A 64040-nucleotide genomic window follows, 5' to 3' on the forward strand; every position below is an offset into this window, starting at 1 on the left:
CCCCCCCCCCAAACAAAACATCAACACCCTTCCCTGGGTTTCTTGGTAAATAAGCCCTGAGTAACAAGCTGCACTCCACTCCAGAGAGCGGCGGAGTGAATAAGGGGTTAAATATGGAGCAGGGTCCCAGGCAGAGCCGAAGTCTGGATTTAGGAGCGCAGACAATAAAGCAGGCGGCGGCGGGCGGGTATTAGCGGACTGCCACCCACGTGCGCGGGGCGTGCTGGATGAGACGGTCTGTTTCTAAAGTGGGCCATTCATCCCAGATGCCCCGAGGTCCGGGCCTTTCCGTCTGCAGCGGTGCACTCTGGGACTGCAGAGGAGCAAAATAAAGCCCCCAGCAGCGCTTTTCAGCGATTTGTAGAAAAACGTCCCCAGCTGGAGTTAGATTACACGTAGCGCCCTGTCGTCACGCAGGTTTGAAGAGGTGTGACGCTGCAAAACTGACTCAGAGGGGAGGGGCTTCTGCACTTTAAAGAGTTCTGTGAGTGGAGGGGGGTGGGGTCAGTCTTCAGTACAAACACGTGCAAGTACAGTCGGGAATCTTTTATGTATTTATTTAATTTATTTGAATTTTTAAAATTTTTATTTATAAAATTAGATAAAAGATTATACTATTACTATTATTATTATTATACTAATTGTATTAAATGCATCCTTCTATTCCTCTCTCTCCCTCTCCTTATGCCCCACTCTCTCTCATCCTCCTCTCCGTCTCACTCTCCACCTCTCTCTCCCTCGCTCTCCTCCCTCTCTCCTTCATCCAACACCTCAGTATTCATTGGAAGAATTCTCTAGAAGGGGGGAAGGAAGAGAGGGAGAGATTGGGAGGAGTTTTCCCACTTCCAAGAGAGGGAAATTCCAAAACAGCTCGGAATCGCTCTACAGGAGGTCTCAGCTTCCTCTGGGTAAAAATGGTGAAAATGGCAAAAGATAGCACTCTTAGATCAGCACTCATTACCTCAGCTTTATAAACTAGGGCTCAGTTCCTCAGAGATCTGGACCCATACACACAACCAGAAGCCAATCACAGAACACTGTCTGGCTCAATCATCTGAACACACCAATAATGGTCTACTGGGAGGGCAAAAGATAAAGATGCAAAAATGTTGAGTCATGTAAATTAGTAATTAAGACTGTAGGTTGAAAGAAGGGACAAGAACCTCTCATCATATCACAAGAAAAAAAATATATAAACATAACTTCTATGAATGCTGTAAAACCGGACTTATCCAAAGCTTAAAACTGCCAGTCACATAATGTGACTTATTACCATCTCTCAGCATAAAGTACCACTCAAATATTACTTATGACTGAAGGGTTATCAATAGGTTCACAGAAATGTTGTTCTCTTCAAATTAATCACATCAAATATAATGCATGCTCTCCTGGATAAAACCTGGACAAACATGTGTTTCAATCAACTGCAGCTACACCATGACCTCTGACCCTTTTGAGTGACATGAGCTCCCACCAGCACGTACATTTTTCCCACCAGCACGTACGGTATTAATCGCAGCACTAATAAAACACAATCTGCAGTATTCATAACATTGAGGAATTACATTTCCCACACTTCAGCACAATCATACAGTAAGTATGCTGAAGGACTGTATATTTTCTTTCTTCTTTCTTTCTACACTCTCAGAATTAACTGTATGAAAAGAGCCTAAAGAGGGACAAATGCTGGTTGGTGTTGCTTATGCTGCCCTATAGGTACAAGAAATTGAACCCCTAGCCAGCGATATATAATTAATTTGTTGTAACTTTTCTTGGACGTACTCATTTAAGGACATTACTGTAGTTTCAGGGTACGTTTGGAAAATGTGTTCCTTGAAGAACAAAAATGTTTTTCTTTTTTTGAAACTATTTCTGCCCCTGTGTCCCCCTGCCTCTGTCTGTCGCACCGTGTCCCCCAGTCAGAGGTCCGAGGCCCAGCTGTCCGGGCAGAGTCAGGCCCCAGGTCTGTTCCTCCCACGGCCCTCTGACAGGCCCTCTACACAGGGGTATAAATAGATAACCGTGCTAACAGATGCATTTCTCCCCTTCTCCCTCCCTCTCTGCACGCAAGCAAGCACGCACGCGCACATACATACACACACATACACACAGATACAATATACACACACATACACAGACACACACATGCAGGCACACATAAACACACACACATACACACACACACACACACACACACATATAAACACACACAGACACCTTCACACACTGCTCTTCCTCAAAGGGTTTGGGGGGTTTGGGAAGCTGAACCCCCTGCCCCACAAACAGCCACACACACCTGGCTTCACAAGTCACAGGCCTACCCTCCACAGTCAGTTATCCACCCCTGTCAAATAAGGCTCTCAGTCAAAGCCCCAAACCCAGCAGGACCAGCACCCTGCCCAGGCCGAGTGGGCCCGCAGACACACACAGCTCCGCAGCCTGGCACACACACACTGAAATAGTGCTCTAAATACAGGCTGAGGCCGGCAGACCCAAAAAACGGCCGTCGCCCCGCGATCCTGAGGCAGCACAATGTGCGCTAAAGGCTGAGAAAAACCGAGACATCTGATATGTAGGCCAGTGTAGCAGGGGAATTCAACGTTTAAAAATACCCGGGTGTCGCAGAGAAGGGGACCCTGGGTCTGCTACTTAGCCTTTAGCGCTCCTGCCAAGAGGGGGATACAGTAACCTGAAGACAGCCAGACAGGTAGTAGAGAAAGTAGTTGGACTGAGCGAGCTCAGGAAATTAAGAGAAGGCCCCCCACTTTCCTCACTATACACAATATGAGGACTTCTTCCCTGTGCTAAAAGCACATGCCCGCACCCAACCACACACACACACACACACACACCAGTCATTACACGGGACAGCCGAACCGTAAAGGAGGAGGACACAAGCAGCGCTCACTCACCGTCCGGAGGAACTGAATCTCCTCCTCGCCCTCTCCTCCTTCTGCCATCCTTTCTCTCACAAAAACGTTATCTGCAGTTCCTCAGGAGAAATTACAAAAAAATCCTCCTCTTCTCTCTCTCTCTCTCTCTCTCCTTCTCTCCCCCCTCTCTCTCCTCCTCTCTGTCTCTCTGTCAGCGCCTGTGTGTGTGTGGGTGAGCTGGGGGACGGCTGGAGTGGTGTGCGATCTGAACCAGAGTGACAGCAGCCCCGCGGTCCTCCCCGCTGGACGGCCGGCTCGGCGAGGGGGAGGGGCCCAACACCGTCCCAGGGCCTTACGCCACGCCCACCAGCACCTGGCCACACCCCCTTCCGCTGACTGACCCCGCCCCCCTTTACGAAGGGTCTATAAAAGGACAGCAAAGGGAACGTCCCGGAGGATTGTGTCCACACTGCTGATTTAACGTCGGCGCTCTTCTAGGGAAATTAACTTTCAGTTAAATAAACACATCTGACCCGTGTATGGACAACGGTTCATGGAATGCTTATGAATATTATGTTTATAAAGTTTTTGACTTCCCTCCACTTTCAAACGCGTATTTCGTTCATGCACCATCTTGTGACTTCTGCCAATCCATGGTTTTCAAATGGATAACAGAAAACACTGATTCTATATTCTAAATCTAAACGTGTAATGTTGTTTTGAGGGTAGAGAAAGACCTTAAAAACAACATCTAAATTATTTTTTTACTTCTGGGGCCAAACCTTCGAGACTCATAGTCGCAGGTCGATTTCAGCTGATTTCCAGAGCATATTCTGGGCTCCAAGCCCTCGACAGAGCTGTGGTTAAATGACTACTCTGTAATGCCACAGTCAGCTGAAAACACTGGCTCGCCTAAACAGCATACGCCAGTGAGCTTGGTCACCTGATTGAACATAAACCTAACAGTGAAAATATGGTCTCTTCCGAGCTCTGATTTTCTCCTGAAAGGATTACACTGTCAGATAAGGGTTGATGACCAACATTTAAGAGGTTCATACAGCAATCATTATAAATATTGCTGCAACTCACAATCTCCATAATATGCACTCAATTGAAAGTTTCATCTTATCCGTTTATAATTTGTAGCAGTAAAATATGACACAAAACAAAAATCCATATCCTTCGCTGAACAGAGCGCTGTCAGGGACTTTGTGTAAAGTGTTCCAGAGGCTCACGAATCACCTTTAAAGTACCATTTTTCTAATTTTATTTTTTATTTTTTAACAATATCGAATTAATATTGTTAATCAGAATGCTTTCTCTGCATTCATGTACCTCTGAAAAGGACTCCTCTAGAATCCATCCATCCATTATCTGAACCCGCTTATCCTGAACAGGGTCGCAGGGGGGCTGGAGTCTATCCCAGCATACATTGGGCGAAAGGTAGGAATACACCCTGGACAGGGTGTACCTATGGGCAATTTAGACTCTCCAATCAGCCTAACCTGCATGTCTTTGGACTATGGGAGGAAACCAGAGTACCCGGAGGAAACCCACGCAGATACGGGGAGAACATGCAAACTCCGCACAGAGAGGCCCCGGCCGACGGGGATTCAAACCCAGGACCTCCTTGCTGTGAAGCGGCAGTGCTACCCACTGCACCATCCGTGCCACCATTCCTCTAGAATTGTCTTCCATATTTTACGAAAAGCTTTCTCAAGCTAATCAAAGCCATACACCCCCCATCTGGAAAAATCCTCTCACCGTCAAGTCTAAGCATAATATGCTTGTGCTTCTGAGAATCAGTGTACAGCAGGGGTACTCAATCAGGTCACATAGGGGGCCAAAAGTAGGTTTTCATTCCAACCAATCACTAGATCAGCTGATTGCAGTAATTACCACACCTTCAGCCAGAGGAGGGAGCCAATTAGTGAAATCAGCTGGTGTAGTGATTGGCTGGAATGAACACCTGCATACACTCAGCCCACCATGGCACATGATTGGCCAACCTGGGTGGAAGGAGTTTCCAATTCAAATTTATTCATAAAGCGTTTTTACAGATGACTGTCACAAAGGCCCATTACGGAGTAACAGAAAATAAAGTAAAAAGAAAGCCTTGCAGAAGATGAAGTGGATTTTGATTTAAGGTGCCGTTTCCTGGCCTCTGAAGTGTGCTTAGCTGTAAAACATCTTCCAGATCAGGACCCATTCTGCTGTGCCTGTGCTTTAATGTCCAATACCACAGATGAGCCGTGTCCAGCAAATACATTCTGTGTAAAGGTAGCGTGCATCGTGCCACCTTCAATCAATGTGTGTACACGTATGCATGGACATGCGCACAAGTACATGCATATATGTGTGTATGCATGTATATTCTTTGCCCCATGACAATATCTGCATGCACAAATATGATGGAAAAAAACAAACATAAGGAAAAAACAAGAAAGGCACTGACCAATCTCTTTCTCATATCCCGACATCACACATTTCTACATTAATCAGCAAAACCGGTGCAGCCTGCAGTTCTGTCCAAGAGGAAAAAGCCAGACTCTGCAAGAATGACACACCCCTTTACAGCAGACAAACATCCAGACACACACAGGGCAGAGGCTCGCAGTGACTGTACGCCGACAGCAAACACACACACGTACGTAATAACAGAATAACGCATCATCACCTCACCTCCACAATCTCCATCTAAGTGTCATCATCATTCACTCCAGTTCAATCCCCCTTGTTCCCATCTCCCCTAGCAACCATGTCCAGGAGCACCGTGAGAGCTAGCTGCTCGTAGCTTCTTTGGGGATGTGCCTGGCAGGCTGGTAGAAACTTCAGTGAGCATGCCCAGAACCTGCCTGTCTAGAGAGAGGAGAAAGGGGAGGGGGTCAGTTCAACCAGCTAACATGACTGAAAGGTATGCTGGAAACTGTAGTTTTTGTTTCAATGTCCCAATGCCAGAAATGTGCAGTTCCCCTTTCCCTCCACTAGATGACACTATCCACCTGAACATTTACCAAGAAGCATGAAATGCAGGCAAAACAGTGTTGAGAAGCATTCAAGAAATTAATGAATAAATAATATATATAAATATTAATATTGGTATGCAAAGTAATTACATGTTTACTTTGAGAGATACTACAACAAGAGGCTGGCATTTCCTCTGCATGCAAATTAGACTGAACGCTTTCTTTAGGCAAATACGGAGATCAACAAATTACTGAGGCTCACCCACACACACACACACCCACACACACACACACACACACCATACACACACACACACACGTGCAGTAAACCCACATTTCCTCTGCATGCAAATTAGACTGAAAGCTTTCTGCAGGCAAATATGCAGACAAAAAAAAAAAACTGAAGCCCACAAGCAAACACACACACACACACTCACACTCACACACATTCAATATATCCTATTCTTAGATACAAGAAAGATATTAAATATCTAAAATTACTTTTACTTTCATAGCTATATTAAAACATGAAATTGAACCAAATTTTTTAAATGTACATTATATTTCATTTCAATATTCAACATTGAATACAAATGTGTTCCATTCTGCATTAAAGCAGTAAAACTGTCAAAATAAGATTTTGACAGTTTTTTTCAGAAATAATATTTTTTTGAACAAATAATAATAATTGGTAATGATTGTTAATGTGTCAAATTGTATTGTTCAATTCAGAATAGATTTTGTTGAAGGCCCAAAATGTAATATATTTTAAGAAATAATCTAAACTGCATTTTTGTGATGTGATTTTCAGAGATTTTTGTTTGTTCAGGTTTGTACAAATTCATAGGGGAGACCTGACCTGACAGTAGTGAATGTTACCTGACGACTAAAACCTTGATTGACTGGTAATCACTAGCATGCTTAAATAATGACCGCATACAGTAGGTCAATTTCCCCAAGGATTCTTTGATTGTGTCTTCTGTAGGGTGCACAGCCTTTGGCCTTTTGTATAGTGCACTGTTAGGAATGGCTTTCTATAACAGTTCTGAAAAAATCTAGATTATCCTGCTCATAGAAACAGCTCAAGTTTTGAAATAGCTGGCAGCTGGTTGTCCAGCTCAGCCCAGCTCCCAGCTTACCATGGTTTGACCAGTTCAAGCTATGTTTTGAAACAGCTGGTGGCTGGTTGACCATGTCAGCCAAACTACCAGCACTAGTTAGTTGACCAGCTCAATTTCCAGCTGGTCAAGTTGGCAAAGCTTGATTTTACAGTCTTCCCAAGCCTGAGACTGGTGGTGGATTTTCTCCATTTAGCTGTTCAAAAACAATTCTAACACTTTTAAGTGAACTCTTCAGCAATGTGATCTTGTATGAAGTTGGAGAGTCAGGCTGGAGCTGGCAGAGTATGCATTGAAATATTTTTATATATTTGACGTATTAGATCATTCTTATCCCTTGGTGTTGCAGGTCCCTTGGAGTGCTACCAAAGGAATGTGTATGCACTTCAGCCAAAAAAGGGACATTATCTTTTTCAAGAAACCCTTTGTGAAGGATTACATAAAAAAGATCTCAGGCGAAATGATTATGTAAATTCCTTGTCTCTCTCTGCACACACAGTCATACAGTATTAGAGGCTTCCCGTCTCTCTCTCTGCACACACGGTCACACACGGTCATACAATATTAGAGGCTTGCTGTCTCTCTCTGCACACGGTCATACAGTATTAGAGGCTTCCTGTCTCTCAGAGACAGGCTTCCTGTCTCGCTCTCTCTGCACACACAGTCATAAAGTATTAGAGGCTTCCTGTCTCTCGGAGACAGGCTTCCTGTCTCTCTCTCTGCACACGGTCACACACGGTCATACAATATCAGAGGCTTGCTGTCTCTCTCTGCACACGGTCATACAGTATTAGAGGCTTCCTGTCTCTACAGGGAGAGCCAGTAAAACATACGCCACACTGAAAGGAAGCAACCAAGCTGCATGCATGTGGCACAATTATGACAATTATGTTTAAGGGCATTATCACTGCTCTGAGCTGACAAATAACAAACATACAGCTACTCTCACTCTGTAGCCTAACTAGCCATCATTTGCTCATGTCAGTCTGACTGGAGAATCACTGCCACTCAAAGATATTGCCAATACCTTTCAACAGTAAACAGGACCCGGACATGGGTAATCCATAAACAGGTGTTCTGTATTTTCAATAAGGCTTGTACATTTCTGCTCATTTCTGAGCAGCTGAATCAGAAATCTGAGGAAAACACCACCAATGCTCTATGAAACTAATTTTTAAAAAAAACAGCAATGCGATAAAATTTGCAGTTGGCTGGTTTCAATCTCAAATGAGCGAACATTCAGCTTGGGTATTCGGAAGACATCATCAGGGGTCACGTTCTTTCCCCCTTTTTTAACCTTTAATATTTAACCAGGCAAGTTGCTTAAGAGAGGGCGGCACGGATGGTGCAGTGGGTAGCACTGCCGCCTCACAGCAAGGAGGTCCTGGGTTCGAATCCCCGTCGGCCGGGGCCTCTGTGTGTGGAGTTTGCATGTTCTCCTCGTGTCTGCGTGGGTTTCCTCCGGGTACTCCGGTTTCCTCCCACAGTCCAAAGACATGCAGGTTAGGCTGATTGGAGAGTCTAAATTGCCCATAGGTATGAGTGTGTGAGTGAATGGTGTGTGTGCCCTGGGATGGACTGGCGACCTGTCCAGGGTGTATTCCTGCCTTTCGCCCAATGTATGCTGGGATAGGCTCCAGCCCCCCTGCGACCCTGTTCAGGATAAGTGGGTTCAGATAATGGATGGATGGAAGTTGCTTAAGAGCACATTTTTCATTTACAGGGATGGCCTGACAAGAGGCAAACCTCTTGGGTTGTGGCTGGGGGCGTGGGGGATGACTAAAAGCAGAATAAAACCGTATCAAATGCAATAAAAATATGAGAAGGTAGAGGCAACAGAGCAAACAACACAGCAGACAAGTATGAGACGTGACGGGAGAAAACCATTTGAAAAAATGAAATTGAGCAATGGGTTGGGGCAGAGAGAGCATCTATGTTAGTGTTAGATGAGGCGAAGAAGCAGTCTCAGTTCTTATCAGTGGATAGTGAGATAAATCTGTTCATCTGAAGGGTTTTTTCTCTATGTTAATTTGAAATGCGTGCAGTGACTGCCGTGCTGAAATAAGAGTGGGGACTCTTTCCTCACACCCATCGACCCACTCACTAAAACCATCATGCTACCGCTCGACTTCTCTCACACACACACACACACACACACACACACACACACATACACACACGCACGTACACATACAGACACGCACACAAACACACACACACACACACACACACATACATACGCATGCACACTAACACACACACACACACGCACACACACACGTACACATACAGACACGCACACAAACACACACACACACACACACACACACGCACGCGCACATACACACACGCACACGAACACACACACACAAGCACACAAACACACACACACACATATACACGCATACACACTAACACACACGCACACAAACACACACACATGTACGCACACACACACACACACACAAACACAGGCGCACACATACACACACACACACACATACACACACGCACACAAACACACACATACACATGCACACACACACACACACATACACACACACACACACAAACACACATACACACGTATGCACACACATGCACACAAACACATGCGCACACACACACACATACACACGCACACACACACACTCACTCTCTCTCTCTCACTTCAGGGCTGTGGAGGAACAAGGGTGACTTTGAGTTCCACTGTCCAGCTGCATGGTCTGGTAGTGAAAACACACAGACACTACCTCACTGTGTGATGAGAAAGAAAGAAGGGAGAGAGAGAGAAAGGAGAAGAGATGAGAGAGAGCACGTGAAACCAAAGGGGAGGGAAGGTGAGGTGCCCTTTACAGTGGGAGAAACCAAAAGAAATTAGACATAATCTGTAATTACTTCTTCTCTCTCTTTTTCTCTCTTTCGCTCTCTCTTGTTCTCTCTCAGTCCAAACACTTCTCACCATCAGTGATAGGCGGTGATTCTCCATCAGCTCTCTCCACTCCACTGTCCTTTCTCTCACCCTCTCTCTCACACCCTCTCTCTCACACGCACACACACACACACACACAAACAATCACCCTCTCTCTCACACACACACACTCTCTCTCTCTCATACACTCACATACACACACAAACACTCAACCTCTCTCTCACACACACACACACTCACTGTCTCTCTCTCTCTCACACACACACACCCTCTCTCTCATACACTCACATATACAGTTCCCCTATCTCTTAGACCCAGTTCCTCTGTTGGAGAGAAGCCGACTTGAGGCTGGACTATTTAGACGCGGGTCTGTCTGTGTTTGTCTTTTACACACATACGGACGTACGCGCGCACGAGCGGTTAGATACAGTGCATTTATCTTTCTCCGTGGGACCTTGTGGTCGCAGAGTCTGCTGCAGTCCGGGTCTCTGTGTGGTGGGAGTTGGGGCTGGTGCTGAGCAAGCACAGCTCTCTTTCCGGCTCTCTGGCACTGAGTTTGCAGAGGAAGAGTTCTTCCGTCTCAGAACCTCCACTCCTGCTCCAGGGGTCCAGACCCAGGCATCGGGAGAAGTATGTGGGTGCGGGGGTCCTCCTCGACCCCCCAGTGAGCTTAGAGGAAGAGGAGGAAGAGGAGTAGTTTGTGTGGAAGACTGAAGTCTGGCCATGAACCGCAAGGAGACCAAGAGGTAGGGAGGAATCAGGCTAACGTGCTAACAGGTGCTGTCACCTGTTCAGGGTCACTTTGGAGTCGCTATTGTTTGTGTGTGTGTGTGTGTGTGTGTGTGTGTGTGTGTGTGAGTGAGCAAGTGTATCAGAGTGTATGTCTATGTATGTTTGTGTGAGAATATGCTTATGTGTGTGCATAAATGTATATGTGAGGGTGTGTGCATACATATGGTTGTGCGTATTTCCAAGTGTGTATGACTATGTTTGTGTGTATATTCTTTTGTGCCAGTGAGTGCCAATGTTCGCATGTGAGGGTGTATATATACATGCTTGTGTGTGTATGAGTAAGTGAGTGTGTGAGTGAGCGAGCGCATGTGTGTGTGCGTGCATGTGTGAGTGTGTGAATGCTTGCTCCCTACAGTACACCGCACTGCATAACGCAGTGTGTCCTTGTAGTTATCTCTTCACGCTTGCAGTTTGTGACGCGTTTCAGCAGAAAACTTTGGCCTCTTTTTCCTGTGAGCAAGTGGGCATAAACGGGGAGAGATGAGACTTAGGACCAGCACATGCATGGGTCCCTGTTTGTCTGCACACAAACGCAAATTACAGCTCTTCACTAAGGGCGTTAATGTCTTTTTCTGCTGGTAATGATGAGCATTTGTTCTCTTTTTTTGCCCTAGGGATGTGAATTTCAGAGACATCTTTAGTTCTTGGAAGGAATGTTTCTTATAAATTCGAAATCAGTGTTCTAGAATTCCATTTGAGAATTCAGTCATATTCTAGAATTTTACTGTTTTTTATTTTCACTTTATTAGCTATTTATTCTACTTATTTTATTTATTTATTTATTTCCTGCAAAAAAAAATGCAGAAAGAGAGAGAGGAGGAAAAAACACTATGAAGCCTTTGAGAGGGGGAATAAAACAGATCAGACAACATAGAAACAAAGGATAACAATAAAGGAGAACATTGAAAAAACAATCAGCCAAAATAAAAATGGAAAAAAGAAAAAGAAGTGTGGAAAGAGTGGCTTGTGTGCAGAACTGTGTAGGCATTTGGACATGCAGACGAACAGACAGATGGACAAGTGGGTAGATAGGCAAGATTGCTGACAGGGTGCCTTGACTGGGTAGTATGGAGGAGAGAAATACATAAATAAATAAAAAACAGTGGGGGAAAAAAGATTCCTTAAATACATTCCTATATACAGAAAAAAGGAAAATATGCATGATTGTGGATTGTGGATTCAGGGTGTGTGAGTATATGTTGATGAGTGTGGGGTTGGGGGATTAGTCAACAGGCAAATTAAATGATTTTAGGAAAGGACCTTAAATTTTTGCAAAGGGTTAATTATACGATGTATCTGCATGGTGCTTTCCAGAACATCACTCTCAAAAGAGAGCACCATCACCTGCATTATCCTCAATTCCTCATTGTGATTACCAGAAATATTAGTTGTGGAATGAGTTCCTCCTATGGAGTTTCATTTAAGTATACACTCATGGAACACTTCTGCTGTTCTGCTGCTGTAGCCTATCCACTGAGAGGTTTGACATGTTGTGTATTCAGAGATGCACTTCTGCATACCACTGTTGTAAGCTTTGACCAGTCTCACTCTTTTCCTCTGACCTCTCTCATTAACAGAACTGTTGCTCACTGGATGTTTTTTTGTTTTCCATGCCATTCTCTGCAAACTCTAGAGACTGTTGTGCATGAAAATCCCAGGAGACCCACAGTTCCTGAAATACCTCAAACCACCCTGTCTGGCACCAACAATCATGGTCAAAGTCACTTTCACATGTCTTTCATTCTGACATTTTGTCTGAAAAACGACTGAACCTCTTGACCACGTCTGCATGCTTTTATGCATTTATTTGCTGGCACACGATTGGCTGATTAAACATTTGCATTAACAAGCTGGTGTACAGGTCTACCTAATAAAGTAGTCACTGAGTGTATGTTCCATTTTCTGTTATCGTAAATTCTAATATTGTACCCATATGCACATGTGTTCCCTGTGATGTCCTATCCAGGCTAGTATTGTACTGGAACATTCCTGTACATTAAACATGTACTAGTACACACGGGCCAAGAGACGTAAGACTATATTCAAAGCATTACACATTCTGCAGTAATTTTCTTTTTTGATGCAAAGGAAAACATATTTGCACGTTCGCAAACGCCATTTTGTTCACCAGACATGTGTGTGATGTGTTTAACTGTAATATTTCAGAAGCAGATAATACACGGTAATGTGAAAAGGACTCATCTATGCATTTTAAGTTGAGAAGTCAGGCAGAACAGAGCCATCAGAAAGGCTTGATCGGGTGACACTCACTTCTCTCTGAGCTTTTCTGATACACTGTGTTTACAATCTGAACCACCTTATCAGATTCCTTGGAAGTGAGTGCGGGGTTAAGGTGGTCCGGGTAATGATATAATCAGGCTGTTTAAGGTGGACTGAGGGAGATAAATACCATTTATTTCATTTATTGAAATTGCAAAATGGGATGGCCATGGTGCAGGGCTGAGCTGGATGTGATGTGTGCATGCGTGCGTGTGTGTGTGTTTGCGTGTGTGTATGCATGTGTGTAGTCTGTGTGTGTGTGTGCATGTGTGTTGTTTGTGTGTGTGTGTGTGTGTGTGTGTGTGTGTGTGCGTGCACATGTGTGCATGCATGTGTGTGTGTCTGTGTGTGTGCATGTGTGTGGGGGTCTGTGCACACCCTGTTCTCAGTATTTTGAGTTCAAAGGAAATGATAATGGAATAAGAAATGACAGGTACAGACTGAGAGGGAGTGGCTGCCAAGAGTTCCCACATGACCATAATTATATTATGTGCAGTTGCGAAATGCAAACCAAGAATTCCATTGTACATAGTACATAGTATATGAATCTTGACTATGCTCGAAAAAATTAAGGGAACACTTAAGGGACACATCAGATCTTGATGAACGATTTATTCAAGTTAAAAATTGTAACTGATGTACATTGTGTAATTTGTTGAGAACAGAATGACGTAACAACGGTCAAAGGAAACCAAAATCATCAACCTATTGAGGGCTGGATTCAAAATCACAGCGAAATCTAAGTAAAAAATTGAAATCACGGGCTGATCCAACTGAATTTTATCACGGCAACTCATAATGTGACTCAGTAGTGTGTATGGCCCCCGCGTGCCTGTACGCACTCCCGACAACATCTGGGCATGCTCCTGATGAGTCGGCGGATGGTGTCCTGGGGGATCTCCTCCCACACCTGGATCAGGGCATCAGTGAGCTCCTGGACAGTTGGATGCACTGATACATAACGTCCCATGGGTAATCAATTGGATTTAGGTCAGGGGAACGTGAGGGCCAGTCAATGGCATCAATACCTTCCTCATCCAGGAACTGCCTACACACTCTGGCCACATGAGGCCGGGCATTGTCCTGCACCAGGAGGAACCCAGAGCCCACTGCACCAGCGTAAGGTCTGACATTATCGGTCTGAGGATTCATCTCAGTACCTAACAGCATTCAGGGTACCGTTGAATATGACATGGAGGTCTGTGCGGCCCTCCAAGGATATGCCTCCCCAGACCATCACTGACCCACCGCCAAACCGGTCATGCTGGATGATGTTACAGGCAGCATAACCTTCACCACGGTGTCTCCATACTCGTTCATGCCTGTCACATGTGCTCAGTGTGAACCTGCTCTCATCTGTTAAGAGAACAGGGAGCCAATGGCAGACCTGCCGATTGTGGTGGTCTCTCATGAATGCCAATCGAGCTGCAGTGTTTGGCTATGAACACAGGTCCCACTAGAGGACGTCGGGCCCTCATGCCACCCTCATGGCGCCTGTTTCTGACAGTAGCCTGCTGGGGGTCATTTTGTAGGGCTCTGGCAGTGCTCCTCCTGTTCCTTCTCGCACAAAGGAGCAGCACTTCTATGGCCCTGTTCAGCTGTCCTTGTGTAACGGCTGGTCTCCTGGTATCTCCTCCATGCTCTTAAGACTTGTGCTGGGAGACACAGCAAACCTTCTTGCGACCGCAAGAAGCTGTACTACCTGTGCAACCTGATTGGGCTGCCTCATGCCACCAGTAGTGACAAGGACACTAGCAGAACACACAACTACAGAAGAATCAGTCAGGATGGCTAAGGAGAGATCAATTGTGTGTGGCCAATACTGTGCAATAAAAGTATAACAGTTTAATATCATTTGAAATGAAATTACATCATCTGTTAAGCAATATTTGTGACAGTGTTATGTCAGCCTTATGACGAGGGGTTCAAGAAAAGTGTTATCGATTAATCAAGTTGAAGAATAGTCAAGTGTAATACGTGAAGTGTTACTTCCTGAATGGAAGGCTACATAATGTGCTCTTGGCTAAGCATTGGGTAGCTTGCTGCTTGTAAAATGAATCAACAGAGAGACAGAGAGACAGAAAAAGAAAGTGCAGAAGATCACAAGTTAAAAAGACAAGTACAGAGAAACTGTAAGAACGAATGTGAGGGGGAAGTGTTGGGCTGAGACACCTGTCATTCAAAGAACATTCCAGAACTCTCCAGAACTTCAAATTCAAATTCAAATTCAAATTAAATTGTAATTAACTAAAATACATTGGTACTGCAAATATTGCCTAAGCGTACACATAGAAACAGAAAGAAGAATAATTATATTTTTCCTGTTCCTCTCTCTGTCTCTCTCTCTGGACCTCAGGAAGTCTCGGCAGGGCAGCCTGGGGGGCGTGGGGGGCCAGCGGGCAGGGCAGCGGAGGATGACCTGTCCAAGCCCACAGGAGATCAGCCAGGCCCTGCAGAGCCCATGTCCCACCCCCCCATCCCACGGCCTCAGCCTGGAGGAGCTCATACAGCGCTGTCTGCACAGCTTCGGTGAGAGGGAGGGTGTGTGTGTGTATGTGTGTGTGTTTGTAGTTCTAGTTTGTGTTGTTTTGGTCTGTGTTTAGTTTATGTGGTTCCAGGCTGTGTTTAGTTTATGTGGTTTTGAGCTGTGTTTAGTTTAGGTGGTTCTGGGCTGTGTTTGGATTGTGTGGTTTGAGGCTGTGTTTAATTTGTGCGGTTTTGGGTTGTGTTTAGTTTGTGTGGTCTGGGGCTGTGTTTAGTTGCATGGTTCTGGGCTGTGTTTGGTTTGTCTGGTTTTGGGCTCTGTTTGGTTTGTGTCGTTTTGGGCTGTGTTTAGTTTGCATGGTTTTGGGCTGTGTTTAGTTTGTGTGGTTTTGGGCTGTGTTTAGTTTGTGTGGTTTGGGGCTGTGTTTAGTCTGTGTGGTTTGGGGCTGTGTTTAGTCTGTGTGGTTTGGGGCTGTGTTTAGTTTGTGTGGTTTTGGGCTGTGTTTAGTTTGTGTGCTTTTGGGCTGTGTTTAGTTTGTATGGTTCTGTTTTGTGCTTCAGACTCAGAGGGGAAGCTGGGCAGAGGGGCGCCTCTTGTCAACATGACCCTGATGATGCACAGCTGGGTGGTCTCCTCCCATACCTTCGCTCGCAAGCTTCTCTCACTATATCCTTCTCACACTCCACCCCCAGCACTGCAAAAGGGTCCAGTCAAGAGCCTGTCTGCCCTCCTCTAAGCTCGACCCCGAGTACTGCAGTCATGTCATATGGATACAAGCCGTAATCAGCTTTGAGGGAGGGGGGGTGTGGTTGGACGTGTCAATTCCCATTTTAAGTCAATCAGTTCAGGAAATTTACTGCAAACCGAGTAAAATTGCTGAGAGCTTAATTCGGATTCATTTTCATCTCTTATTGAAAGAGGTGGGCCCTCAGTCCGGTGTGAGTGTTGATGTTTTGTCTGGTACAGTGTGTTCAGAGTGTGATGGGTAAACATAGGCTTTGGCGACCGAGCGAAGCATGTACACATACGTTTGTGTGATGGCGATGTGGTGATCACCTTGAACACGCTGTCCCTCCTTGACTTCCCCACCTATAAGGACTGCCCTGAGGAGAGGAGGGCACAGCGGACTCAGATTAGCCACTTCATCAGGTACCAGCGTCTCTCCACCCTGCTGAAAAAAAACTGCTAAAGCTAGGTTTTGAAACAGCTGGTAGCAAGTTGACCAATTCAGACTGGCTCCCTGTTCAACATTGTTTAGATGGTTTTCCAGTTCAGACCAGCCCCCAGCTTAACATAGTTTAACCAGTTTAAGCAAAGTTTTGACAGCTTGTAGTTAGTTTGACAGCTGGTAGCTAGTTGACCAGCTCATATCCAGTTAGACTAGCTTTATGACTAGCTGGATTATCTTCTAAAAAATATATTTCAATGGAACTGTGGTATTTGGAGTGTGGCGATTACTTCCAGTGACCACAGTTGTCACTAAATCCACCAAAACTTAAAAATGAGAATGAAATGTAAAATTAAAAAGGAAAGTGTTCAGGAAAAGTAATCAATCAAGTTATTGCATGTTTTAGTTTATGAACACATTTAGGAACAAGGCCTCCATACTCCATACAAAATCACAAGATTTTCACTTCTCAGGGTTTCCTGTGGAAATAACCACTATGACCATGCACTTTCACACCTCACAAACATTAACTTCTGTAATTCATTTCACACACCATATATGGGCAGGAGGTGGGGCATCATCACCCTGGCAACCATCTCCACTGTTCCCAACCAGGCATTGGGTGAACAAGTTCCCAGCAGCCTTTGAGGCAGACCCCCTGCTGGAGCAGGAAATGGGAGATCTGTGGAGTCTGGTCGACACAGATGGGGAGGAGTCCCACTGCCATTTGATTGACACCTCTTACCTGTGAGTGACTCAGAGTGAAAATGGGATTGGCCAGGTGATAGTAGCCACTCCCAGGTTGTGATGGAGATGGCCATTGCCTTGGTTTGTGACAGGAGTTACCCTGTCAGAAATAAAGTGCTACAGGTACATTTTGTTCTTCAAGGAACACATTTCTTAAATGTACCATGAAAGTACAGTAATGTACTCTTTGGGTACAAATGAATATGTTTTCTAAGAAAAAAAGGTACAAATTAGTTATATATTGTTGGCTAGGGGTATGGTTTTATGTAGCTATAGGGTACGGCCCCAGCAACAAGCATTTGTACCTTATTAGGAACTTTTTGTACCTTTATTTCTGAGAATGTGCCTGTGGGTAAAACAGAACGATATGATATAATTGCACTTCCTGACTAGATCAGGCCCATCAGCCCATCGAGGACATAACACAATAATACATAATGTGATATCTAAACACGAATAGATGTTTAAAACTCTTCCAAGAACTTGATCAAATAAATGTTTGATTGCATCACTGGCGCCTTATCTTTTCCTGTTCCTCAATTTCCAACAATAACTACCACTTCCGCCAAATCTCCAGTAACCTCCCACCAACCCCCCTGCAAGTTCCCTCCCCCACGGTGAAGAAGAGGAAGGTGTCCCTCCTCTTCGACCACATGGAGCCAGACCAGATGGCCCAACACCTCAGCCACCTGGAGTTCAAGATCTTCTGCCAGGTCTCAGTAAGTGTTGCCCTGCCATCTCAAGAAGATCAGCTTCAGCTACAAATGATCTATTCAATTCTAAATGTATTTTTGTTTCATGTGTCTGTATGGATTCATTGCAAACTGTGCAATATCGGATATTTTAGGTTTGTGTACTGTGAGAATATGTTCCAATATTTTTTGAATGCCGCTGTCAGTCAAGGCCCTAATTGTCCCAAATGGACATATGGCACCCCTGTCCATGGACATAACATTTGCACTGGGGCCTGTTTCACAAAGCAGTGTTAAGTTACTGATTTAGCTGGATAACTTCTCTGAGTAACCCCTGGAACCTTCTCAAATCTGGAACATGGACTGAATTAAAAATAGCTATTTTGGGCTTTACTCAGCACAGTTATCCAGCAAGCTAAGTAATCCTGTGCTGTGATACAGGTGTTGATCTCTGTGTCTCTCAGTACCTGGATTACCACAGCTACGTGGTACAGGGCTCAGTGAGGTGTTGATCTCTATGTCTCCCTGGGTCTCTCAGTACCTGGATTTCCACAGCTACGTGGTACAGGGCTCAGTGAGGTGTTGATCTCTATGTCTCCCTGGGTCTCTCAGTACCTGGATTTCCACAGCTACGTGGTACAGGGCTCAGTGAGGTGTTGATCTCTATGTCTCCCTGGGTCTCTCAGTACCTGGATTACCACAGCTACATGGTACAGGGCTCAGTGCGGTGTTGATCTCTATGTCTCCCTGGGTCTCTCAGTACCTGGATTACCACAGCTACGTGGTACAGGGCTCAGTGAGGTGTTGATCTCTGTGTCTCTCTGGGTCTCTCAGTACCTGGATTACCACAGCTTCGTGGTACGGGGCTCAGTGAGGTGTTGATCTCTGTGTCTCTCTGGGTCTCTCAGTACCTGGATTTCCACAGCTACGTGGTACAGGGCTCAGTGCGGTGTCGATCTCTATGTCTCTGGGTCTCTCAGTACCTGGATTACCACAGCTACGTGGTACAGGGCTCAGTGAGGTGTTGATCTCTGTGTCTCTCTGGGTCTCTCAGTACCTGGATTACCACAGCTACGTGGTACGGGGCTCAGTGAGGGATAACTCGGCCCTGGAGCGCTCGGTCATGCTGTGTAACGGTGTGTCCCAGTGGGTCCAGCTCATGATCCTCAGCAGACACACCGCCCGGCAGAGGGCCCAGGTCTTCACCAAGTTCATCCATGTGGCGCAGGTAACACACACACGCACACACACATGTACACTCACACATACACACATACACACTCACAGACACACACACACATGCACTCTCTCTCTTTCTCTTTCCCTCCTCCTCTCTCTGAGCAGGAGCTGCGCTCTCTGCAGAACTTTAACACCCTCATGGCTGTGATAGGAGGTCTCTGCCATAGCTGCATCTCTCGCCTCAAAGACACGGCCAGCCTGCTGCCTCAGGACGTCACCAAGGTCAGTCTCCAAGATCAAACACAAAGGTCAGACACCAATGTCAGTCTCCAAGGTCAAACACAAAGGTCAGACACCAATGTCAGTCTCTAAGGTGAAACACCAAGGTCAGACATCAAGATCTGTCTCCAAGGTCAAATGCCAAGGTCAATCCCCAAGGTCAGACATCAAGGTCAGTCAGCAAGGTCATTCTCTAAGGCCAATCATAAAGGTCAGACACCAGGGTCAAACAAGGTCAGGCTGGAGCGCAGATGCAATAGGATATCTGTGTTCTTCACTGGACTAAATCAAAAAGCGGGCAGCCTTGTGGCTAAGGGTTTTAACTGGTGGTTCAAGCGGCCACAATACAATCAGTGCAGCTGTTGGGCCCTTAATCCCATATTGCTTTGGGGGATTTGTCCCTCCTTAGTCTAATTGTAAGTCACTTTGGGTAAACAATAACTAACTTAATAAAAAACTATAAAACTATCAAATACAAACTATTAAATATTAATTTGATGCTAAACCAGAAAGTGAAGATAAATGACCCTGGGCGCTTTCTAGTACTGTACTTATTCCATTTAGAGCAAGACTGGGCTGACTCCCAACTGTTCCCAACTGCCATCCAGCTTAGATGGCTTGAGCAGGTTGTTTTTGTTACCGCAAGATCGTGTGCCACACCTAAAAAACTGAACCTAACTGGGCCATACTTTTACGGCTGACCCTGTCAAACCTGTTTGCCTCTGCATCAGTCTGTATATTTATTTACATTGCATTATACTACATTAAAATAACATACATGCGTATCTAAAGCCATGCACATGAGGGTTACTCTCAGCAATACAAACATTGTATTTGTATTGTAATTAACTAAAATAGCCTACCACTGGACAGATAGCACAGCTATGCATAAAACATTATTAAAAAAGGAAATGCAGGGAGGCGGATGGATATATGGGGCAGTCTGTAGCATAGGAGCTAAAGTACATGACTGGGACCTGGGAAGTTGCTGGTTCAAGCCCCAGCGTAGCCACAATGACAGCACAGCAACGGCCCAACAGCCTTTGAGCAAGGCCCATTGCTCCAGGAGGGATTGGTTCCTGCTTAGTCTAATCAACTGTAAGTTGTTTAGGACAAAAGCATCAAATTTATATTAGAAAGGATATATAAAGTAGGTCAGGTCCATGGTGCAGTCTAAAGAGTCATAGAAGGAGTGTAACCAACGGTCGACGATTAATAGAAGTGTGTTGTTGTTGTTATTGTGGCTGTGGTTTTTCAACCGAGGGTTGAGAACCTCAAATGAGCTTGTAAAAGTTTTATTTGCATGTGTGTTTGTATTGCCTCTGGGTGAATTGTTGCGCTAAGCCAGTCAGGAATCTTGATGTTAAACGGTATGTATTGTCACTGTGCAGTGATATATTAAGGCTCGCCTTTTGAGAGCCGCAGGGTGTCGCAACTAGGGCCCTTTATCATGAAACTGCACCGAGTAAAACCTGGAACCCTCCCAAATCTGGAACAAGCAGCTGGTCCCTTGAGCAATGCCCTTAATCGCGCATTGCTCCAGGGGGGACAGTCCCCTGCTTAGTCTAATCAACTGTAAGTCACTTTGGATAAAAGCCTCAGCTAAGTAACTGTAATGTAATGTAATGACGAAAACAGGCCATTTAGCTCAACTTGGCTGTATTTAGCAATGTACAGACATCTGAGGATAAATTGACACTATAAAACCATCAACAAACAATGAAAATGATCAAACGATAAAATAATAAAACATCAAGCAATCAATAAAATTATTTAGCTGATACTCTTATCTAAAGTAACTGACAGTTGATTAGGCAGGAGACAATTCCCCCTGGATCAATGCAGGGTTAAGGGCCTTGGGCAAGGGCCCAACAGCTGTGCAGATCTTATCATGGCTACACCAGGGCTTGAACCACCAACCTTCCAGATGCCAGTCATGTACCTTAGCCATTAAGCTACACATGTTATCATGTACTTACGTCATTTATTTGTGTCTGGCTGGCAAAACCTGGTCCCCCCCACAGGCGCTGAGCGAGCTGACGGACCTGCTGTCCTCTCGCGGTAACTACAGGGCATACCGGCGCGTGTACAGGGACTGCTCTGGGTTCAAGTTGCCCATCCTGGGGGTGCACCTCAAGGACCTGATGTCCCTGAACGAGGCCCTGCCGGACTACCTGCAGGGGGACAAGATCAACCTGGGCAAGCTGCAGCACCTGTACAGCAACATCGCCGACCTGCTGGCCGTGCACGAGAGCGCGCCCCCCTTCCAGGCCAATAAGGACCTGCTGCACCTGCTTACTGTGAGGAGGGGGGGAGGTAACCTGTAAATGTTCTCTGTGAAACAGGAGACGCGTGTTGTTTCGCATTATGCTCGAACAGAGTTTCTCTTAACTTTTCATTTTAACACTAAGAATTTTGCTGCAACGAGGAATACTGTAGCGGCCTGTAGTGTAGTGGTAAAGGTAAATGACTGGGACACGCAAGGTCAGTGGTTCTAATCCTTGGGCCCTTGAGCAAGGCCCTTAATCCTGTATTGCGCCAGGGGAGGATTGTCTCCTGCTTAGTCTAATCAACTGTACGTCGCTCTGGATAAGAGCGTCTGCCAAATGCCAATAATGCAATGTAATGTATACAAATTGTGTGACCTCCTTTGTCCTTTGCCACCCCACCCCCCCAACAGCTGTCTCTGGACCTGTACTACACCGAGGATGAGATTTACAACCTCTCCTATGCCAAGGAGCCCAGAAATCCGAAAATCCAGGTGTGTATCATGTGGAAACATTAGGGTAACACTACTTAATTTGTTGTGGAGGAGGCATCCATTTTCTCTTGATGAAATTAATTTATTAATTCAAGACTCCCGTTACCACCAAAAACATATAAAGCCATTTTTAAAAGGTTAGTGATCAGCAGGAATTTTACAGGTGTCCAATTCCGATTAAAGTATTTGGCATAATTAAAGCTGGAAATGTCCATCATGTTATTACAAAAATAATTTGTTGAATGGCAAGGAAATGGTATGATACTATTGGATCCTACATATGCTAGTACAGCCAACCTCCTCTCTCTGAACTTGCAGCCCACTACCCTGGTTAAGCCCCCCGTGGTAGGAGAGTGGGGGTCAGGGGTCACGCCCAGACTGGACCCTGAAACCATCTCCACGCACGTCAAACTGATGGTGGACGTGAGTATCAGAGTAACTAGCCTTGTTGTGTGAAACTGTAAAACCTGTAACACTGTTTATAACATCAGAGCGTGATAATGTGCATTATACACAGAATAAATCATAGTAGTGCTTGTGGTTGATAGTACCACTCATGGTTGGGGGTCAATCTAATTTCAATGCAGTCAGTCCAAAACATTGACGGACATTCTGTTCATTAATTCAGAAAATACCAATGATGTTCTTTGGTGATTGATGTATAAATGACTGCAATGTTCTGGTGTAACTCCAGATAGCTTCAGTGCTCAAGAACATACTCATGTGGTTGCACCTTTCCATTTCAGTCCATAATGAAGAACTATGACTTGAACCAGGATGGATATATTTCGTTAGAGGACTTTGAGAACATCGTTTCAAACTTCCCCTTCTCTTTCTGCACACACGAGAGAGACAGGTGAGAGAGAGAGTTGCAGACAGACAAGACAGATAGGAAATTAGCTGCTTAACTAATGATCTCAGACAAGGCAAAAGCATATTATGAAAAGGCGCTCACTTATTTTCCTTTAGTATGTGTTTTTTTCCCACTGTTTGTGGGCAAAGAGAGAAAAAATGCATCATTGGAGACGATAAGTTTCAGTAAGCTGAACATGATGTTTCAGAGTAAAGTCTATTTTCATTCCTTACTGTAGATTTCAGCACTTAAGACTTTTATCCAGCGAGGCTAGCACAGAATACATGTGTGCATACAATCTTTTTATACAACTTAGTTGTTACTGGAGCAAGTCAGGATGAGTACTTGTTCAGTTCAGAATCAAACTCACACCCTGCTGAAAAAAACTGCCCAGCTACCAGGTTTACCAGCTACCAGTTCAGACCAGCTACCAGCACTAGTTGGCTGACTAGCCTATACCCAGCTAGACCAGCTTATGACCGCTTGACCGGTTCAATTTTCAAGCTGGCCAAGCTGGCATAGCTTACAGCAGGGCAGCCTTTCATTTTAGCTTGGATGAGGTTTTGTAGTAAAATAAGGACAGAGAACAACATACAATTCTCCTTTAATGGTAGGGACTGTCTGGCAGTAAAGAGCTGGAGGGGCATTACTGACATAAGGACAATAGGACAGAAAGTGGATGTGGACAGTGTCAGGATGCACTATGACTCATCATTTTCTCCTTACATGGTTATCCTTCTGACTCTGCTCCTCTCTCGTACAGGGAAGGGGAGATCAGCCGGGAAGAGATCACCTCCTACTTCATGAGGGGGATGTCGGTTTGCGCCAAGCTGGGCTTCAGCTTCTTGCACGACTTCCACGAGATCACCTACAAGAGGCCCACTTTCTGCGACACCTGTGGAGGCTTTGTGAGTGCTCGGTATTACATTAAATTAGTTATTTGGCCAAGTCGATTTACAGTCGATTTGACTAAGCAGGGCCAACCCCCCCGGAGTGAAGGGCCTTGCTTAAGGACCTTGCTTAAGGGCCCACATCTGCATGGATTTTATTGTGCTTATACTGGGATTGGAACCACCAACGTTCTGGGTCCCAGACAAGCAACTTCGGCACCAGACTATATGCTGTACCTCATATGGTTCTGATATCCTCCATCTCTCTAAATGGTCTATTCTAATGTACCTTCTTACCTGAATAACATTATCTGCTCTCTTCCAGCTGTGGGGGGTTATTAAACAGGGTTACCGGTGCAGAGGTAAGACACCCACCTCTGAAATACAGCCCCATAACCATAGGTGGCAACTCCAGGTTCAGAGAGTGAAAGTCCTCCCTGGTATTTTCTTCCAATCACCTTGATTTGTTAAATGGCAAAAATCTTCAGCCAGGAGGTAGAACTAAAGGCCAGTTCATAGTTTGGTGATGTATGATCAGATGGTGTTACCAACATTCCATTATCGTTCGACTTTTGAGCGCTGTCATTCATAAAAAGTACAAACTCAGAACACATCGGCAAAGCAGAGACATAGCAAGCTCAAGACATGGAGGCTAGGTGGTGACACATTGTTAAAGATAATTACAGATGAGAACAAGGTTGTCATGACGATTGAGCCAGTGATGGGGTCAAAGTTCAAACAATTTATGTCTAGACATCAAATCGTCCATCATTCTTGTGTAAACTAAAAGTTGTTGCCACCAACCATCAAATGTGGTAATCGCTGGTGGCAACGATCATACATAAACTGGCCTTAATTAGTGAAATCTGGCCTTAATTAGTGAAATCAGGTGACTGAGTTCATGGGTGGAAAAAACACACGGCCGGACTTTCTGACCCCAGGACCAATATCCAGGTGGCTTTCAAATCCCATGGCTAGCTTCATGAGCAAATATGTTTTCTGTGGCCCACAGTGGTGATGCCACTGGGCCCAACACTTATTTTAGCTTGATGGCTTCAAATATGGAAATGACAATATATTTGCAATGTGTTCATGTGTGACAATATATTTGTTAACATATTTATAATGTGCATGTAATGAAAGGTACAATAGGTGAGATGTTTGTGTTAAAACATTGTTGCATTGTTGACTCACCCTCTGCCTGTGTTTATCGTCCTTAAATTCGGGTTTCAAAATATGCAGTTGACAGGCCGGCAAAACATTGTATAGCTGTACAATAATTCAAGCTCATTGGTTGAAAATTGGTTCTAATTGCCACAGCCAAGTGCGTTTCAATGTGCGTTCACAGACAAGGGGTGGGATAAATAGCGTTGTGGTTTGAGCATGTTTGTTGCTGCAATTCCTCTCTTGACTGTTAAAAGTCAGAAATTACCTTTTGTAGCTTTCAGTATGCTATGCTTTATTACCAATTACAAGTAACTCTGTAAATGGTGCAAGAACAAAAGAATATATATATATATATATATATAATGTAACAGTATTAGTACAATGTGTTCAAGCAAAAAAAAACTACCTGGGGGTATATCACAAAGTAGGATTACTGGGTTAGCTGGATAAGTTCAGAGAGTAAAACATGGATCATGGATCTATCTCCCTCTCTTTCAGACTGTGGAATAAACTGTCACAGACACTGTAAGGACCAAGTTGGGCTCGAGTGTAAAAAGAGGTTTAAGGTTTCTGGAGTTTCCTGTCCTGGCACCCCAATCCCCAACATCAGGCACAAGGGGAACAGCTCCAGTGAGTTACCATGGTCACCACCCAACCATAAAAATGTAAAACAACAGTTTGTTGCAGTTGCACACCGTTGCAGTTGCCAAAAGCCATGTTTGGCCGGCTCTTGTGGAGGGGCATAATTGGCTCGCTGCTCCAGAGAAGACGGCTTGAAGAAGGCGTGTTGCTCTCCTTCAGGCCGCCGAGGGACTGGGTGTGGGCGGTGTACCTAACACTAACTCTAATTGGATTAGATGGGGTACAATTGGCTACCAAATTGGGAGAAAAAAGAGAAAATTCCAATTTTTTAATTTTATTTTTTTTAATGTAAAACAAGGAACTCTATTGAATGTACTGTACGTGTGCACACTGTAATGTCAGACACAGATCAAATATAAATGCGTATTTGTAGTTCAATTTCTATTTGAAAATGTATGTAAATTATTGTTATGTTCTGTATTTGCCCAGGTCTGATCAGACAGTAGGTATCCATGTGAGCTGGCCTGCATGGCCTGTCATCCTGTACAACTTGTGTTTGTTTCTAAACAGGCTCTGAAGAGGACACCTTTGTCTTTCCTCGCGGTGAGGAAACGGAACAGGTTGAGGACCTCTCTGCCCCCTGGGATGATGGAAAGGGGAGTTCCCGGATTTCACACCGGTCCACTCAGACAGACCCGGGTGTCTGGACCCCAGGACCAGTGGAAAGAAGAGAAGGGAATCCACACAACTCAACATCCCCTCTAGAGAAGGTACCTGATATCTATAAGTGCCTCCTAGCAACTGGGTCTCTGATCTCTGCACAGTAATAAAACATCACCATCACAGGAATTTTGAATCAGTGTTTCCCGAACTGCTGTTAGATGGATTGAGGTGGTTTCTAAGATGCAAATGACCAAATATTGATACGTTTTCCTACTGACATTCACAACAGTCAAACTGTTGCATCTCTCATGGTTTATAGGTACTTGTTTTTGTCAATTTTCTGTTTGAAAAATTGTTTATATAAAGTTTTTTTTCCTCCCCTCCCATCCCCCGCCCTGTGACTAGGACGAAGCAGCACCGTGTGAAGCAGCGCCGTGCCCTCCCCTGCCTGCAGGGCCGGAGAAGGTTCCGGAAACAGAGAACCGGAGAGCACAGGTGACCTCAGCAGCAGATCTGGAGGAGGAGATGGGAGAGCTACAGCTGCAGGAAGGGCAGAGAGAAGAGCCAGATTAAACACACACACACACACACACACACACACCCATACGCACAGCTGCAGGAAGGGCAGAGAGAAGAGCCAGATTAAACACACACACACACACACACATATGCACAGCTGCAGGAAAACCAGAGGGAAGAGCCAGATTAAACACACACACACACACACACACACACACACACACACATACGCACAGCTGCAGGAAAACCAGAAAGAAGAGCCAGATTAAATCTCACACACACACACACAGACACACACACACACAGCTGCAGGAAGACCAGAGAGGAGCCAGATTAAATCTCACACGCAGACACACATATACACACACACACGTCTGCAGAGTTGCGTGACTCAAAAACGGAAAACGATTAAGTTCTGTAATGAGTATCAAAGTCAAATCTCTAAATCATCTCAATTATCATCTCATCTCATGCTCTGGTGTCATGTACACTGTAAATTGTGCTTCATGTTTTAAAATAAGTTTTTTGACAAAGAGCAGTTGCCATAGATCATATTTATTTAGTGTCTATCAATTACTCTTCAAAACAATCTATTTTGTGAAAAATTATTTTGAGCCTTATGGCTACTGTTGTGTACATTGTTTTATTAAAACAATTCAATTTGTCTTGTTGATGGCTGTGATCATTATAAACAACTGTTAGGCAAGCTTTAAAAGCATGTACCAAGAGTCATTGTGTATGGGGGCGACATGGCTCAGACAGTAAGAGCAGTCATCTGGTAGTCGGAGGTTTGCCGGTTGCCGGTTGCATTCCCCGCCCGGCTGTGTTGAAGTGTCCCTGAGCAAGACACCTAACCCCCAAATGCTCCTGACGAGCTGGTTGGCGCCTTGCATGGCAGCCAATCGCCGTTGGTGTGTGAGTGTGTGTATGAATGGGTGAATGGAGAAGCATCAATTGTACAGCGCTTTGGATAAAGGCGCGATATAAATGCCTGCCATTTACCATTTACCTTAAATGACAAGCTTGCATAGCAGCAATCTCAATCTCAGTTCCTGGTGGGCCATCATGTATGTGGGATTTTGTGGTGTCCTTCCAATCAGCAGGCAGTTTAGACCTTGGAAACAAGGCAGAAGGACCCTTTAGACAGTTATTGACTTAAATGCTTAAACGCTAAAAGCCAGCAGACAGCACAGTCCCATTAGGACTGAATTTCAGCTTCCAGTCTGACTGTCGCTCTGCCATACCTGTAAACATAATTTTTCCAAAAAGAATGAGGAATACTTTAGCGCCCTCTGGTGGAAAAGCAACAAGCGCAAGCAATGTTCAGGGTGATAACCGTTTAGTATCCAAACATTATTCTGACACTTTTATATTGTGCTGCTGAGAGGCATTTCTCTGGGTGCGAGTGGTGAGAACTGGTGATTGTACACATTTCACTGACTGCAAGAAGTATGTGTGTTTTATGAAGTGTGGGCTGTATTGTTGCAATCCAATATGCATGTGTTTTCTGAAGGAGCCAGTTCATGTGTATTCTCACTTCAAAACTGGAAGATCCTCACTTGCTTGCGAGGATCAGACAAATTTGGTTTGGATTTGCAGAGTAGTACTGTAGATATTGAAATTCACAGACATGTTAGGGATTAAGCAGGAGAAATACAGTATGTGATTGAATCCAGGGGCCAGGGTTAACCTGGGTATGAATGAGTAAGTTAGCCACTTAACCACCATCTTCCAATATGGAGAAGCTAGTATTCACATTCGTAAATTTGGACTTTATCTGGTCTGAAACATCATGAGACATCGACTTGCTAGCTACACTGCCCCACATTTATACTCATATCCAGGGCAGCCTACATAACTGGATGTTTATGGGAGTGTGGGAGGAAACCGGAGTACCCAGAGTAAACCCACACAAACCCAGAGAGAATATGCACACTCAGCTCAGAGAGCATTGGGCCGGACAGGATGTGTACCAGGCTGGGATGTGTGCAGGGCCATGATGCCACAGTGTCATGCTCTCCATTTCACAAGGTACACATCAAATAACCAACAACCAGGTAGAAAATTACATTTTATTTTACAGGAATCCATTGACATATTCTTCATGCATTTACCATCCAATATTTTCAGGAAACCAACATATCGTGTATTGAATGCACTCAGTAGGTCAAGGATATTTACTCAAACATTTGCTCTCAGGCAGTAGGAGCAGAAATTGGATGTTTTTTAAATGTGTTGCTCATCCTGCCTACACAATCAATGTGATAATAGTTTTTACAGGATTTAAGGTCCGTTTGTTGCCATTTCGTGGGACATGGGGTACATTTTGGCAGCACAAAGCAGAAAAACCACAGTGCTTTATTAATCACTGGTAACAAAGGGAGACAGAACAAATCAAGCTGAATCAAATTCTCCCTATGTCTTATCCTTAATAGAGCAGGGATCAGCAACTCTCAGTCCTCGAGGTCCAAGAGTTCCACCCTCCACTTAACGAGGAGACAGGTGTGAAGCCAGCCTGGCAAATCAGTAGCATCAATTATCCGGCAGAAAGCCGAGGCTAAATTTGGATTCAAGGGCCAGAGTTGATCCCTGATATGGAGCATCATTTCCCAAAAATAAATAAATTCAATAAAGCACATCTTCCCCAATCATGAGTGCATAACATCCTTCCCCTTATAAACGCTGCATTGTACTGTAAGGAACGTGAGAAACACACTTCTAAACAACACGTTCCCATTTCTCCATGTTGGGCCTATGGGGACTTTCAGGTTGCAGCCACAAGCTCTTTGCTTACGGTACCACACAATTCAATCAAGTTACACTTGCATCAACCAAATATATTATTCATAATAATCTTAGCAGACACGTCCAGCTCTGTTGGCCAAGGGGTGGGTGTGTGTGTGTGTGTGTGTGTGTGTGTGTGTGTAGCAGTACTCTACCAGGGGCACAGCTGTGTGTGTATGTGTGTCAGACCTTCTCTCCTTTTCTCCACGGACCTAACCCGGTCCAGACCCCTCCAGTCCAGCAGGGGGTGCTGCCTCTATTTCTGCGCAGGAGCAGGCAGGGAGTGTAGCAGCCTGTTCACCTCCCTCAGCTGTGTGTCCTGAGTCTCAGTGACCAGGGTCAGCTCTGTCAGCTGCGTCTGCAGGTCGGTGATGCTCTGGTTAAGCTCCTCCTCCTTCCGCCGTGCGTTAGCAGCCTGCCTGCTGTACTCCAGCACCATGCAGGCCCCGCCCACCGTGAAGATGATGGCCTCGCCCAGAAGCTCCGCCCCCAGTTCAGCCGCCGCATCTTCGTTCAGCGGCTTAATGGCCGATCCACGGAAGCCCATTATCCGCATCTTCGTGCGCATTTCGATCCAGTGGTAGACTGCATGGGAATACCAGAAAAAGACGAGTGGGAAAAGCAGCTATATATATGCAGCAGCTGATAAATGTTTTAGACTTGTAGCATTATATTGTGGTCTAATTTAAGAGTACCTACCTACCTCTACCTTAGTCCTCCCTCCTGATTTCCCCCGCCCCCCCCTTTCTGATACCCCTATCCTTGTCTAACCCCCCCAAAAAAAGAAAATTGCACTTATGATGACGACTATATGTCTATATGACTATACTAACAGCATTCCATGTGTATTTTCCTAGTTCTGGATGTGATGCTTTGACCTGTGGTAGAACCTATGCACTTGTAAATCGCTTTGGATTAAAAGCGTCTGCCAAATGACAAAAATGTAATGTAAATGTAAGAGTGAATCGTTCATGGTGCATATGGCTAATTAGTTGATTGAGCCAGGGTAAAATCTGGCATACACACTCAACACTGCTGTTGCCCATCCCTGGTGTAGACCACCCAGCATATGTACTGATGTACAATAATGCAGTGCAAACTTGTGTCAGATACGCATTTGAAATAACGCCTTAGATGTCTGAGCATTTTGAAACCACTAGGCTTTCTGACATTCCGGAGGGTTTCAAACTGAACACATTACCACATAATTTTCCTCAGAATATCAGTGAAAAGATACTAGTTTCTTCACACAATTCCCAGTCATTTGCAGAAATGTACTGGTGCTTAAAGGGTTAAAGTAGGCTATTTCAAATAAAGGTTTTCAGTTCAAACACACTTCAGTTCACACAAAACATTTCGGGACACATTTACACACATCTGCATTTTACCTTTATGCATTTAGCAGGCATTGTTTTCCAGAGCTATTTTCATAAGTGCATAGACACAGGTTACAGGAAAAGAACAGCGATTAAGCCAATTGTAGGCAACACTTAATCTGACAAAATAAAGTTTGGTCAGGTGGCATAGTTGCTGCAAGAGGAAGACCATGAATTAGGCATTTTTAGGAAGCATGTGGATTAGGAGACAGCAAAATGTTCAGCATTAGGAGAGCCACATGATATTGTAACGTGAAATCATTGTTTTGTGTTTCTGGGATAAACTGACAGCAATGCCCATTCTATGTATATTCTATTTACAGATAATTTTGCTATTACTTTAAAAACACTTGAATCACCAAAATGGATAATCACTGTGTGGTATGCATTGTTAAGATCTGTTAACACTACTGTTTTGGGTAACTGTGGAGAATGTATTATAATTTATATTAATGTATCAAATCAACAGTCATAACCTAGCATGACAAAAGGCCCTTGGCGCCATGATCAGCTTCCCAGTGCATTCTAGTAACTGGAGAGGAACATAAAATGAAAAGCAATGCACCAAAGTATTATCTTTTCAATTAAAGGAAATTGCTTAGGCTACTTCTAAATCCAGACGACAGGGTAAACTTGGCAGGGTAAAACTTTAAATCATCTGAGATTCAAGGCTGAACTGGTCTCGACTTTTGAAGACATCCAACAACAAATATTATCTTGGATAGCTTTGATGATATTAAGTCGAGTAACTCTCCTGTGAACGCTGCCTATTATGCTAACATTTGGTCACGCAACTAGCTAACAATGCAACACCTGCGACACGAATCGTTTTAAATGTTATATTATACTACTCCAGCTAGAATACTACGCACACTACTCGCTGAATTGCTGGTCGGTAACCCAACCCTTAGTATATTGCCATATACTAAGCAAATCTTTGTACTTTTACTCTCAATGACACACGGTAACCGCCTCCATCGATTCTCTTCTCGAATCACATTGGTTAAAATTGCAAACACAATAACCTGCCCATTGATCTCAACTCCATTTTTAACTGGTCTGATGCCCTGTCAATCAAACCTAAACTACGAATAACATCGATTTAAAACCAAGCACTACAGCGGATTGGTTGCTCAAGGCAGAAAGCTGAAACTGGATTGGTTCCGCCTTCTTCTTCTATTAAACTACGATTCCACCCTCTGCTGTCCCCGAGTGTGTCTGAAGGTCCAGCTGTAACCTGTTTAATTTTAAAACGTCGTGTTTACTTACGCTGTGCCGGAGGTAGACATATATAATTCTTGAAGAACTCGCTTCTCCTAGCACCTGCCTTAATTCGGTTAGCCAGAGGTTTACTCAATTGCCGAACCCCCAGATACAGCAGTTTAGCGATGGGAAAAGCTCCGACGACCATCTTGGCGGAAACACCTCAGTGAAGGGGGCGGCTCGAAGCGGATGTTACAGCCGAATTTGACGTTTAATTAATATTCATGACGCCGTCTTACTATTGATTGACTGATACGTACGTCAAACCCATGACTTCTATGGTCAAGCCCCTCTTTTAAAAATTGAACACCCATATATTTTATCCTGAACTTTTGATATATTGTGGCGACTGAACTATTATTTATTATTTAGCTATTACTATTATACTATATTATACTATTTAACCCGAAATGTGTATTCAGTGGTGAAGTCTACATATGCTGATTTGTCTTGAATGTGAACAATATATTTTATATGGATACCTTGAATGTTACAATCAAGGTATCCATGCAAAATGTATATAGTTCGTTTTAGATGCAGGACAATTCGACTACATATGTTGCTGAGGAATAAAAATAATCGCTTTTATAACAACTATAGGTAGGTAGATTGTGTTCAAAGACGTCAAAGTTCCAAGTGCGGATGGGGGCGTGTGCACACCTGCCCCAGCTGTGCTGTGAACACCTGGCTCAAGTTACAGCGGCACAGGACAGTGGGCTGGGCTGCATGCCATCAAAGCTAACTCGCTGCGCCATCCAGCTATCAGCCAGGCACACTGATTCCCTGGAAGACAGAAACAAGTAGCATTGGTCCAGGTCAACTTCGAGGAAGAGATTTAGAGTATTTTACGAGGTTTGCAGTAGCGTTGATTTTCTGTAGGAGGAAGGGTGCGATCAGGGTAAGTAAACTACCTAGCTTAAAGCGGAATTATTGTTTTTCTTTGTGTAAACTGGTTAGCCGTCTGCGTAGACTGCTAAGTAACTAGTTACACGTCACATTGGAAAGACTACATATTCCGTTTTCTTTTTCATCATAATGCAAACTGTTAATCGCACGTAACCGATTGCGATATTGAGACGGAATAGGCGGTGTAATGTTTTCTGTCTTTTAACCTCTGAAAATGCTTTCGTTTGTTTTTGGTCAACTATGAGTCAGAACCGAGAAGAATGCTGGGGAGACATTAGTAATGGGAATCAGATGTTTCTGTAGGCTAGCACACAAAATCGAAATCTGAGTACTTCGAGGAGTGAATGCAAGAACACCGAATTGCTATAGCAGCGTCTGGATGGTAGTTTGGACTATGGGTGCGCATTGTTTTAAACTGTCGATGTGGCCACCGTAAGTCATGAAAATAAAACTTTCAAAATGTAAGCTTATGTTACGGACCACAGAGAGCCATGGAAGCGCTTTCTCGTGGCCACAGGAACAGAAGGACGATAAACGTTCAAATGCTGTGCCGTTAAACCAGACTTCACCTTTGGGTCTCACTTTTTAAACACATAAAATACTGCAGCTACTGCGAATTAATGGAGGCGTTTAAGTGTACAATGTAGGTAAAATACAGCATAAAAGAGCTCTACTTTATGAATATGACTGCGGTAATTCCGCAATGAAAAAACGCGTCCTAAATATTGCACAATAGCTATTGCAATAATTGTTGTGAGGAAAGTGTCTACAGTGGTCATAACTATCTCTTCAACTTTACCCAAGTGATATACGACTATTTGGAGTTGTATTTTGTCTACAACTACTGCATATTGCAACTGCGCGTGTCCAACTGTAAAACGTGTGCATATTAAAGAGAATGTAACCTAGATTCATCATTAAGCAAGCCATATTTCAAAAACAGTGATTGATTTTATTGCCCTAAAGTTACAGTCTGTAATTTTAAACTTTTTGGAAAATATTCATCATGATAAATTGCAGGATCCTGCACAAGAGTAGAAACCGCCTGCGTTGCAAGACCATGCACTGAAATGTTAACGTTTGTTACCTGAAAAAACAAGAGTTGCATTTTAGCCTGCCGTTTTCCCGAAATGGAATGCATGCATAATATTTTTATAATGCATGCAGTATTTTATTTGTTATAACAGTGATTTAGCCTATACCAGCACGTTCTGTTTAACTGTTTTTTTGTTTGTTTGTTTTTTTACAATCACGTCGATGCTAATCTCACAAGCTTGTGCTCAATTTTCAAAACCTTAGACACAACACTCAAAATAGTAAGCACTTGTAACACAGCCTGTTCGCCTGTTCAAAACATGCATTGTGCATTCATATCTTTGAAGAAATCTTACACTTCCAAACTCATTGGTTCAAATCCCTCATTTCTCATTAAATACTATAGGAACATTTGTTTAGATAGCCCACACAAAAGATACCTATAGCTTCACTGTTTAGTTGTTTTTACATTCTTGTGGTTCTAAATAAAGGGAACAGTGGAAACGGTAGAAGAGAGTAATCATTGAACAAAATCAGAATACTGTAACAAATATATACTTGCAACATACAGTTTTTGTTGGAAACTTTTTTAGAACTTTTCACAGTTAGCACATGAGCACTGTATGTGGACCAAACTGAATGATTTTTTCATTGCTTTTACAAAATATCAGGCTGAACCACCCAAATCTATACATTTTACAGTCCAATTTGCAAATCACTGACAGAAAATAGTGCATCTTCTGTAATGCCACTGGTTGTTAGTTTTTCTTCAGATCATTGTTCTGGTGCAGGTGCCTTTCCTTTGAGGCATGTTTGCAGTGGTTTGGCAGTTTTGATGCATTTTGTGAATGAAATGAACTGTTGTGCGAAGCTGCTTGCTGGTGCAGAGAGTTGTATGAATAGTTTCTAAAAAGTTCATTATTACCACCAATTATTACCCTTACCACCACCACCACCACCTCTAAGACGAGAAACAAGGCCATTCCGTTGACCACCTCTACCTCCTTTTCCTCCTCCTCTCACTGCTCGATCTCTATTCTAACATGAAACATCTATCTGCTCCATGTTGTTGCTATGTAGTTGCAGGTGGATATACATCCTTACTCCTGCTCTTAGCAATATGTAAAATCAATCAATAGTTATTTGATCACCAGCTTAAAAACGTACAAACTAGGGGGTGCGTGTCAAAAAAGGTTGAAAACCCCTGTGCTGTGACAGAGGATAGTGAGGAAATCTTACATTCAGTCATAATGTGGTAAAATTGATCCTGTTCCAAAGTAATTGATTTCAATTGATTTATGTATCTTAAAACATTCATAATCTAAACATGGAATGTTGTTACAAGTATTCTGTTTCCATACAACTATGCCTTAGGAGTAATGTTACAGTTACTTATCATTTTGAGTAGTGGGATGCATTGGTAGTTAGATTTGTTGTAGCTACTGAACGAAAACACAGTATTTTCAAATGTAATGTGTGTATTTCATTTTGAAATGCTAATACTTTGAACGTTGTGTCATTGTGAACAAGTGATTTGTTTCAGCGAACAAATGGTTTTTGGTTTATGTATATTGTATCCAAGCAATTGAAAAAAGTGTTTAGAGCTATGAAGAACCTTTAATAAAATCCTTATTTGACTATTCTAATTTTTATTTACATAACATATAGCCATCAGCCATGGTTTCCAGTTTTATCAAAATGACAATTTGAACTTGGAGGGCATAGGGCCTATTAGGCCTACATTTGAGAGGCGACAGCAAATGACACAGTCGGACTGCGCCTATCAATTTAGCAACAAGGTAACAATGACTCCAGCATGAAAATATTGCTAGGTCACATGTGGAAAATGTAGAAATCCATTTTAACAAGCCCATTCTGTCATCAGATCAGGTACTTCAGCATGAACCCTTGGCCCCTGACTCTCAACCACAGGTCTCTGACAGTACAGTGCAGGCTATTGAGAGGTTGAAACTTGTACTGGAGTTACTTAGAATCCATTTAAAAAACTCAGTTGTTATATGACTCATTTGTGGTCACAAATAATGAATGTATGAACGTTACCCAGGAGTGTTTTGGTTTGGGAGAGGGTAATTAACTTTGCCAATGCAATCAACTATTCAATAAAATTTTATTTGTATAGCGCTTTTCAGAAGACTGTCACAAATACCCCTTACAGAGTACCGGCCCTGATCCACCAGATAGCACATTAGGTAAAAAAACTCCCTAATGGGGATGAAAAACCCTCAAACAGTGGTGAGAAAAAACTCCCCGATGGGAAGAAATCTCAGGAGGAACCTGGCTATAGGGGGGATGCCCATCCTCCGTTGGCCTATTGGTCGAGTTATGAAGTCCACAAGGAGGAATGTAAAGTATGCAGCTCAGAGGGGCAAGCGGATGCATTAGTAGCTCCAGGATGTTTTGAAGAATGGGGATGAAGCTGGGGAGGATCAGGGTGTCCGTGGCCCAGGACTTCAGAGCGGGGGACCCGGCTGGAGTGGTCCAGGACCTCAGAGCGGGGGACATACAGCACATAGGCTACTGGTGTGAACAGAGTGACCTGTGCATGCTCCTCTCAATGTTCAGAGTTTCACTGAACATTTCACTGAACATCATCACATTCTGCACATGCATTCGCATCGGTTTTCTGGCTGTGGACACTGCTGGGAAAGAGCCTGTGGCCTTTTCCCCCATCCTGTTGGCAGTGTAGTTTAATGGGGAGGGAGCTTGTTTATCCTGTTTAAACCATAATTTAGGCCATTGCTGCTGTACATAGCGGCGACATTGGCTCAGCAGTCATCTGGCAGTCGGACGGTTCGAACCCAACCCTGGGTGTGTCGAAGTGTCCCTGAGCAAGACGCCAAATGCTCCTGATGAGCTGGTTGGTACCTTGCATTGCTGCCAATCGCCGTTGGTGTGTGAGTGTGTGTATGAATGGGTAAATGAGGAGCATCAATTGTACAGCACTTTGGATAAAGGCGCTATATAAATGCCAACCTCTCATTATGCACTTGGTCTGATTTGCTTCAGTAGAAAGGCAGCCACTGTATGTGAATGGACTGTGTGCAACAGAAGAATGTAGACTGTGTAAATTACTGTGGATTAGAGCACGTTCCTCATTCGCTTCCTTCCCCTGGTGGCAATTTTCGGATGTCCAATTCTGTAATCGGTCAAATTCTCTCCTTGTCTCGACCCCTCTGAACATCTAGAAAGGGACATTGCAGTGTGCGATTGGCTCTGACAAAAAGTTTTGGACAAAATCATGTTCTTGGCCAGTAGTTCAATTTGCTGTAAAAAATTTGAACCCCACTTGCACGAGATCCTGATTCGCCTGAAGAAGCGTGTGACCGCTAGTTTATTTGGTGCCAAACACATTTTTATCACATGTGATGAGGTGAAACTACATTAATTTGTTGACATTTTTATATTCATTGTCTGACCATACTAATAGGAGATCATTTTGTGGTATGTTCTCTGTTTTGATTTGAAAGCAGACAGATACACCATCTCAACTTGAATGTCAGCTGGTTTCCTTTTTGTGTCCAGCTAACTTTTGTTTTAATATTTTTTCAGTTGAATAGTTTTTTTGTTTTTTTTGTTAGACGGCACACTGTCTTCTTTGCACTAGGGCCTCCATAGTTACCCCTATTTGCATCCAGCTAAACGTTCGATTGAGAGAAAGTAAGTGTTTGGCTTGAAACAGGATTTATTTTAAGCCATGGGCTTGCTCCTGAGCAGTGCTGAGATTTGAACATTTTGAGGAGGTGTGTAATTTGCACTCGGTTCAGTTCAAACTCAAGGCTCCATGCTGCCTGTCGGAACCAGTTGGGCTGCATAGCTGTCTTTCATGCAGTGATCCTGCTGGAGCTTGCAGACTTTGCATTTGCTCACAATAACATTTCGCTATGTGCTCTGTAGACAAGCTTTTTCAGTGAGGTTGCAGCAGTGCCAGGGGTGTTTCTCAGCTAGATGTGCCCCGCAGATCCATCTGTGGCTTCCTAATCTAATCCAGTCACAGTCTGCCTCTCATACATTCAGATCTGATTGACATCACAGTCTGCCTCTCCTACACTCAGATCTGACTGACAGCTTCATGCATTCACCTGGATATTTCACCTGAGAATTTACAGTCCTCACAATGCACACAGACTCAAACCCAGTTCTCCAGCAGCATAAAGACACACAACCTCATATTGAAAAAGTGCAAAATGAACTGAGGGAACTCATATTAAAATGATTGGATGTTTGAGTTCCACCCAAGCTGTCCAGTGGTGACCAGGCATTGCTTTGTATTAATGAGTATTTGCTGTGCTTGCATGGTGCCCCCCCCCCCCCCCTTTGGGGAATGGTCAACAAGCTGTGGCATAGCTCCTGTGGAATGCCGGACTTAGGCGGAGACGAGGCGGGAGATTCCTTGACGAGATGCTGAATGCTGATGACGGACTGCTGAGCGTGCTGGGATGTTTGAAGTGCTGTAGCATGGGTGGGGTGGGGTGTGGTGTGCTGGGAGGTAGGTGAAGGGTCGTCTGGAGGTGTCTCATGACGACAGTACGGTACAGATACTGGGTTCTCTCTGAGGCTTTTTTAAATCCTGGGATGGAATGGTTTGCTGACATTGCACATTGATAGCAGGCTCTGTGTAGCCTCGGTGTTGTAAAGGCGAGATCTGTATCGTCTTTTGGTGTTAAAGGTTTAATCTTTAATACTGCGAGTGAGGAGCACACCCTGTCTTATCACCTGTTTGTGCGTCCTGTCATTGCGATATTGTTTTTATAACTGTGTAGCCTATACGTCATGTCCCCTTTGAAAATCAATTGTCCGTCTCAATCTCAGATCACTGCATGTTGTGATGCTACTTAACGGGGGGATAGGACTGTGTGTGTGTGTGTGTGAGAGAGAGAGCACGTCATGGAAATAACCTAGGTGCACACATGTAGGTGCCTAAAAGATGGTTTGTGCCAGTCATTATTCCGGTGGATTTGCACAAGGGGTGTGGGATGTGGGTTTGGGGATGGGCACAGGGCTTGTCTGACCATAGCCAGTGTTCTCACACACGTAGCGATCGAGGTCAGCATGCCAACCCCAGCTGCAGCCACCAGCACGAGAAGTCACCAAATATAAAAAAAGGAACCTTTCTTAAACAGAATCAGTCGCAGAAGACTGTTCACAGCCATATGTACACATGCCCAACATACTTGGTGAGTGTATTTGTGAATGCAGATCTCATTGTGGAAAAAGTGGTGGTTTAGATGATCCAATTTTTGCAGGGTTAAGTTTTCTTACACTTCTGGCTGTGGTTTCTGTGAGAGATTGTTTGTCCCTACAGTCAAGAGACCGCTGACAACCTCCTCACTATACCTGGAGAGGTTTCCCAAAACCGGATTCAATGTCTGTGTGGCCGACAGAATTGCTGCGTTTGACACGGCGCGTGCACCTTATCTTTTAACCTCATTGGCTCGCACCACTCCGACAAACACACTCCCATGCTGATTGGACAGAGGGCTGAACTCACACGGACATTGTGGATACGTGGACAGGAACACCTGGGTCGATATTCTGTTTGTTTAGTCGGCGAGTGCGCTAATATGTTTGCTCTCTAATCCATGATCCACAATGTGTCTGGAAATTATGTAGGGACTGGGCGTTAGTAAGTTGCGTGGGCGTTAGTATCCGTATCTTGAGGAACGAGACGCTGTATGTGCAGCTGCTACTGAACGTGAGCGATTCAGACTGCGCGAGACAATGCTTGGACTCAGATCTGAAACGGAATGCCATGACGACGGCGTCGGAAAAGGATTCTTGCAAAAAAAAAAAAACTGCATCAAAGGAGGAGGAAGTTTTTATAAGCCGCACCTTTAGATAGTGATTCACTGCGGGTGAGAACATGCAACACGTTAAGTTTTTCGCTTTCCTTTTTTTTTTTTCATTTTCAATCGATACACGGCGGAAAAACAAGAGAGTGGAAAGCAGAATTAGTGAAATGGAGATGGGTGGAGCAGGATATGAAAGGGGCGGTGGACTGTATGTGGGACGGGAGGTAGGTTGCATTCTTGAAATGTGGAGGAGTGGAGCGAGAGAGAGAGTGGGAGAGAAAACAGAGCATTCCGGGACACACCCTGACTTTAGTTCAAGGTCTCGGTGTTGTAATCGTCCCGGAGTCTGTCTGTCATTCTGTCACGGCACGGTTAGTGCTACAAAGTGACCTGTGTGATTCAGTCAGAGTGCTATGTGGCAGGCCAGGCTCTTGACAAACAAAGATAAGCTCCAAGCTGTGGCCTCATAGGTCCGGTGTGGAATGTGAGCTACAGGACTGACTAATGGGCTAAAGGTTGTGTGAAAAGAACCACATTAACGCAGCTGAGCCGTCCTAACCCCCTGTATGACACCCCCGGTCACTATTTAGTGTTTAACTTGGTCCCTGTTTGGACGTTTTTCTTACTGGAATTTTGCCACAGGTCATTTGACTTCAAGTTAAATTCATTTCATAATCATAAGTCAATAGTGGTGATTGTGGTGTGTGGTGATAAAAAAAATTAAAAAATTAAAAAAAAGTTTTTCCCTTTGTTTAACCTGGATGCTTAAAAGAGAGTTTAAGGCCTTCTTAAGTAGCGATGAATCTTAAGTAATCTCGAGATCTACCATGGTAAAGTGGTGGTGCAGATTTGGCTAATCGCTACTAAATGACATTGGGACCAGGGGTGTTGCCTCAGGGTTGATGTAAATGCGAAAATTCTGATTATTCTTCTGATTATGCATTCTAAAGTGTGACAGGATCATTTCAACAAATACAATAAAAACTTGTTCCTCCAATAGTTCTTCCTGCAGTGAAATTCCAGTGTTATGTAAAACATGCTGCTGCTGCGGAGGGGGGGGTTTGGTGTTTCAACCATTTGGGTCCGCAGGCTGCATTCTTCTATGTGCCACACAGATTTTACATCAATCTCCAGCAACCGTGACAACCGCAGACACAATGTTTGTGTATGTGCCCCGTTTGGACCACCGCTCTGAGTATGCGCAAACTCTCTGTGTGTTGCAACAAACTCACTTGCTGATTTTAAATATGTTACTTGTGACTGAAGTGCAGTATGTGCCTGCTTTTACCCTCTGCTCTGTACTGTACTGTTTCACTATGGTCTCATTCTCCATTTGATGTTGTAACTTCACTGTCTTAGTAAACAGACTGCATTTATAGAGCTTTTATTTATCCAAAGCATTAATGCATCTCAATTACCCATTCATTCATACACACACACGCACACACACACACACACACACACACACCCCATCAAGCCCCGATGTAGCCACGATAAGATCTGCACAGCTGTTGGAACCTTGAGCAAGGCCCTTAACCCCATTGACCCCACATTGCTCCCGGGGGCATTGTCTCCTGCCTAGTGTAATCAACTGTAAGTGGCTTTGGATTAAAGCATCAGCTAAATAAGTGTTATGTAATTCTGAACCGCAGAATGTATGCAGCAGTGCAGTCTCTTTCCTGGGTGTCCACTGCAGTGATGTGGCTCTCTCTGGCTCTTAGCCAGCTCTTTCCACCCTACTGCACATTTAATGAGTGAATTAATAGTTTATTTTGGTCACACTTTATAAGGAACAAACTTAACAAATTGTGTGAATATATGACAGTCAAAACATCATCATACACCAGTCCATTTCACACAATAGAGTTCACACAATCAGTAGGAATAGGCTGAAGCCTAAACAACCAAGAATATCAGTAGTACAAAAAAAACTAATATGTCTTTAAAAAAATAAAATAATAATAATAATAAATAATAAAAATCATTCAGCTGTGATGGAGGCCTTCTGGATCTGTCACAGCAAGCAGGCCAAACCCGTGGGCGCTGGTGCCTTATTTAATCATGCGTTGGCCATGTCTCTACAGTCACCCAGTGGTGCTCTCCCAGTGCGAGAGGAACGGAATCTCTGACAAGCAGGAGCCCGTCTTCTCGACCCGTTCGAAAGCCTGCTTTGACCTGTTCTGACTTGAACGGTGCACTAAAACCACACACCAGTGCTGTTCCACCTCAAGAGCTGTTGAGCAACTGGCTCCGCCTCTCAGTCCCAACATGCGTGTGCGACGTGTGTGGAACCAGGCAACACGTAAAGGCCCTTTCTTTGTCTGTTCAACCAAGGTTGTCTCTAAAAAAAGAAGAAAATGCATTTAACAGCTTATAAATATATAGCAGGCGCTTAATATAGCATTTTTCACTATTCAATAAATCTCAAAAGCCAATGGTTTTGAATGAAAATATGCAGACAATATGCATGCCAGACATTCTTCCTTGTGTGACTGTCTGCCTGTAAAACTCCAGCTCATGAACACAAACCTTCCACCTCATATCCTGGGAAATAAAGTAATGTCTGAAAGAATCTGCACAGGCATGTCATGATTAAAAAAATAATTCAACCTACCGTAGTGTTTTATGTGTTCATTCTTGTTTCTTATTTCCCAATCATGTTTCACCCTGAAGAGCTGAACTAGTGCTCATCTGACAGAAGGGTGCAGTCATGAATTCACCCATGAGCTACAGCGGCTCCATGTGTGAGTGTGGACTTACCTTTACATTCATAGCTTGTCAATATTCATGTTTCTATTGGGTTTTCTCCTGTAAAATTGTATGTGTGTGCTTGTTTGTGTGTGCCTTACTGCAGTCCAGTCTATAGACGATGATTTGAACGCTTCTCTGGCCACGGCGGATGAGCTGTCCCGGGAGTTTAGCAGCCTCATGCAGGAGTGCGACTCCAGCAGCCAGGAGCCTGAGAAAGAAGTACAGCAACTCTCCACCAATTCTCCACTAACTCTCCACCAACTCTCCACCAATTCTACTGAAACTCTCCTCAAACTGCAAACTCTACACCTCTTTACGCAACTCTGGTGCTATCCACAATGAACACACCTTTTCGTCCAGTTCACCACTCATGTGTCCACCTGTTGCTAAGTTTCAGTCAGACCTTGCTCAAATGTATGTTTAAAATACACATCTTAACTTTGGAAAATACTGGTAAATTGTTTCAACTTAATCCTGCAGATTGTTGAGAATTTTTTTTACTTTGAAAAACACGTACAACCACAATCAAATGGGAAAAATTGCCAATTCCCTTCAAGAATTTCTGGCTAAGGGTAAAAGTGTGACTTCATATGAAGTATTTGACCATGTTTTCCTGCTGTTTTGCCCGCAGGTGAGGCAAGCCGTCTTTAGAGGGTCTCCACATATTTCCGTGAGCTCCAGCTTTCCCATGTCCCCAAATAACGGGGGCAGTGGGGGGAGCTCCCCCGAGCACCCCCCCCACCCCCTGGACTCCTGCAGCCAGTACAGGCCCCCGTCTCCTCTCTGCGCCCCCCAACAGTCCACCTCCCCCCAACCCCACCGGCGCCCATTCGACTCCTCTCAGAGCGCCGACGCGGGCCTGTCCCACCATCGGCTGACCCCTCCCAACCAATCGCCTCACACCCAGAGACCGAGGTCTCCCTGCCGCCTGGACCCCTACGACGGTTCCCATACAGGGCGGCGGAGCTCCTCCCCCAACTCCTTGGGCTCCGGCTTCAACCAATCGGCTCACGTCGCGCGGCTCTCTTCCCCCACGGTCCACTCGCCGACCGTGCAGCGCCAGGCACGGTTGGACCGGAGCCCATCCCCGCAACCGCACCGACGACCCACGTCCAGAACGCTCCCGCGCAACTTCCTGCCCTTCAAGCCCAGCGGTGAGTAGCCCCGCGATCTGTGCGGTTTTAAACGGCGGGCGTTTCGGCTGTGGTGGCTTGGTAGGCCATTCGGGAAGTCTACTGAACCAAAATGGACGGGGTTAGGGACTTGTGTTACTGTTCTTCTCAAATGGTTTGTGGGAGTCTTAGATACTAAAACCAGGAAGAGAATGCTGATGCATGACAGAGCAGTGCAGTGATACAGTTAATCCCTAACTCTGCCCCCAGAGCCCAATTTCCCCTCTGCCTCCTGTGGTCAGCTCTCTGTGCTTTAGCAACATCATCCGATATTTATGCAAAAACATCACGTCATGTGGGAAATCGTTTTACAGAGTGGAAAAATAGGCCCTAAAATATGCATCCTTCAAACAAAATTGCAATTGTTTTACTTGAAGCAGCATGGAAATGAATTGAAATTCGGTCAATGAGTTACAATAAGGTTCCATGGATTGGCATGAACCAAGTTAGCTGATAACTAAGTACTGAGAAGTTAATATGTATGGCTTTGTTAATGTATTTGTATGTCATTAAGTCATTAACAGCTACATCTTGGAATTTAAAAAAAATTAATTAATTAATTAATTAACTAATTATATGTTTACCCTGTGATATTCTTGTAACTAGTTGTTTACTAATACATTAACAAAAGTTTATTGCAGGCTTAATTAATCTATTTGTAGATATGTTAACTGCTACATTAGTGGCAAATCATGTGCCTTTATCGTAAACTATGTCTGAAGTATTTCGTGTGTCTTTGCTCAGACGAGGGAGTTCAGCGGCCGAAGATTCCCAGCAAGTGGAACGAGACTGATCTGGACGTGGCCTATGAGAAAAAGCCGCATCACACCTATGACAGTGAGTGCTTGGCTTTACAGACCAATCAGATGTTCAGCACTAATTCTCCTGACCAATCAGATGTTCGGCACTGTGTTCTCTGATTACAAGCGGCAGTGGACGTGTTCTCTACAGCCAGGCCTCTTTATGGCTGTTCATGAACTGTGATATGTCCCCCGCTAGTATAGAGATATCATGTTACCGCACAGCAAGGTTCCCCAAAACCGGTCTGTCAGGGCCACGCAATCTGCTACTTTTCTTTGTGACTTTTATTACTTTTACTTTTTTATTTTTTATTTTGTTGCATCAGTTAAAGCAGTTGATTACATTTTTTTTGGTCTAAATTGGGAGCTGATTTGACTTTGCCATGTTGTTTATCAGTGTTAATTCTGGACTGCCGTTTCTGAGTGAAGTGTTGTTTATCAGTGTTAATTCTGGACTGCCCTTTCTGAGTGAAGTGTTGTTTATCAGTGTTAATTCTGGACTGCTGTTTCTGAGTGCAGTGTTGTTTATCAGTGTTAATTCTGGACTGCTGTTTCTGAGTGCAGTGTTGTTTATCGTTGTTAACTCTGGTGTTTTTGTTTCAGAGACGGAGTGGCTGAGGCCCTCTGTGCCAAACAGCGGCTGGAGAGAGTCAAACCTGGACTCCCCAGCCCCTGCTCCCAGAAAGGTGTGTGTTCGCCCCCCCCCCCCCCTACCCCTGGGCCTCCTATCGCAGACCACGGTTGAAATAGTGTTTGCGCTATTGATCTCGCCTGGTGCATTTTAGCCTCTAGGGAGGAGTGGATGGGCTGCGTTTAAACTTCTTTAATTTGTGCCAAATAAACAAGCATAGTCAAATGCAGAAAAGTATTTGAATCCAGAACAAATACCGTTTGAACCCAGGACTGTGCTCACATGACTATAGTGGTTCTGGGTCAAATGCCCATTTACTGTTGTTACAGCAAGGCAGGGTAATTACAGTAGTTATTTTTAAATAAATGTGGTTATAGTATGTCAGACTCACTAACGGGTCTCCCCAATCTCTCTCACCCCCTCCCCCTCAGGACTCTCAGTCCCGGTCCAGCCCGCACGGCTACGTCCCGCATAAGGTCCGCCTGGCCTCTGATAGGCCCTCCTCCCCGCACGTCTGCAATCCCTACAACCCCCAGCCAATCATCTCGCGGATCTCCATCCCGCCGTCCAGCCCCCAGACGCAGCAGCGCCGGCCTATCCCACTGTCCGTTATCATGCGTCTGCAGAACCCGCGGTACTCCCCCGCCCCCTTCCCGCCATCCCACGAGGAGGGCCCCGCCCTGCACAGGCAGCCCAACTTCCTGCCCCAAGAGTACCTACCCCAGTTCCCCCCACCCGACCTCCGACAGCCAGGGGTCTATGGAGAAGGTAAGACAGCAACCTGAGAACATGATAACCGCCATCTTAGCTACCGTGGACATGTGTGATAACTGCCATTTCACCATGTTAGTTACTGTGGACGTGTGTGATAACCGCTATTTCACCATGTTAGTTACTGTGCAAATGTGTCATAGCTGCCATTTCATCATGTTATTTATTGTGCAAATGTGTCATAGCTGCCATTTCATCATGTTATTTATTGTGCAAATGTGTCATAGCTGCCATTTCATCATGTTATTTACTGTGCAAATGTGTCATAACTGCTATTTCATCATGTTATTTACTGTGCAAATGTGTCATAACTGCTATTTCGTCGTGTTAGTTACTGTGCAAATGTGTGATAACCGCCATTTCACCATGTTAGTTACTGTGCATGTGTGTGATAACTGCCATTTCACCGTGTGTGTGTGTGTGTGTGTGTGTGTGTGTGCATGTAGCTATGATTCCTGAGGATGTGGAGGCAGAGCTTGAGCGGCTGCAGCCAGAGAGGGGTCATGTGACCCCAGAGGGCGCGCGGGAGAAGCCAGCCCCTGCGCCCCGGCCCCTAAGCCCCACCCGCCTGCAGCCCATCCTGGCCCCCGAGATCCAGGAGGTCTCCGACCAGCAGGAGGTGCTGGACCGCCAGGAGGTGCTTCGCCTCCGCGCTGAATTCCCCCGCGCCCTCAAGAGACGCGGCTCCGTCGACCAATCACGGCCGCACACCAAGGGACAGTACAGACAGGTCATCAGCAAGCTGTTCCGCAGGAAAGAGATCCGCCGCAAAGGCGAGCCAGTGAGCGAGACCAGCAGCTCGTCAGAGGGAGAGGACACACCCACACCCCCACCGCCCGCCTCCACAGCCCCCAGCACCCTGCTGATGCCTGCCCTACCTGAGCACAAGGTAACACACTCTACTCACACTTTACACATTACTTTACATTACGTGGCATTTAGCAGACGCTCTTATCCAGAGCGACGTACAACAAAGTGCAAATCAAACACAAGAACAAGTGCAAAAGTGGACCTGAAAGGACAGTACAGTTCCGAGTCCTAGTGTAAACATACAGAAATTCAGAACCCTTAAAGAGTGCACACCTGAGCGCAAGGTAACACACTCTCTACTCACACTTTACACACACCTGAGCACAAGGTAACACACTCTCTACTCACACTTTACACACACCTGAGCACAAGGTAACACACCCTACTCACACTTTACACACACCTGAGCACAAGGTAACACTCTCTACTCACACTTTACACACACCTGAACACACTCTACTCACACTTTACACACCGGCATACCTGAGCACAGGCTAAGGCTGTGGCCAAGCACGCAGAAGGTCAGGCAACTGAAGAAGGAGGTGATCGATTATGTGCCTTGTGTGGCTGCGCATTAGTTATTGTCCGACCGTTTACCTTCTAGTTTAGCAATCGACTGGCTAGTTATAGCAAGCAATCTCTGGCTGTTTCGGGGGAATTGAATGCTGCAGTACTATAGTTATCAAAGAATGTCTGTGTTTTTTATATTTGTAGCTGTGGTTCACTTATGGCTTTAATGTATGGCATGTCATACGGCTCACAGAGCCTGTGTTGGCAAAAGCGCGTACATCACAACAATTCATGTTGCATCTAGAACCCAAACTTGATCCTCCAACATGATAAGGTGTTCATGTGGGCCTGCCCGGTGGGACTGTAAGTGACACCACTTCAAAGCAGGGTCAGTTTATACACGCCTAAGCACACCTTAGCACAAGATGATTCACAGTTTATACACCCTTCTTAAATTTCGCCATTATTTCACCAGAAATTGAAACCTGTTTCACAGGAGAAACGGCCATTCATCCCACTTTCAATTGAATTCAGAAATGCTTTATTGGCATATCATAGTTTCATATACATGTTGCGAAGGCTTTATGAAAAAAACATTACAATGTACTGTATATGAACTGCAATGCATTTCTCTATCTCTCTCTCCCTCTCCCCCTCTCCCTCTGCCCCCCTCGCTCTCCTCTCGCTCCCCGTCTCTCACCCTCTCTCTCTTTCTCCCTCTTCCGCCCCCTCTCTCTCCCTCTCTCCCTCCCTCTCTCTCTCTCTCTCTCTCTCTCTCTCAGGGGATGAACTCTATCCTGAGGAAGAGCAGGGCGAGGGGGTCAGGCCGCAGAGCCCACCTGAGCCCCCTGGTGCTGCTGCTGGACGGGGCTCTGGTGGGAGAGCTGGAGACAGTGCAGAGAGCCGTGCAGGAGGTACAGAGTCTCACACACACACACACACTCACGAACGCACACACACACTCACACACCCAGAGTTACTGCTTGCTGTATAATGATTTAAAGGGATAGTTAGCATTTTTTTTTTACCCAGGTCTGCTCAGTTTCTCACCACAAATGACCGGACTCAAAGCACTCCTACATCGAGTTCACGTAGCTCACTCTCCTTTAGCGCTTAGCTTTGTTAGCCAAATAACACTGATTTAAAGGGGGCCAGTTATCACAACCTGGTCTGCTATTTAAAAAAGACACTGTCGGTAATCAGCCAGAGATGAATAAAAACGTTGTTTGTGCATGCGTGTGTGTGTGTTTGTGTGTGTGTGTGTGTGTGCGTGTGCGTGTGTGTGTGTGTGCGGGTATGTGTGTGTAGATGAGCGACCCCAGCCAGGCCAATGATGAGGGTATAACTGCTCTTCACAACGCCATCTGCGGGGGACACTATGCTGTGGTGGATTTCCTGGTGCGGATCGGGGCCAACGTCAGTGCGCCAGACAGCCACGGATGGTGAAGATGATGCTCTCGTTCTGTCTCTGTCTCACTCTCTCTCGTTCTCTCACTATCTCTCTACTTTTCTCTCGCTGTCTGTCTCGCTGACAATGACACAAAGTTTTCCCACTGCTCCTCATTGTGATGATATTCTCTCCTCCTCTCTTCCTCTCCCTCTCTATCTCTCCCTCTCACTGTCTTCCTTTATCTCTACCCCCCCTCTCCCAGGACCCCTCTGCACTGTGCGGCCTCCTGTAATGACCAGATGCTGTGTGAGTACCTGGTGCGTAACGGGGCAGCGGTAATGGCGGTAACCGAGAGTGACGGGGCCACGGCCTCGCAGAAGTGCGACCCCTTCGCCGCCTGTTTCCAGGAGTGCGAGAGCTTCCTCAGAGGTGAGCCACCACGCCCTTCATTCTTCATTTGGATCTCCATTAACTACTCTTCCATATGAGTGTGAATGTGGGCAGCCAGTAGCCCGGTGGCCAAGGAGCTTGACTGGGACCCGGGAGGTTGGTAGTTCAAGCCACGATGAGATCAGCGCTGTTGTTGGGTTCTTCCCCCACAACCCCCACATTGCTTAGGCTAATCAACTGTAATTTGCTTTGGATGAAAGCGTCAGCTAAATGATTGTAATTGTAGTAAGTGCTAATAAAAATGAGAAAACATTTTTGTTTTGAAGTTATTCATTATATCTATTGATCTTAAAAAAATGAAATGACAGTGCATAAACCGATAAATGTACACACATATAAAAAAAAATATCTATACATGTTAACTTTTTTTATTATAAACAATGAATTTTTATGTCAATTACCCCCTGTACTGTATTAGGTGTTTGTTGGTGTTTGTTGGTGGCTTGTAGACGGTGTAGGTGAGTTAAAGTTGTGTTGGTGAATCTGGTGGTGTGGGCGGAGAGGTTGAATAACAGTGGTGTGCTCCCTGGATCTCAGGGGTGGAGGAGGCCATGGGCGAGGAGAACAGCGGGGTGCTGTACGCACTTTGGGGGTACCCCGCCCAGGCCCCGGACGAGCTGAGCTTCAGGGAGGGCGACATGGTGACCATCCTGCAGAAGACCGAGGGGTCGAACTGGTGGTGGGCCTCCCTCTGCGGCAGAGAGGGTTTCGTCCCCAACAACTTCTTCGGGGTGAGGAGGACAAAGTGTCAGATTATCTCCCTGTAGCTGGATTTACGAGGCTAAAACATAACCACAATAATAATGGTACATCAAGGGCTCAGAGGAGGACAAAGTGTCAGATTATCTCCCTGTAGCTGGAGGCTAAAAATTAATACTAATGTAAGAAACTTGATCATTATATATATCACAGGCTAACGTGTTTTATTAATCAGTTAATTTAATTAAATTTGTTATTGAATTAATGTGTATGACATGAATCCGCATTTTGAACGTTCACTTCCAGTGCAGATTTTATTAAATGCAGGAGAATCAGAACATTTGAGCTTCTGTCTGTGAAATGTACACATAAAATAACATAACCGCTCTCAGATATGTTGTGTTGATGTGTTAAACTCTGTTTCTGTTCTGCGTCTGTCCGTTCTGCAGCTCTTCCCGAAGATTCGGTCGAAATCACTGTGCTAGAGTGTGACCCATGTGGAGTTCCTGTCCGTCACGGGTGGTTAAGCCACGGACCCTCCCTTGCATCTCAGTCACGCGTGTGCATGCAGTGTCTTTTTTCCTCTGTGCCTTAGACGCAACATCTCAAAGAAGACCTGCACTATTAAATTCTAAAACTCATCTCAAATCTTTTTCGCTGTCTCCGTTGTTGCACACCTGTTCGTTCCATTAGCTACTGGATGCCTGGAAGATTTCTGTTTCTCTCAACTCGAATTGCAGCACTAATATTTAACAGAAAAGAGTAAAACCGTCTCCTGTTCTCATGTTGTGGAGCTCAGGGTTTGGGGATTTGATGAGTCGGATTGTATCTACGTGCTGTGAAAAAGTAGGAAATAAACACTGTTATGGATGGAACAGGACTGTCAGGGAGCAGCTCTGTGCACTCGGGGGCGGGGGGAGGGACAACAGCGGTTGCCCCAGGACTGTGCTTTCAATACCTCGATACGGAATTTCCTGGAGACAAGGTTACCTGGAGACGGGGTTACCTGGAGACGAGGTTACCTGGAGACGGGATTACCTGGAGATGGGATTACCTGGATACAGGCCTCTGTCATCTCTCCATCCCTAGAACCCTGCTAAATGAAAAATATACTTTTCCCATATATGGAGATGCAATACACTAAGTGGTAAGTTTATTAGATCGACCTGTACACCAGCTTGCTAATGCAAATATTTAATCAGCCAGAATGGGGAAGAAATGTGATCTAAGTGACTTTGACCATGGAATGATTGTTGGTGGCAGACAGGGTGGTTTGAGTATCTCAAATACTGCTGATTTCCTGGGATTTTCATGCACACTAGTCTCTAGAGTCTCTTTTTTTTTTTTTTTTGCTTGTTTGACATTCAGATGATTTTATCTGGCAGTGGTGGTTTATTGTCTGTCCTGGTGTATCTCACTGTCATGGCTTCTGTTAACATATTCTCCTCTGTTAACATCCATTTTTTTGTGCTTTTTTTTCTTTGAATGGTTTTAGTCAGTTCCCTTGGTAATACCATACTCTGTATTTATACAGGAGAACCCAATTGAAAAAATAGTTTGCTGTAGTAAAGTTGTGTACTTATAAACTTTCATTAGACTTCCAAGTATTTTCATCAAGTATGCTTAGTATGCAGTTGTTTCATATGAGAATGTATGAAATGTTTTTTATATACGTATATCTGGGTTCAAACACCCACACACATTCTCGTGTGCAAGCAAGTGATTCAAATATAAGGGATCATTTTTTTGTGCTATGCGTGTGTATGTGTGTTTCAGATGAAATGGTTTTGTTACAAATGGTCAATTTGATTGTACATTTTCAAGTATTTAATACCAACAGGACGCCATTATACAAATAAATAATGTAAGACCCAGAAGTTTGTCCTTTGTTCAGGATAATATACGGCATGTTTATGGAAGGATTCTTGCTTGTCACATGTATGAAGACTGATGCTTGGTAAACTCATTCACAAATGTTTCTTCAGCTCATTATTTACTATTATACAACTTTATAAAACTACATACATTTATTAACAAGGGTGAGCACAATCACAAGCCTTCCCTTTTTATTGCGGGGCCAGACAGAGTTGTCCTCTTTCCTCCCTGCTTCCTTATCCCTAGAACCCCTGGCTCAGTCCATTAGAGAAAGTCACACAATATTTCCCATAACTGTAGACCAATCCAGACATTACCTCTCATTGTACGCAGATGACTGCCTTCTCTTTCCATCCAATATTCAGACATCATTAGCACAGGTCCTACGACTCTTTGATTTATTTAAAGAGATTGCAGGATACAAAATCAACTGGACTAAATCTGCCCTTCTCCCAATGAACATATAAATTATAGAAATATAAATCTAACTGTTGACATCCCTGTTTGTACTTCCTTTATATACCTGGGCATACAAATTTACCCCAGTCTTTAGAAAATAGAAAAAGAAGATTGAAGAGATGGGGGTTCTCTTCTTGTTTCTTTGCAAGACTCAAAATGAACGTTTTTGCCTCGGATCAACTTTTTGTTCTTTATGACTCCCCTAGCACCACCACCTACATTTATCACATAACATATCACAGTTCATCTTGGGAGGAAAGCATGCACGAATCAAACGTACAGCCCTACAGAGAAGCAAACTCACTGGAGGTTTAGCTGTCCCGAACCTTCATTTTTATTACTATGCTTTTCTAATGAGATCATTGCACGTTTGGAGAAACATGGAATCTGAGGTCCCCTGGTGGGCTATAGAGGCTACACATGTGAAGCCACATCGACCAGAAGACTTACTATGGAGAGGAAGGGTACGCAGAAACATCATTCTATGCCTTAACCAATTCTATAGCCGTTTGGAAGAAGGTAGAACTGATGATGGGCAAAACATCTGCCCACCTGATGACTTTTTATTTCATCAAAAGTCTCCGTTATGGAATAGCTATTACCTTCAATCAGGTGGGCAGCCTTTTACATTTCCCCAAAGCCTAAACAACGGTGTTTCGGTTTTAAGCAATATTTTCAACAACACTGGACTCTGTTCATTCCAAGATATCAGGGAGTAATATGATTTACCAGGCACTTCTTACTTTCTTTACTTGATCCTCGATGAAGGCGTATGGGGTGCCCTGGAATAGGCCCTTGCCAGAACACCCTATGTAGGACTGGATTGGTCCTGGCCGGGGTTCCTGGGCGGGGTTCCCGAGGGACAGTGATGTGCTTGATGCTTGATGGTTCTAGTAAGACACTGGCAGTTGAAAGGGTATGGGGGCCGGAACTCCACAGTATCGGTCTGAAACCAGATTGGTCCAATTTAAGTAGTAACTCAAAAAATCTTGCGCATCGACTCATACGTTTAAAGATGATTCACAGGGCGTATGCTACACCTGTCAAATGCTTAAAATTTAAGCTAGTTTCTAGCCCCTACTGTACTCACTGCCAGGTTCAAACATTGTTCACAACGATGCATATGTTTTGGGAATTTTGGACTCTAGAGGTTTTCTCAACAATATCAGAGCTATTAGGATCTACAATAGTGCCTAACCCCTGCCTCGGTCTGCTCAATGATGACTCGTCTTTGTCCCTCAATTGAAATAATTTTTATTCATTTGATTCAATGCTGGATGCCATCCTACCAGAGTATAGCATCTCTTGAATGTACAACAGCTCACTAGAGCCAAGCCTGCCACTATCAGACCTGGAGCGCTTCAGCGGTAGAGGTTGATAGAACTGGATGGTCACTGTAGAAATGAATTTGTTTCACTGTTTGCTTTTCTTTTCAGTTCACCATTAATTGCTTTGGGCTTGATAATGTCTGTCTCTACTCTGTAAAAGCTTTATTTATTTTATTTATATATGAATGTTGATTTTTTTTCTTCCTTTTTTCTCTTTAATAATTCCTTTATATTACTCAGTTTTTCAAACACTATTGTTTATGTGTCATCGTGTTGCTGTGTTTGCTGTGTCCTTTTTTTTAAAATGTTGATCACAAAAAGAACAATAGTAAGCTATGTAATGTAATGGCCCATAGCGGTAATGCCTTTTTATTTTATTATTACTATTATTTATATCATTATTACTAGCTTCTTCTCTCTTCCTCACTCTCTCTCCCACTTTACATCATCTGGCCAGAGGCTCGATTCTGTGTCGCTGTGAAGTACGATACTCACTGTGTCTATAAATACTGTATTCCCTCAACACTTACGCTTATTTTAAAAGCACTTATCCTTGAAGCTGTTTTTTCTTTATCGTCTGGAGATTTGGAATTGTGTGTCCTGTTCTCTCTCTCTCCTCTTCTGACATCACACCTGTCACTCAGAGAGTTTCAGAGCACAGGGAGTTTGAAGTGTGAGGTCTTTTATTTCAGACTGGGAGCTTTCAGACAGTCATGTTCAGTTTGAGGTGTTTTTGCTAGACTGGAAGCTTTGAGTTGGCCATGTTCAGTTTGAGGTGGTTTTGTTAGACTGAGAGTTTTGAGTCGGCGTCTTTAGTGTGAGGGTTTTCGTTACTCTGAGCTTTGAGACAGACACGTTAAGTGTGACGGGTTTTTGTTAGACTCTGAGCTTTGAGACAGACACGTTAAGTGTGACAGGTTTTTGTTAGACTCTGAGCTTTGAGACAGTCACATTACAGTGTGAGGGGTTTTTGTTAGACTCTGAGCTTTGAAACAGACACGTTAAAGAGTGAGGTGTTTTTGTTAAGTGTGAGGGGATATCAGTAGACTGGGAGCTTTTGGGGGTGGCCATGTTAAGAGTGAGGTGTTTTCATTAGACTGGGAGCTTTGAGGCAGCCATGTTAAGTGTGAGGGGATATCAGTAGACTGGGAGCTTTTGGAGGTGGCCATGTTAAGAGTGAGGTGTTTTCATTAGACTGGGAGCTTTGAGGCAGCCATGTTGAGTGTGAAGGAATATCAGTGGACTGGGAGCTTTGAGGCAGCCATGTTAAGTGTGAGGGGATATCAGTGGACTGGGAGTGTGCTGTGGGTCTGAGCTTTCAGCAGGCTGAAGATTATAGGGGTGGAAAGCCTCTGACTGCAGGTGCGATGGATTTAAGAGCAGGTGATAGGTGAGGAACCTGGGGGAAGAAGAGTGGGTGGGGGGTACCTCAAAGGAGAAAGATAATACTACTGACGCCTTAGGTTGACAAAGGTCCTGCAACATAAAATAACAGCTGCTTCTATTAAGAGATTTGGTCTAAAACAGTTTGCTAAGTTTGGGATGGGGGAATCATTGAACAGAGAAATTGCCATATGAAAAAGTAATAAATATTTATTAAAATATTTGTTCAAAGCAAGAAAAACCACCTGTGAATTTGGGTGTGAAATCGAAAGTTCTGATAGTCTGGCTTGGTCACTGTACAGTGTCGGCTATAGCTTCACGCTGCCAGTAGATGGCAGTGATGAGTTAAATATGGTGAGTCATGTAAAATTAGCAGGCTAATGCCCACTGTCTGACAGAGTATGATTGTAATGTATTCTTCTTGACGCTTTTTCATATTTTATTTATGTATTTTTATCTAAAGGGTGAGCATTTGGAGTATGTACGCCCACTATCACTATTATGTCAATAACTAGTGTTTTATTTAATTTTTTTACCCTTTGCAGAGCATGGGTGCTTGTATGGGTGTTTAACAAATCATTTAGTATGTATGCAGATATAATTAATGCAGGTGTAATTATATGGATAATTTAGCCAGCCAATAATGTAGGACTGAAGGTTGCTTGGTTTCCATAGCTCGTTGAACACTGCACAAAGCCTTCAGTGGTTTCTTATTAGTACTATTAGGCGTAGCCTACTCACTGTACTATATTTTGGCTACACAACTGTTGCTGTGCATGCCAAAAGTGCCGATATCATTAAAGACAGGCCTACTCCTTATTTTTGGGGGTGCACTTGCATATCCTGTGCATAAATGGTAAATGGTTGTCATTTACAGTGGGAGCAATAATTATTTGATCCCTTGCTTTGATTTTGTAGGTTTGCCCACTTACAAAGAATGTACATTTTAACATTGAGAGACAGAATATCACAGAATAATAATCATATAAACAATAACAACATCATATGAATTTTATATCATATTTTCACATGAAATAAGTATTTGATCCATAGAACAATAGGACTTAATACTTGGTGGAGAAACCTTTGTTGGCAAGCACAGAGGTCAGACGTTTGTTGTAGTTTTTCACCAGGTTTGCACAGATCTTGGGAGGGATTTCGGTCCACTCCTCTTTGCAGATCCTCTCCAAATCCTTAAGGTTCCGAGGCTGTTGCTCGAAGCTTCAGCTCCCTCCACAGATATTTGGTAAATGGTAAATGGCAGGCATTTATATAGCGCCTTTATCCAAAGCACTGTACAATTGATGCTTCTCCATTCGCCCATTCATACACACACTCACACACCGACGGCGATTGGCTGCCATGCAAGGCCCCGACCAGCTCGTCAGGAGCATTTGGGGGTTAGGTGTCTTGCTCAGGGACACTTCGACACAGCCCGGGCGGGGGATCGAACCGGCAACCCTCCGACTGCCAGACGACTGCTCTTACTGCCTGAGCCATGTCGCCCCATATTTGATGGGATTTAGGTCTGGAGACTGGCTAGGCCACTCCAGGACCTTAATATGCTTCTTTTTGAGCCCCTTCTTTGTTGCCTTGGCAGTATGTTTTGGGTCATTGTCATGTTGGAAGACCCATCCACGACCCATTTTCAGTGCTCTCACTGAGGGAAGGAGGTTGTCGCCCAAAATTTCCTGGTACATGGCCCCATTCATCCTCCCCTCGATACGGTGAAGTCGTCCTGTCCCCTTAGCTGAGAAACACCCCCAAAGCATAAGGTTTCCACCTCTATGCGTCACAGTGGGGATGGTGTTCTTGGGGTTGTACTCAGCATTTCTCTTCCTCCAAACACGGCGTCGAGTTGATGCCAAATAGCTCTATTTTGGTCTCATCTGACCACATCACCTTCTCCCAAGCCTCCTCTGGATCATCTTTGGCAAACTTCAGATGGGCCTGTACATGTGCCTTCTTCAGCAGAGGAACCTTGCGCGCGCAGCAGGATTTTAATCCTTCACGGTGTAGTGTGTTATTGATGGTTCTCTTCGTGACTGTGGTCCCAACTGCCTTCAGGTCATTAACAAGCTCCTCCTGTGTAGTGCTGGGCTGATCCCTGACCTTTCTCATGATCATTGATATCCCACGAGGCGAGATCTTGTGTGGAGCCCCAGACCGAGGGAGATTGGCGGTGACTTTGTGTTTCTTCCATTTTCTAATAATTGCTCCAACAGTTGTTAACTTCTCACCAAGCTGCTTGCTTATTTTCTTGTAGCCCATCCCAGCCTTGTGCAGGTCTACAATTTTGTCCCTGATGTCCTTAGACAGCTCCTTTGTCTTGCCCATTGTGGAAACGTTGGAGTCTGATTGATTGTGTGGACAGGTGTCTTTTATACAGCTACATAACGATGTAACGAGTTGACACAGGTGTTTTGGGTAATGAGTTGAGATTAGGAGTGCTTCTTAATGAAAAACTAACTGGTCTGTGGGAGCCAGAATTATTGCTGATTGGTAGGGGATCAAATACTTATTTCATGCAAAAATACCATAATAAATTTATAAAATCAGCAAGGGATCAAATAATTATTGCTCCCACTGTATATAGCGCCTTTAACCAAAGCGCTGTACAATTGATGTTTCTCATTCACCCATTCATACATTTACATTTTAGTCATACATACATACATACATACATACACTCACACACCAACGGCAACTGGCTGCTATGCAAGGCACCAACCAGCTCATCAGGAGCATTTTGGGGTTAGACATCTTGCTCAGGGACACTTTGACACACCCAGGGCGGGATTGAACCAACAACCCTCCAACTGCCAGACGACTGCTCTTACCACCTGAGCCAATGTCACCTCTACAATGGTCTGCTGACTTCAATACTGATTATTGTGTTCATGGCTATTTTGTTTTTTTCAATCACTTCACTGCTGACTCCTGTGCAGGGTTGTATTCACGGGACATTCCAGGGGTGAGGGGGCCCACAGGTTTTTTTTTTATTAAACTTGCAGGTGCAGTGTCACGCCTAGATTTCCCCCCTGTGTCATATTCGTGTCTCACCTTTGCTCCGGTGCAGTCGATGCAGGGTTGTGCTGAATGGCGATTCTCTGTAGGTTGAGCTCATTTGACGCCTCATTGAAACCCTGTTATTACCAGGACGGGGGGAAAAGGACTGATATTGATGTGGGCAGAGTGTTCAGGGCTGCTGACACAGGCACCAGTACCCCCTTCCACCATCTGCAGCGTTTCCACTTTTGAAAAAACGAACTCGGCGTTTAAGCATTTTCTCTCCGTTCAATCATTCTTGCTCAGAGTTGCGTTTGCTATTATCCACCATGAAATCCTAAAAGATGTACTCAACATGGCAGGAGAGCCTGGGCCCAAGTCGTGCTCTGGTGGCAGAAATGAAAGGGAATAGTGCAAAGATCAGTGTTCATATGGGGGTGATACTTTAGCAGGGAGAGAGAGTGAGAGGGTGATTAACAGAGAGAGTCATATATTTATGAAGGCAGGAAGGTTTGCAAGAGGAGGAAGCTCTGTGGGTGACCCGTCTTCTCAAAGCGGTGATCTGTGAATGGCTTGGCCATAAGCTGACAGATTCTCTCTGCTGGGCCCGCATCAGACAGCTCACGGCACTATATCCCCCACAGACCGACTCCTTGTGCACTGGAGCCAGCTGAGGTTTTTAATGACTTACTTTTTTTAAATGCCTTCATCAAAACTTTGACATTAAAAGTGCAAAAATTATAATATGTTACAGTGTTTTACAGTACCTGCTAACAAAAGTAGTCAATGACCCAATGCAAGAAACACACAGCACACACTGTCTCTGTCTCACACACACGCACAGACAGTCTCTCTCTCACACACAATCAGCGAGACAGACATATGCATTCTGACACTGAAAGCCTTTTTATGCTACATGTAGAAGTTGAAGCACACTGGCGCATGCAAGCTTCCCTGCCCGTCCGCAGTGATGAGATGGGCATAGACGACTTCTTACGCTCCTCGAACGCGCATTCACGTCGAAATGTTGAGGCATTAAGAGCTGAATTTAGACCTGTGCTTATGTGCGTTTTCTGCTCAAGTCTTGGAAAGTACACAAAAGAGCACGTCTGAATACGGCACCGAGTACGGCTACGTCCTAGCTACATCCGTGGGTACAAACAAAGAGTAGACAACCCAGGCCTACACGCTGAAGCCAGGGTCCAGAATAACAGCCTCTCAGAGCCCGGTGCCCAGGGAACATAAATGTTGAATGCTTGCCCTGAAGTATTAAAGCAGCACTCTGAGTAATTACAACTGAGGAGATTGGTTGTGTCAGACCAACGGTGGGGAAATATTTCCTACTGTGATCTCTACACAAGGCCAGTTTAATTATTAAAGGACAATAAAACAGGAATGTGGCTTTCGGGGAGCGTGAGTCTGGCTGGTGAGATAAACGACCCACTATAATGTTTCTGAGTTTTGTCTGTTAGTTAATATTGTATTTTTGTAAATATATTATTTTTCATTATCATGTCTGGTTTTCTGTTTACATTCATATTCATTGCAATCATCTTCCCCTGTGATGTCTGTGTCTTTATGTAGTTCTGAGCCCTATGCACACGCTCAGCATTCGCGTGTTCTTCTACGGCTCCACGGCAACGGTAAGCGTATTTATGCATAATCTTATTTAAACCTTTAGGTTTAAACGAGACTCGGAGTGAGAGCGATTGCTGTGCAAACGTAAGCTCCAGGACTCACAGTTTCATTTCACTGGCTGCAAATCATGTCTTCTTTAGTGAACGGCTAGAAGCAGCTGCCAGTGCTATTGGTAAAATTGCATGTGTGATCATGACATATTTCAAAATATACCCGACACAATTGTGGTGCCCTGTAAAAGGAGAGGACATAACTGTCATGGTCTCTAACCTGGGCCTATTAGTAGTCTGAAATCCTTCAACCCTTTAGGCACCAGTACAACAGTACAAGTTCCCTCAAATGAATGACCGTTTTATTTTTGTCTATTAATATCAGCCTCTGAAATGTTACCTGTTTTCTACAGGAACAACTTGAGGGCAGCTGATCTGATTGAACAACAGACCACATGTACGGTGAGACCCTAAAGCATTGATCCTTTATAACTCATGAATTAGCACAACTTTACACCCAGGGGGTAAAATGGTGGGGGACATTTTAAAGGAAAGCTGGAGTCGAGTGAATCCACCGGACCAATCCTGGACCTGTCATCCTGTACACCTGAACCCATACTCATTAGGCTGTGTAAGGCATAAAATCACAGATACGTACGTGATTAGAATGTTGTTAACATTCCAATGTTCTGAACATTCTAATGAGTTCTAGAACACTGACTTAGAAGTTTGAAACCAAAAAACGGGTGTCAGCAGGAGAATGCTGTTATAGCATCAGCTTGCCTGTGTCTGTATGCTAACTGTATCATAAAAAAGTGTGAAGCAATCCCAGTGTGCATCTGGGGTGTCAAAACACCTCCCACTAGTGTCAAAATAAGTAATAGCTCTGCCTGTTTTAAGGAGTACGATGATGTAACAGTCACTACTGGATATTGAATGCCACAGTTCCGGAACATTGATTTGGAATTTTGGAGAGAAAAAAAGCATTCCAAAATCATACTCTTCAAACATTTAAGTAGGCACATACTTGGTTCACACACTGATAGAATACATGTTATTTGTGCATCTTTTTAATAAAGTGTATGCGAAAAACGTTTATTTAACCCTGAGCATTATCTAGTGTCCTTCTGGAGCTGATCTTCTGAGAAGCATTGACTGAAGCTCCTCCATGAGGTGTGGGTGGCAAACGCAGGCTTCTCTTATTCTCCTCCCCTTCACCTAGCCCTGCTCCCTCTCTCCTCTCCTTCAGAGCGATGAATAATGGAGAGATCCCCCCTCTCCGGCCCCTCCCTGTGATAAATCATTCAGATCAGCAGGAAGGACAGAGACTCTCAGAGCCTCCCCATAAAACTTTCTCTCTCTTCCCGAAACATCATTCCCGTTCCCGTTCCCGCCCCCCCCTCCCTCCTGGAACTGAGGATCCGTTTCAGCTGGCAGCTCCTCTCATCTCCTTCTTCTTCGTCTTCCTCCTCCTCTTCTTCATCCCAGCCTGAGGGGGCTGTTGTTCTCTCAGCTTTTCAGTGATCGTCAGTTCCTGTGTGTGTGTGTGTTAACGCACACGCATGCATACACACGCACACACACACACACACTCTCACGCACACACTGCTGAAACCATGGGAAAAATTTTTAATCTGAGTTACTTTGACCATGGAATAATTGTCAGTGCCAGACAGGGTGGTTTGAGTATCTCAGAAACTGCTGATCTCCTGGGATTTCCAAGCACACTAGTCTCTGGAGTTTGAAAAGAATGGTGCAAAAACCCAAGAAAATCCAGTGAGCAGATGTCAGAGGAGAATGGCTTGACTGGTCAAAGCTGACAGGAAGGTCACAGTAACGCAAATAACCACACGTTACAACAGTGGTATGCGGAAGAGCATCTCTGAACACACAACGCATCATAACTCTTAAGTGGATAGGCTATAGTAGAAATATAGTCTGAAAGATAAGTCTAAGAAATACTCGGTGAGTGTATTTCACATATTTATCACTTTAATGGCACATGCTAAGGCTGGGGAGGTGCATGTGTGTGTGTGTTTCCAGTATCGTGTTTTCAATTACCAATCCCCATTTCCCATCTCAGTTGTGGTCATTGTGAGTTCTGCAACCAAAAATTGAATATTTAAATTACAAAAGTGAAGATCTCATTTGGCTCAGTTCACTGGTTCCACATTATATCCGTAATGAGATAAACGGCAGTGCTTTGTGTGCAATGCAGCTCTGTGCATTCTCTAGTGAGTGAGTCAGGGAGAAATCTGTCTTATAAGATACATTGTGTGTGCCACATATTGCAAAGGGCGGAAAGTTCCAGAACAATGCATGGCAATTATGTAGTATCGGGGACTGGCGGAGAGCCAGGAGCGACTAAGAGTAATCCCTTATAAGCGGACACGCGAATGTGTTCGCCACAAAACCCCGGGAGGTAAAGGAAACAGAAAATATCTTGGAGACAACTCCGACCAAAATAAAAGGAACAGCCCAAAAAACGGCTACAGGAAAATAAAGCGACCCTTAAAAACCAGGGCGAACAATCCAACAAAAATGAGTGCTAAAAGCGAGCACTGCAAACCCCAGACCACAGGAGCTATAAATGAAATCAAAAATAAAGAACCTTTCGGAAGGCGTCAGCCGTGCAGACAGCACCAACAAGCTGAGTGTCTTCCTTACCTTTTCTTTTAAATGAGAAAGAAACCCAAACCAGCACGATACCTGACTCGTTAAAACACTGAGTCTACCGCGTGCATACCAGCTTGGTGTAAGAGTGAACAGTTAACACCAAAGCGCCGACCGATTGCCGGCGAGCGCTTTAAATACCCACAGGAGGTAGGCTCCCCTGGCCCCGGTGGCCACAACCGGTACTACCTCCCAACCCTCCCAAATTACCTAAACTCAAGAGACTATCACCTACATTATGTGAGTTATTTAACTGATGCTTTTATCCAAAGTGACTAGTCGATTAGATTAAGCAGGGGTGAATCCCCCCTGGAGCAATGTGGGGTTAAGGGCCTTGCTCAAGGGGTAAATAGCTGTGTGGATCTTATTGTGGCCACACCAGTGCTTGAACCATCCAATCTTCCGGATTCAAGTCATGTACCTTAGCCACTAGGCTACAGGCTGTCCCCAACATAAGACCAACCTCATAAACATTACCGACTGCATATGCAATTGTCATGATGTATAATGTGATCTGGGACATTTAATATTTATGTAAAGTGACATGAATTCCAAGATTTCTAAACTAATCTACATATGTATTCACCCGTTAAAAAAACTCCAACCAGTATTCACATGTATATACAGTATATCATTGATTTTGAAATTGCAAAGATATTGAAACACTCAGAGAAAAGGCCATCCTTTCATTCTCGGGTGAAACTGTTCTTTAATGCTGAGTGGTTGTCTCAAAATCTTGTGCTATATTATTCTACATACAGGCCTATGGTGGCATAAGGCCAGATGCGAGGCCCTCCTGAGCTCCCTGGGAGTCCAATGCTTGCAGACGGCGAGCTGTTATCTCTGTCTCCCAGGACCCCGGACAGGGAACCACAGGAACGGCAGATGGAGAGAGACAAATAAATTATCCCACGTCTTCCATTCAATGTGAATACCTGCGGCTCCCAGGACAGCCAAGGAGATGGAGGGTACCTTGAAATGGGACACATCACCAATGTCAAATGGACCAAACAGAACCCCCCCCCACACAGACACACGCACACACAAAGCAAGGGGTGGGGGTGAGGTTAATGTCTCAGGGTGGCGTGTATATTTGTAGCAATGCATTTAAATGGGCACTTCCACACTCATTTCATTACTTATTCATGTTTTACTCGGCCCAGCCAATACAGTTCAGCAATAAAACAGACCATCGCAGAGCTGCACTAAACTCCCATAACTCCCATAAACTCCCTCGTTCCCTCGGTTATAGCCCAACTCTCTCTCTTTCCCTCTGTTATAACCCCACTCTCCCTCCTTCCCTCTGTTATAACCCAACTCTCCCACCTTCCCTCTGTTATAACCCAACTCTCCCACCTTCCCTCTGTTATAACCCAACTCTCCCTCCTTCCCTCTGTTATAACCCAACTCTCCCTCCTTCCCTCTGTTATAACCCAACTGTCCATCCTTCCCTCTGTTATAACCCAACTCTCCCTCCTTCCCTCTGTTATAACCCAACTCGCCCTCCTTCCCTCTGTTATAACCCAACTCTCCCTCCTTCCCTCTGTTATAACCCAACTCTCCATCCTTCCCTCTGTTATA

The 64040-nt window shown here is 44.4% G+C and overlaps 4 protein-coding genes across 13 annotated transcripts in view; 2 read left to right on the forward strand and 2 right to left on the reverse strand.

Annotated features, from left to right (window-relative positions):
• The window catches only part of ryr1b (ryanodine receptor 1b (skeletal)), a 105591-nt gene extending 102436 nt beyond the window's left edge, over nt 1–3155 (reverse strand). For all 7 annotated transcript variants that reach the window (XM_061216712.1, XM_061216710.1, XM_061216707.1 and 4 more), the window contains exon 1: nt 2913–3155. In XM_061216712.1, the coding sequence (XP_061072696.1) occupies nt 2913–2960 (48 nt within the window). In that variant the 5' untranslated portion in view covers nt 2961–3155. The remainder of the gene's footprint in view (nt 1–2912) is intronic.
• Nucleotides 3156–9943: 6788 nt separating this feature from the next.
• LOC133107778 (RAS guanyl-releasing protein 1-like) lies at nt 9944–27611 on the forward strand. Of its 3 annotated transcripts, XM_061216956.1 has the most exons (18): nt 9944–10635; nt 15318–15490; nt 16007–16112; nt 16536–16595; nt 17230–17361; nt 17939–18080; nt 19108–19281; nt 19398–19514; nt 21536–21811; nt 22192–22272; nt 22591–22695; nt 23019–23128; nt 23889–24033; nt 24341–24377; nt 25681–25812; nt 26335–26534; nt 26833–26963; nt 27037–27611. In XM_061216956.1, the coding sequence occupies exons 1-18, from the start codon at nt 10613–10615 to the stop codon at nt 27071–27073; spliced, it is 2181 nt and encodes a 726-aa protein (XP_061072940.1). In that variant the 5' UTR covers nt 9944–10612; the 3' UTR covers nt 27074–27611. The 3 variants fall into 3 exon arrangements, with proteins under 3 accessions (XP_061072940.1, XP_061072939.1, XP_061072941.1); XM_061216955.1 differs by having other exon boundaries at nt 9945–10635; nt 26833–27611; XM_061216957.1 differs by lacking the exons at nt 9944–10635; nt 15318–15490; nt 16007–16112 and having other exon boundaries at nt 16542–16595; nt 17181–17361; nt 26833–27611.
• Nucleotides 27612–29004: 1393 nt separating this feature from the next.
• On the reverse strand, nt 29005–32543 carry opa3 (outer mitochondrial membrane lipid metabolism regulator OPA3). Its single transcript, XM_061218044.1, has 2 exons — nt 32376–32543; nt 29005–30315 (listed from the first exon to the last, which is right to left on the reverse strand). Exons 1-2 carry the CDS (start codon nt 32515–32517, stop codon nt 29987–29989), a joined length of 471 nt encoding a protein of 156 aa, XP_061074028.1. The 5' UTR covers nt 32518–32543; the 3' UTR covers nt 29005–29986.
• Nucleotides 32544–33092: 549 nt separating this feature from the next.
• ppp1r13l (protein phosphatase 1, regulatory subunit 13 like) lies at nt 33093–51981 on the forward strand. 2 transcript variants are annotated; one of them, XM_061217235.1, is made up of 13 exons: nt 33093–33267; nt 42794–42864; nt 42975–43090; nt 43503–44025; nt 44788–44880; nt 45447–45529; nt 45906–46242; nt 46692–47134; nt 48348–48479; nt 48874–49007; nt 49218–49384; nt 49943–50136; nt 50554–51981. In XM_061217235.1, the coding sequence occupies exons 2-13, from the start codon at nt 42831–42833 to the stop codon at nt 50587–50589; spliced, it is 2292 nt and encodes a 763-aa protein (XP_061073219.1). In that variant the 5' UTR covers nt 33093–33267; nt 42794–42830; the 3' UTR covers nt 50590–51981. The 2 variants fall into 2 exon arrangements, with proteins under 2 accessions (XP_061073219.1, XP_061073220.1); XM_061217236.1 differs by lacking the exon at nt 33093–33267 and adding an exon at nt 39309–42422.
• The last annotated feature ends 12059 nt before the right edge of the window (nt 51982–64040 follow it).

Source organism: Conger conger, chromosome 13 (assembly GCF_963514075.1).
Source record: "Conger conger chromosome 13, fConCon1.1, whole genome shotgun sequence".
Taxonomy (NCBI): Eukaryota; Metazoa; Chordata; class Actinopteri; order Anguilliformes; family Congridae; genus Conger; species Conger conger.

Coding starts and splice junctions, on each gene's coding strand:
- LOC133107778 (XM_061216956.1), top strand. CDS start 10,613: ATGAACCGCAAGGAGACCAAGAG. Junction 16,113..16,535: donor GCTCGCAAGCTTCTCTCACT/ATATCCTTCTCA, acceptor TGACTTCCCCAC/CTATAAGGACTGCCCTGAGG. Junction 24,034..24,340: donor GCGACACCTGTGGAGGCTTT/GTGAGTGCTCGG, acceptor GCTCTCTTCCAG/CTGTGGGGGGTTATTAAACA.
- opa3 (XM_061218044.1), bottom strand. CDS start 32,517: ATGGTCGTCGGAGCTTTTCCCATCGCTAAACTGCTGTATCTGGGGGTT. Junction 30,316..32,375: donor ATGTCTACCTCCGGCACAGC/GTAAGTAAACAC, acceptor ATTCCCATGCAG/TCTACCACTGGATCGAAATG.
- ppp1r13l (XM_061217235.1), top strand. CDS start 42,831: ATGAATTCACCCATGAGCTACAGCGGCTCCATGT. Junction 42,865..42,974: donor GAGCTACAGCGGCTCCATGT/GTGAGTGTGGAC, acceptor GCCTTACTGCAG/TCCAGTCTATAGACGATGAT. Junction 44,881..45,446: donor GCCGCATCACACCTATGACA/GTGAGTGCTTGG, acceptor TTTTTGTTTCAG/AGACGGAGTGGCTGAGGCCC.